General features: G+C 36.5%; 4 protein-coding genes across 4 annotated transcripts in view; 2 read left to right on the forward strand and 2 right to left on the reverse strand.

The window, feature by feature from the left end:
* The first annotated feature begins 322 nt into the window (after positions 1–322).
* LOC132131977 (calpain-2 catalytic subunit-like) lies at positions 323–10624 on the forward strand. Its single transcript, XM_059544177.1, has 20 exons — positions 323–608; positions 1719–1788; positions 3174–3292; positions 3553–3686; positions 3870–4038; positions 4605–4688; positions 4777–4862; positions 4941–5015; positions 5093–5253; positions 5850–6031; positions 6785–6996; positions 7151–7187; positions 7297–7362; positions 7450–7507; positions 7726–7790; positions 9567–9635; positions 9804–9882; positions 9997–10113; positions 10244–10302; positions 10388–10624. The coding sequence occupies exons 1-20, from the start codon at positions 372–374 to the stop codon at positions 10409–10411; spliced, it is 2103 nt and encodes a 700-aa protein (XP_059400160.1). The 5' UTR covers positions 323–371; the 3' UTR covers positions 10412–10624.
* Positions 10625–14027: 3403 nt separating this feature from the next.
* On the forward strand, positions 14028–24752 carry LOC132131976 (calpain-2 catalytic subunit-like). The gene is made up of 21 exons (XM_059544176.1): positions 14028–14317; positions 15684–15753; positions 16795–16913; positions 17772–17905; positions 18004–18172; positions 18290–18373; positions 18760–18845; positions 19358–19432; positions 19546–19706; positions 20802–20971; positions 21133–21144; positions 21308–21519; positions 21606–21642; positions 21726–21791; positions 21887–21944; positions 22308–22372; positions 22495–22563; positions 22677–22755; positions 22833–22949; positions 23034–23092; positions 24445–24752. Exons 1-21 carry the CDS (start codon positions 14081–14083, stop codon positions 24466–24468), a joined length of 2103 nt encoding a protein of 700 aa, XP_059400159.1. The 5' UTR covers positions 14028–14080; the 3' UTR covers positions 24469–24752.
* A 6567-nt stretch (positions 24753–31319) lies between these two features.
* On the reverse strand, positions 31320–32598 carry LOC132131174 (beta-1,3-galactosyltransferase 1-like). Its single transcript, XM_059543162.1, has one exon. It carries the CDS (start codon positions 32549–32551, stop codon positions 31517–31519), a length of 1035 nt encoding a protein of 344 aa, XP_059399145.1. The 5' UTR covers positions 32552–32598; the 3' UTR covers positions 31320–31516.
* Positions 32599–50140: 17542 nt separating this feature from the next.
* Positions 50141–51487, reverse strand: part of LOC132131403 (beta-1,3-galactosyltransferase 2-like) — a 1512-nt gene continuing 165 nt past the window's right edge. Inside the window, exon 2 of the mRNA XM_059543417.1 lies at positions 50141–51104. Within this exon, the coding sequence (XP_059399400.1) occupies positions 50141–51104 (964 nt within the window). The remainder of the gene's footprint in view (positions 51105–51487) is intronic.

The following is a 51487-nucleotide window of genomic DNA, read 5'->3' on the forward strand; positions in this document are numbered from 1 at the left end:
GTTAAGAAAAACAACTCCACTGCGATCACTTCTCTTCTTCAATGTTTAGAGGAGGTTAAATTATGGCTAGCCCAAAATTTCCTCTGTAAATGCGCTATAGTAATAAAATTGAAATTGAAATTGAATATATACATACATGCATATAGGCCTACAATATTTTTAGAGGATTGTGTATTCATTTTGCATCACAGAGTTATGTGATGTTAAACCAGTGTAAAAGCAACACCTGCCCCTGTGGACTGACAGGTGGGTGTGACTCCACCCCTCACTGCTTTACCATACAGCAGCTCTCCCTTTAAAACCTGCATCAGTCTTACAAAAACACACACTACACAAGCTTCAGAGAAACCTGAGCACGACTACAGGGCAGCATGTCTAACATTGCAAAAGTTCTTTCTAGGAGGCAGGACAGAGGAGAAGGAGTGGGAACAAATGAGAAGGCAATTCCCTACAACAAGCAGGACTACCAGAGCCTGAAGCAGGAGTGTCTGGCGAAAGGAACCCTGTTCCATGACCCGACCTTCTCTGCTGAATCCGATTCTCTGGGATACAATGAACTCGGACGGTACTCGTTCAAGACCAGAGGAGTGCAGTGGAAGAGACCTAAGGTACTGTGTTTGCTTTCTTTCACACAGGTGGAATTTAGGTAAATATAAATTGTTGCTTTTGTGATCCTTGTATGTTTTATAGAATTTATTTCTACCTGAGACTAACTTTAAAATTACCAATTGCTTAAATACAAAAGCGTAAATTTAAAAAAAGGAAAAGTAGTGAGGTTAACTGAAATATAGTGATTAGAAGAGAATATTAAATTAGAAGAGAATATAAAATATTAGATAGACATTAAATAGAAATATAAAAATAGTATTTTTAATATTGTTTTTATCATGCTTGTGTTCATTGTATAATCTATTTATACCTAACAGAGCCAATCCTAACGCATTAAGGTTAATTTTAATATTAAATGACAATATTCTAAAAATCACAAATAAAAGCAGTTAAAATAGATGTTACCACATGAAACATATTTATAATCTATTTGTTGTAGTGTATTAATTCAAAGTCTTTAAGGTGATATTTGACAGTTGCATTTACAAGGAACAATGAAACCACTAAATTAATTTTAGAAATTGTAAAATAGAAAATCTATGTTTATTTGCTGCTTTAAATATTAATGAACCCAAATTGGTCCAAAGAGTCCAATAACAAGCAATGAATTTGTCTGAAGAAACTAAGAAACACACACACACACACACACACACACACACACACACACATATATATATATATATACTTAATGAAAGAAAAAAAACATGCAACAAAGCAACATTTTTAAAGTTGTTGTTTTTTTTAAGACACAAAACATGTATAGTTATGTGCGTGTGTGCATATGTTTCCATGCGGGAGTACAATATGCTCACTATGGTAACCGACACCAGCTCAGGTTTCTCTTTGGGTGTAAAGATGACCTTATGTGTGTTGATACAACATGCAGACTCTTTGCTCAACAGTTTGCATTGTTTTATAAATAAGATGCTTTATATCTGTTTTTTTTTTTTTGGATGAATACATGAGCCACAGCACAGTAGTTCAGCTGAATCTTTTTACATGTGCTGTTTGCTGAGAGCAAATAAAAGAGATTGTTATTTTGGTGTACCATTACATGACGTAACACTATCACCTCTAATTGTACTCCCATTGTCCCTTTTTTTTTAAAGGAACTCTATTCAAATCCTGAGTTCATTGTGGATGGAGCTAAGCGGACAGACATCTGCCAAGGAGAATTAGGTGAGAAAAGCTCCTTTTGATCAGAACGTTTTTTAAGTGTGTCCTGTTGCGTAATTTGCAGATTATTTATTAATTACATAGGTGAAGTCAGTGTCACAAAAACTCACATGATGTGTGGCCAAGTATATGGTAACCCATACTTGGAATTTGTGCTCTGCATTTAACCCAAATTCTCTCTCTCTCACACACACACACACACACACACGCACAGCAGTAAGAAGTGAACACACACACACACCGTGAATACACACCTGGAGCAGTGGGTAGACATTTTTGTGGCGGCACCCAGGGAGCAACTTGAGAACATTCAACCCCCCCCCCCCTCCCCTTACATTTCAGGTTACAAGTCCAACTCTCTATACATTTGGCCACAGCTGCCTAAAAAAACGTGATGAATATGGAATTTCAAGCTATTTTATTATTCATTAGGATGTGTTTAATTACCACTGTCTGCCAGTTTGTCTGCTTTATGTTGACTTTAGTGAACTGTCCTCCACCTCAAACACACACACACACACACACACACACATATTGAGCAGCACTAATGACCATGACAATATATTCGCTATAACAGAATTTTTCACATATTTTCATCTGTTTTGATAAAGCGTTAAGTAAAAGTCATAAGAGGTATTATTTACTCTTACAAATAAAAGGTCTTAATATTGATAGTTCCATGAAGAACCTTTAAAATTCGTGGAAGCTTTTCATTCCACAAAAGGTTATTTATAGTGGAAAAGGTTCCTCAAAATATTGAAATGTTCTTCACAATAAGTGAAAAAATATGTAGCGCTCCAAAAAGAAAAAAAGTTCTTGTACTGCAGGTGCGTAGAGCCAATGGCATTGGAATGAACAAGAGGAGTGGCTAGCCATCTCCGGAGCACTGAAGATAGCAATGCGCTGAAACGTTTGCTGGTGTCCATTCTGTTTTTAACTCGCATGCACTTTGCACCTTTTTGCACGATGCAATTTGAAAAATAAAATATTTTTTTGTGGACTTCCAGTCTTGAGTGGATCAGTGTGCGGCTAGCCACTCCTCTGGTTTCTTCACAATAAGAAGAAATGGTTATTCGGAGGAAGGTCTAAGTTCTTTGAAGAACCAAAAATGGTTTTTCTATGGCATCACTGTGAAAACACCCTTTTGGAATCTTTATTTAGGGGTATTCATGCTCATGGGGCACAATACATGCTCAAGTTTCAGTGGTTAGTGGTTCGATCTATACACCACCACCATTGAGCAGACAACGCCCACGATACACTTTGAGCAAAACACGGAAGCCCAGGATTATCTTGGAGGGCTATTGTCTGTAATAACTGACATGGAAGTCAGTTTGCATAAAACAATGAGCACAAAGCATATCTAATGACATTTGATACATTTGCAGGTGACTGTTGGTTGCTGGCGGCTATTGCATCTTTGACCCTGGATAATGAGATTCTGGAACGTGTAGTTCCACCTGGACAGAGTTTTACAGAGGACTATGCCGGCATCTTTCACTTTCAGGTCAGAACATACAGTGGGATCAAAACGTCTGAGACCAAACTAAAGACCTGGGATTAAAAATCTAATTTAAACCTAAAAGAAAAGTTTAAAAAAAAGTCATATTACTTTAGAAAAAATGCTAAATGAATTATTTTCAATGGTGGTCTCAGATTTTTTAGACCTTATTTGAGTATTAATTACAACATATGACCCTGTTATAAATCCAAAGATAAATTAAAGTGACCCTGTCAGTCTGATTGGTGTTGTTCTCGTCTCTTCAGTTCTGGCAGTACGGTCAATGGGTGGATGTTGTCATTGATGACCGACTGCCTACTAGAGATGGGAAGCTGCTGTTTGTTCATTCAGCCGAGGGCTCTGAGTTCTGGAGCGCCCTGTTGGAAAAAGCCTATGCAAAGTAAGTGTGTGTTTATTCACAAATTACCTGCTACTACTTACCTGAACTGTAATGCTGAACAATAAGATACAGAGTCATCTGAAACCTTTAATAAAAAGACTGTACCATAACCACAGACTACAAAACATACAGTTTATGCAACATATCCATAACATACCAAGCAATTTCTCCCGCATTTTGAAGGTTAAATGGCTCATATGAAGCTCTTACGGGAGGCTCAACCACTGAGGGTTTCGAGGACTTCACAGGAGGCATCGCTGAGAGCTATGAGCTGAACAAAGCTCCTCCACACCTGTTTAAGCTCATGCAGAAAGCATTGACGCTGGGATCATTACTGGGCTGCTCCATTGATGTGAGTCCCATTCCACTTCTGATGGTTTTCAATTCACATTTTGAGCTTTTAATCGGATAAAAGTCCTCCGATAAATCTTTTAGTGGATCTGTGTGGTCTAGTTAACAAACATGCTTTAGATATTGTAAACATTACAATTAAAAATATTTTCTATTTGAATATATTTTAAAATTATTTCTGTGATATTTTTTAGCAGTCATTACTCGAGTCTTCAGTGTATAAAATAATGCTTCACATAATGTATATACTAAACAAAATTATATTGTGGCCAGCCTAAGGCACACCTGTGCAATAATAATGCTGTCTAATCAGCATCTTGATATGCCACACCTGTGAGATGGATGGATTATCTTGGCAAAGGAGAAGTGCTCACTAACACAGATTTAGACAGATTTGTGAACAATATTTGAGAGAAATAGGCCTTTGTTGACATAGAAAAAGTCTTAGATCTTTGAGTTAATCACAAAAAATGGGGGCAAAAACAATAGTATTGCGTTTAGAATTTTGTTCAGTGTAATACCACATGTTATTATACTAATCATATGTATATAATAATCATTGAGCAGATTACCAGTTCATATGAGACGGAGGCAGTGACGAGTCTGAAGCTGGTAAAGGGTCATGCCTACTCCGTCACGGGTGCAGAGGAGGTCAGAAACCAGCACTGACAGTGTAATATGTATTTGAAAGGAAAATACATTAGGAGCTCTAATGACAGTCACCTTGTCGTACCTACAGGTTCATTCCTCTGGCCGTCAGGTTCAGCTGGTACGTATCAGGAACCCGTGGGGTCAGGTGGAGTGGACGGGCCCTTGGAGTGACAAGTGAGTTTCCCTAAACAGATCTTACTCCTTCAACATCAGTCCTGAGAGGCCTGTCAAATATTTCTAATGCTTTTTCAGTTCCAAAGAGTGGAACAGCGTCCAACCAGAGGAGAAAGCTAAACTGGATTATTCAGCTGAAGATGGAGAGTTCTGGTAAGAGAACTTGAGCTTGTAACCCTGACAATGTAACAAATATGATGACGAATACTGACAAATCTTCCTCGTGTCAGGATGGCGTATTCTGACTTCATACAGCAATTCTCAAGGTTGGAGGTCTGTAATCTAACTCCAGACACTCTTTCAAGCGAAGATGTGAGCCGCTGGATCTACAACCAGTTTGAAGGCAACTGGAGGGTGGGATCCACTGCAGGGGGTTGCAGGAACAACCAAGGTAAATCAAACCAACCACAATGCTCTTGAACAGGGGTTGTCTGCGTCTGTCTCTCTCTACAAACAATGCAGCTGATTTTACCCCACTCCTTGCTGAGAAATATAAGTAGTGATAAATAGTGATTCGTGATTGATTAATAAAAGTCTTGTGGCAGATCTCTGTGCCAGTGGTGTGTGTGTTTAATCAATTAAAGCAGCGCATTAATATAGAACGGTGATTAAACTGAATGGTTTTAATCCATTGACCTTGTCACACACATACACACACAGTGATATTCAGTATGGTCACACTGTTAACTATATCTATATCTGTTATTCCAGAAAGTTAAAAAAAATAATTTGTGAAAAAATCTTCAGAAATTATTTGCATGAAAATCAAATAGGCTTACTGTTTTTAATTTTTTGGGTGTTTTTTTTTTTTTTATCGTATCACGAAGCATTAATGCATTCTGGGGGGTTGGCACAGTGGTTAACCAGAAAAATTTACAATTGTTACATCATGCCAAAAAGGATTCCGATCCCTGCTCTTGAAGCTAAGTTTGGTTAAAATCTTTTTTTTTGGATCCACCATCTGACCGTTTGGTTCGTCCCCTCCAGCTACATTCTGCTCCAACCCTCAGTTTGTGATCAAGCTGGAGGAAGAAGATGATGATCCTCTTGATGGAGAGGTCGGCTGCACGATCCTAGTTGGTGTGATGCAGAAAGATGGTCGTAAAGACAAGCGGTTTGGAAGAGACCTGAACTCCATTGGCTTCGCTATCTATGAGGTAACTGGTTATGTACAGTCAGTCATACTGTTAGTACTAGAGATGGGATTAAAAAAATTTAATCAGTAAAGAGTCATGAGCTAAACTAAACATAACCAAGATGAATCGCAATTTCAAACTTAAATTTGAAGAATTCTCTTCATGAGTAGTGTAATTCCTCATCTACAGTTTGGCTAAATATTTTTATTTCCTTAAATGATGTTGAAATATTGATGAATAGCCTCTAAGCTCATGGCAGATCTGTCTTGAAATGTTAATAATAATGTGATTTTACGTCCAGAATGCAACTTTTGCACTTTATTTGACACTTTTTCTTTGACATAACCATCAACATTACCACTAATTAATAGAAAATGTTTGTGGTGAAATGTATGAATTTGAACATTGAATAATACAATATTCTTTGGTGTTTTTCAGGTTCCAGATGAGGTGTGTATGAGCTCTATATGTTTTGAACACCACAAATGTAACCAGTCGTTTTTTCATTTTTATAATCCTATGGCGACCCTTAAGGGACAAAAAAATGTTTATGATACTATGGAGAATGTAAAGGGACAAAAAAAAAATGCTTTTGTTTTCCCCTAAGAGTGGAAGATGTTTTGTGAGAGAACACAATAAGGGTAAAGCAATACTTTTGGAATAGAACACAAGTTTTTCAGGGTAACACAGATCTTTTGATAGAGAATGCTAAAATTGAGTATGCAAAAGCATTAAAATATAATTTTACTCCCTTTTCCTTTCCATCCATCTGTGTTTGTGTTGCAGTTCAGGGGTCGCAATAATATTCATCTCGGTCCTGATGTATTGCTGCGTCAGGAGGCCATTACAGGGAGCAACACCTTCATCAACCTGCGAGAGGTGAGCGATCGCTTCAAACTGCCTCCGGGTGAATATGTCATCATCCCCTCCACTTTCGAGCCACATCGCAAGGGAAGCTTCGTACTACGTGTATTCACAGAGAAAGAGGCTGCTGCCAGGTTTGTCCCAAGTGTTTTTTGTATATTTCGACCTGGGGTGCTTCAGGAATGTGGAACCACTGCACTAAAATGTATAAATCATAACTGTACCCTAAACATTCTTTTGATTTGCACCCAAATGCATGATGGATGTTTCTGACTCTTGTTCATGCAGCCCGATGGATAGGGAGATCAGTGCAGATGTGAAAAAGGTAAATTTAGCATTTACAAACATATTGTGTATTATGAGAAAAATGTTTAGATAAAATCAGATATAAAATCAAAAGTTAGTTTAATTTAATATTTTTTTTTCTTTCTCAGCAATACATATCCGAGAGTGATGTGGACCCACAATTTAAACAGCTTTTCAATCAGGTTGCTGGAAATGTAAGTCACATGGCAGGTCATTTTCAGTTTTGAGTCATTAGCATTTAGATTTTTCCCCAGTATGTATAATCTTTTTTTCATCTGCAGGACAAAGAGGTGTCTGTGTTTGAACTACAGCAGATCCTGGACAGTGCTACATCGAAACGTAGGAAAACAAACATTCTTAGTTTTATTCCCATTTATATAAATGTGTGTGTGTGTATGTATATGTGTATATATATACATATATGTATATATATATATATATATATATATATGAATTTGATTTGAAAATTGCCATACAATTGTTTAAAATTTTGTTTATTGTTCTCACAAGGGATTTCTTTATATATATATATATTTTTTTTTTTTTTTTGCACACAGGAACTGATGTGAAGATGGATGGATTTAGTATGGAAACCTGTCGCCACATTATCAGTCTGCTAGATGTATCCTTACCTCACTGGATCATATGAATGGAATCTACATGGACTAATCCTGATATTTTACAAATTTATTTACTTGTCCCTCTGTCCCCAATGACTGAGAGTTTAAGAAGATTTTTCAATAATTGACAACACATTCACATGTTCACAATTCCCTGATGTTGATTTCTTCACTTTAGAAAATTAAAATATTTTTAAAACATTATAAAAATATTTGATTTAAAATACTTACTGTTATTTAGTTTTTATTTTAAAATGTGTTTTAATTTTACATTTCTGTGATTTAATTAATTATTTGCTTTTCACAATCCCCTTGCAGTTTTCTCAAATCTCTGGGGGTTCGGTAACCCCAGCTTGTTAAAGGGATAGTACACACAAAAATTATGTCATCAATGACTCGCCCTCATGTCGTTCCAAACCCGTAAGACCTCCGTTCATCTTCAGAACACAGTTTAAGATATTTTAGATTTAGTCTGAGAGCTTTCTGTCCCTCCATTGGGACTATGACTTTATTCATCATTGTCTTCTCTTCCGTGTCTGTTGTGAGAGAGTTCAAAACACAGCAGTTTGTGATATCCGGTTCGAGAATGAATCACTCGATGTAACCGGATCTTCTTGAACCAGTTCACCAAATTGAACTGAATCGTTTGAAACGGTTTGTGTCTCCAATAAGCATTAATCCACAAATGACTTAAGCTGTTAATCTTTTTTTAATGTGGCTGACACTCCCTCTGAGTTAAAACAAACCAATATCCCGGAGTAATTCATTTACTCAAACAGTACACTGACTGAACTGCTGTGAAGAGAGAACTGAAGATGAACGCCGAGCCGAGCCAGATAATGAACGAAACATTGACTCGTTCTAAACTCAGAGGGAGTGTCAGCCACATTAAAAAAGTTAACAGCTTAAAGGCCCGTTCACACCAAGCACGATAACTATAAAGATAACAAAGATATAGTTCTAATAAACATTCTCCATATTAAAGAATAGCAGAGTCCACACTATAACTATAACGATAAAGGCATAGAGAAATGGTATCGTTGGAATCATTTTCAGAACTTTTTTATTCCAGCTGATGAACGATACAAACATTGACATCCAATCAGAATCCATCCTGCTATAACGAGCTCGAGGATTTAAAGCGGCAGATGCACGTTCGCTCAGAATAAACAGACGATATTGTTCACTGGTGTGGACTCTAATATCGTTATCTTTATAGTTATCGTTCTTGGTGTGAACGGGGCTTTAGTCATTTGTGGATGAATGCTTATTGGAGACGAACCGTTTCAAATGATTTGGTTCGATTTGGTGAACTGGTTCAAGAAGATTCGGTTACATCAAGTGATTAGTTCGCGAACCGGACATCACTAAACTGCAGTGTTATTGCTATTTTTTTGGACCAAAATGTATTTTCGATGCTTCAAAAAATTCTAACTGACCCTCTGATGTCACATGGACTACTTTGATGATGTTTTTCTTACCTTTCTGGACATGGACAGTATACCGTACACACAGTTTCAATGGAGGGACTGAGAGCTCTCGGACTAAATCTAAAATATCTTAAACTGTGTTCCAAAGATAAACGGGTCTCACGGGTTTGGAACAACATGAGGGTGAGTCATTAATGACATCATTTTCATTTTTCGATGAACTAACCCTTTAATATTCTCAACAGTGTATTTTCATTGTACAAACACAGCAACCAAATTTCATAAAATCAATCATAAAAAATATCATAAAATGAATCAAAACCCTTATAACCCTTGACCTAAATCCAGAGAGATGGCAACGGCAAACTTGGCCCTGTGGAGTTTCACATACTGTGGATAAAGATCCATAAATATTTGGTATAATATATATTTAGGTGTAAATTAAAGATTAAAAATCTAATGTTTATCTATTGTGCATCCCTACAACAGAGAAACGTCTTTGTGGGCTTTGAAGTTCAGATAAATTCTTCATTGTATGTAATGTTGTTAAATGCATAATATGGATTTTCTGTAATATCTCACCAGGAGGTTTTTAAGAAGTATGATTCAGACAACTCAGGCACTATGAGTTCCCATGAGATGAGAGATGCTGTGAAAGAAGCAGGTAATGAGTCTCTGGTTAAATGTCTAAACACGGAGGACAGTATAGTCATTAATTTCTTCTAAAAGTGGTCCTAATAAAGAGTGCGTTAATGGATGTATTGTCTTTTCTTAACAGGATTCCAGCTGAACAATGATGTACTTCAGGTGATAATCTCACGTTATGCCAATCAGCAGTACGGCATTGACTTTGACTGCTTCGTTGGCTGCCTGATTCGCCTGGAAATGCTCTTCAGTAAGTTTTGCAGAAGATTAGCCAGTTAAATTAGTTCAACAACTGGAGATAAATTGGTATGAACAGAAATTACAGAAAAAAATAGTTTATGTGTGGTCTACTGTAACATTTTTATCTGTGCTCTACACAGAAATATTTAAAACATTTGATAAGAAGAACAGCGGGAAAATCGAGCTGGATATCCTTCAGGTGATGCATAACTGTGAATGTAAATTAAGATTTCTGCATCCTCTCAATGTTTTCATTTACAGATGTGTTGTTTTGTGTTTTGCAGTGGCTTTGCTTGGCCCTCAGTTGAAAATCCACTTACCTTGCACCAGATTGCTCCAGAATTGCACTAGAAGTCCATTCATTCAACTGAAGAGGATGCAGCAGACCTGGAACAACCAAGAGTAAAATCAGAATAAAATCAACCAAAGATGGGTATTGGCCTGTCTAAACTTTGAATTCCTTACGAAATGCAATTTGATTATTAACTGGTGAAAATAAAATCATTTGCTATAATAAAGATGACTATCACATTTTTCATGTAAGCAAAGACTATAATTTTAGAAATAGTTACCACAGATTCCACCAAAATAGCATAGTACATTGCTTCTATAGTAGAAATTAATTAATGTGATATTGAAATATTGTATATTTATATACCATGGTATTTACATATTAGCTTATGCATGGAAGTACAGTAGTTCTTTCTTTTTAGCGTCTTTATTTACTTAAACTCACAGATTCCTCATTTGTGGAAAATTTTGCAACACATAAAATGTTTCATTTGAATATGAGAGACTTCTGATTCATTAGCCACTCATTAACTAAAAGAATAATAAAGCACTTCAAACCAATGTGTTTATAGTTCGATTTGAATGGTAATTGTTTCTAATGAGGATGTAAGCTATTTTCAACATTTACATGGGTTAGTCTTTGACTTTTGTATTGCTGGACAAATGCAGAGCGTCTGTGTTTTTACATGAAATTCCTTTGCAGAAATACCTACTGTTATTTGACAAACACCAAGGCAATATGGTAATTTAATTGCTGTCCGAATACCCAATTTAAAATTCAATGTGTAAATCCTTTTTCAACACTGCCGAACACCGTATGGTCACTGTTGCACTTTGCTGTAATTTGCATGCTGATTTATTATTGAAAAAAAAACACAGAAGGCCTTACAAAAGGTGTGGAGTCAACTGCTATAAGTCAGCTCTGAGTGCCATTTGGTCAGAAATGTCTCCTTTATCATGAAGATTAACTCCTCACTGGACTCTGAAGAAGAAGAAACTGCAAGAAGCTCGAAACTTGCTACACACTGTAGAAGAGCTCCGGCAGCAGAAGATCAGCTCTGTTCAGCACTTCCACTGTGGTCATCTGTCAATTCCTAAATAGCCTTTCCTAGAGCAAATTTCCAGTGGTGTTGTTTCACATGTCACGTCTCGACTGTGCTGGCCAATCAGTCGGCAAAAGTGACCTTGTTAAGCTCCTGAGGGGTCTCGGAGACTGAATTTGCCTCATCATCATACTGTGTTTACTTGGAACTTATCAATAGTCCTCAGGGCTCTGCGAGGTCCTACCATTGAGCCACTCCAGTCATCTGATTTGTGGCCCCTGTTGCCTAAGTCTGCACTTCTAGCTTAAGCTTCGGTCAAGCAAGAGAGTGATTTACAAGCACCGTCGATCAGTGCTTTATGCCTTGAGTTTGGGCCAACAGCTGTAGTGCCGTCCTCAAACCAAGACACAGCTATGTGCCTAAAGTGCTCTCAACCCGGTTCAGAGCACAAGTCTTTCCCATTCTGGCTCTTCTTAACTCAGAGGATGAGCAGGGTCTGAATTTACTCTGGTTTGGGCTCTTTGAGTGTATCTAGCCACTTCCAGCATTCCAAACAGCTCTTTTGTGTGCTTCGGGAAGCAGCTCTAAAGGGCTGCCAATAACAAAACAGAGACTATCTCTGGATGGTGGATGCTATATCCATGGCTTATGCCTTAGTGGCCTTACAGTGTCCTATCGGAGTGAGGGCCCACTCCATAAGAGGAATGGTCTCCTCCTGGGCTTGGTCAATTGGATTCTCTATTGGTGATATCTGTGCAGCCGCTGACTGGTCTTCGCCATCTAACTTCACCACATTTTATAACTTGGACGTCCCTGCCCTCCAGGCACAGATTTTGTCCGCCTAATTTACCTTATAGCCTCTGTAAGTGAAAGGCTTGTTATGTGGACCCCAGCCTGGTGACTTGGGTTTAATAATTGGCTCAAGTTTTTTGGAACCCTCATTACAGGCACTCCAGGGCTGGGCTTGCAGAGCGGTTTCCTTCTTCACTTGCTTATAGCATAGCACTATTGGATGCTTTCCCCATAAACATGTCAATGCAACAGGAGAGACCGTTTGAAATGGAATGTTGCAGTTACGGATGTAGCCTCGGTTCCCTGAGATAAGAGAGCGAGCGTTGAGTAAGCTGCCATGCTATAACGGTACATTCACAAGGGCATTAATGCTTCTCATTTACTTTGAATGGGTGATGTCATGTGTTGCTGAACTGAATTGTGGGTGCGTCGGCATCGCATCATGGCATTGTTCGTGGCAGAAGCTGAAAATTTCTCAACTCTTCAAGTGCCAACAGAGGCATAAGCCAATCGTATGCAGTTATATTACGGGCTCTTTGTAGGCTATTAAATGCATATTTAAAAGTAATAATTTATTATACTTTAATTATTTAATAAACATGTTTTATGTAACAAAAGGTGTAAACTGAGTTTATTTAACTCTGGTGCTAGCCAATAGCGGTCCAATGTAATTAGCTGTTGTCTCTATGATAATCGCCTTAGCGCCAAGCTTCAGACACGCCCTCTGTCAAGCATTGACACCAACGCCCCGTGTGAATCTAGCGTAGCTGTTGATGACTGCTGCTATCAGTCAAAAGATTCTGACGAATGTGCAGGGGACAAATTTACATTTTATTAAAAGTGCAGGGGACACATTCTACACCTGTGGGCAGAGTTGCCAACTTCAGAAAAGGAAAATATTCGAGATTCAGTTTAAATCATCAGTCCACTACTCATTCGGAACAGTTTCTCATTGTAACAGGATAATTTATAAAACACTGTGCATATTATATAGGCTATATGAAAATATCATGTTATCATAATGCCACCACATATCATTTTGATGTCTTTGAAGATTTTGGTGCTATGTCTTATTAATTAGTCTTTTATATTCTAAAACTGACTAAATGTGAGAGATAGATGCAGTTTTGTTTTTTTTAATTTCTATGAGAAAAAGAGGTCAACTTAAATTTGTCACATTATTAACAACATTAACTGCCAGAAGAAAAAAAAATACAAACATTTCAGTGCTTTTAAAAAAGTTGTTTTTAGTGCTTCTTTTTTTCTTTCAATTTATTAATTTGCAAAGAGGCCACTTGGTTATATAGTATTTTATGTTTTCTTGACATTTCTGGGAAAAATAAATAAAGCAAATAACTTTTTTTTATCATACCCCCCAATGGTAATATAGAATTCTAAACCTTCCAAAGATATTTTTTTCGAATAAATACAAAAAATGCAAAATAGTTTATTATTTTTTTTCAGTACGAATATTTCCCATATACTGTAGGCTATTCCAAAACATGCTTAACTGGATCCTGTGTTGTATTTTGTAGGATACTTCAATAATTTTTTCACTGATAGAACATTTGTTTTGCATTTTTCTTGATTCTACCCAGTTCCTCTGAGTAAAACGTTTTTGTAAATGTTTATTTTGCGTTCATCAGATAAAAGAAGGTTAGCTTGCAAATCATGTTTGGGTTATAGTTAAACAGATAATAAATAAATATATTTAGTGAAATATATATAGCTCGAAAGTAAATATACTATAACCTACACTAATACTGACGTAAGTAACGCACCTGACCACGCCCCTTCACTTAAGGTGTTGTCATCAGAAGTGTGCTTGTTTGTTGTCACGGACGAGCAGAGATGTCAGGAATCGCGGCGAAGCTCCAGCAGAACCGGGCGCGAGCAGCGGGCGCCGGTACTAACGCTCAGGCGGTCAAGTTCCTCAACCAGGACTACGAAGCGCTCAAGCGCGAGTGTCTGGAGAGCGGACGCCTGTTTCAGGATGACACGTTTGAAGCCAATGCATCTGCGCTCGGGTTCAAGGAACTGGGACCAAACTCACCTAAAGTGCGCGGGCTTGAGTGGCTGAGACCAAAGGTGGGTATATATATATATATACAAAAATATGTAAAATAATACATGCATTTGCAGAATATTAAATGCATATTTAAAAGTTATAATTTATTATGTTTTAATTATTTACTAAAATTGTTTTATGTAAAAAAAGTTCTAAACTTTGCATGGTTGACGTGTTCATCCGTCATTACAATGGCGGAACACATTCTTCTCAAACCAGGTTCAAATCTCGATTTCTTTTCTTACTCGTTTGCTCTAGGCCATCACACCTTGCTCATCTAGTCTAGTTGTTCTGTGTTTGATAATTACAACCAACTATTAGTCTGAAGCTTCCTGTAGTTTGGTGTGTTTATTATCATTGATTTTCAAGGCACTGTGATTAGGAAACTGCACTTGTCCATAGTTTTAGGTCAGTCATATCATCGTGCAACAGATAAACATAAACACATCAGTGTTTTAATGCATGTATTTTCAAACACCATACTAGGCAGCCAGGAAAGACCAAAAAAAGTCCACTGTATTATAATGACCATGCAAAGCAATTGCATGTTAGTCTGAACTTGACAAACCGCTTCAGAACCAGTCAGACCAGGAGGTTATGGGAACATATACTCCCCTAAAAACATTAGCACATTAAATGTTGTATGTTTTGTGATTCACATAATGCATTACTGCTTACCAGAAGACCTTTTTGAGTCAATTAAAGTGAATATGATCCTCACAGCTGGTATAATGTTGTATTCAAGAATTTTGTTTGTTTGGCTCACAGCCTCTTCTATTTTTAACAATAAAAAAAATTAATAATGATTGAATAAGAATATGTAGCATTGTCCCACATCTTTCAACCCTATTGCTACATGATATTCCCCCCTTATAGAAAATGTAACATTCCTCAAAATTGTAACACCCATGAAGAAACATTAATTCATATAGGCTATATATATATATATATATATATATATATATATATATAAAAACAGTACAGACCAAAAGTTTGGACACACCTTCTCATTCAAAGAGCTTTCTTTATTTTCATGATTATGAAAATTGTAGATTCACACTGAAGGCATCATATATATATATATAATTTTTGTCACGTTTTACACATTTTTCGGTGTTAACTGCTCAACCCTGTTACTTGGGTAACTGTAATAAATAATGATCAAGCAAATATATTTATTTAATTTATGATCAATTGAATTTAGTAATAAAACACACCAACAAAATAAACACACAATCTTAGTTAAAATTTTATTTAAGCTAAATTGCCACCCTGTTACTTAGACTCAACTTTTTGTATCCTATAAAGAGCAATTTGTTTAATCAGTTTCATTTAGCAATGAACTCAGTGAGTCATGTTTGTGGAATGCCTGTTTTTGTCATCCAGCAACTGACGTCCAACCCAACGTTCATCAGCGGAGGAGCATCCAGAACTGACATCTGCCAGGGCGCTTTGGGTGAGTCCGTTTAGCTCAAATATATTTGCCCACTGGGGACCTAGTGTAAAATGAAACTTTACAAATGATGATAACAAAGATCATATAGAACTGTCCCGTATAGAATAGTAAAATAAAAGTCAGCCACTGAAACGCTGAACCACAAAAGCAGTTTTTCTGGTTGAGGAAGTTTCTTTGGATGGCGGTTGTAGGACATTGAAAATCATTAGTATTGTTCAGAGTGGCACCCTGTTTAAACGAACTCATTCATTCTGATGCATATTCCGTGAATGATTCAACTACCAATTTTTGGAAATTTTATTAATTGCATATAATCTTAAAGAAACAGAACGTATATGTTTTTCTTCAAAATGCAAAGAAAGGAAATTCTTTTTGTGCAATATGGGAAAAGCTAAACCTTTTTGTCTGCATAGCAACTTTAAGTCCCAAACACATACACACACCCTGTTAAACCAGTTTTACTCCATACAGCACAAACACTGGTGTTCTTTTATCCTGTCTTGGATCAAATGCCACTGTTTTCTCACATGCAAACATTTCCCATGAGTCAGGAGACTGCAGTTTTCCACTGTAGCTGAACATGTTTGATATGAGTCCTGATCAGATAATGCCACTGACTGACTATACTGTCTGTGAAGGAAATTTATGAGATGCAAATGAGTTTGCAAACTGTGTGCGAGCAGGAATAATAGGACAGGTGCTGTTCAGAAACATGCCAGAACAACTTTGTGTTCATGTGGCTCAGTGGTAGAGCATTGCGTTAGCTGCGCAAAAGGTTGTGGGTTCAATACCCAAGGAACAAATGTATAGCCTGAATGCACTGTTAGTCAAGTGTCTGCCAAATGCATAAATGTTAATGTTGATAGGAATTTACGTTTTACCAACGATATCGCAGCATGTCATTGTTTTGAGTGTTTGTAGAATGAACAGTAAAATCTATTAAAATATTAAATAAAAATGCAGTTACTGGCCACTTGCCAATAGTGAGTCACAGATTTAGTGAACGTAATATGATATCACATGATCCCGCTGCTTTTCCAGGTGACTGTTGGCTTCTAGCTGCCATCGCGTCTCTTACCCTCAACCAGGACGTGTTCGCCCGTGTGGTCCCGTCTGGACAGAGCTTTGACGGTGACTACGCTGGAATATTTCATTTCCAGGTTAATTACATTTTGTTCACTTAAAGGCCAACCCTAAAAGTTGTTGTTGTTTTATCTGCTTTTTTTACTAAATATTAATAAAATAACATACGTATTACATGCTATTATTATTATTTATTGATTTATTTCCACAATTACTATTCTTTATTTTATATATATATATATATATATATATATATATGCTGTATTCTGCTGACCAATATCCTGAACCCATTTTTTACATTTTAGTTGTTTTGCTTGTGTAAAACTTATATATTTGCTTATATATATATATATATATATATATATATATATATATATATATATATATATATATATATATATATATATATATATATAAGAAATTGTTTATATCTATGTATTTATTTATTACTAAGACACTAATTTATAATAATTGTTTTGTTTGTTTTGTGACATTAATAAAACAATCTACATAATAATAATTATTATTTATTTGCAGTATTGCTATTATTGTTTAAGCTAAGTTGTCTTTAGATCAAGTCAGTTTAATTTTCGTATGTATATTTGTCGGCTTCATTATAAAGCTATACATTTCTCTCTTAAAATGAAATTTGTCATTATATAGTAGGTATTATTATTATTATTATTATTCATTACAGTTGCTGTATTACTATTGTTGTGATTTATGCAAAGTTGTTTTCTTATGTAAAAGTCCCATGTGTTTTCATCATTGTTTTAGGATGTGTCTCATTATTAAGCTACACATTTCTCTCTTAAAAATGACATTTGTTACTATACAATCAGAAAAAGCAGCACTGTTATATCTACTTGACATTAGTCCATAAAGACGTCCATAAACGTTCCTTCAGTGTCTTCATACGTCTATTGTCTCTTCAGTTCTGGCAGTTTGGTGAATGGGTGGATGTGGTCATTGACGACCGTCTTCCCACCAGGAATAAAGAGCTGCTGTTCGTCCACTCCGCCGAGGGCTCTGAGTTCTGGAGCGCCCTGCTGGAGAAGGCCTATTCAAAGTGAGCAGTCATTGGATTCAAACTCATTCAGCATGTCTGAGTGGACTCGACTTCAACAGAAATGAAAACAAAATGCTACTACTTCTTCTTCTTCTCAGGCTGAACGGCTGTTATGAAGCTCTGTCTGGTGGCAGCACCACCGAGGGCTTCGAGGATTTCACTGGAGGCATCGCCGAGGTCCATGAACTAGCGAAAGCAGGTCCAAACCTTTTCAAGATCATCCAGAAGGCTTTGAGCTGGGGCTCGCTGCTGGGCTGCTCGATAGATGTAAGAAACGTTACATTTACATGCGTGTTAAAGTGTGCAACCTTGTAATCACTAGGAGTGTGTTACTGTTAGCTGTGTGTTTGTTAATGATGTTTGTGTTGTTGCGCTTTGGTTTAGATCACAGACTCCGGTGATTCAGAGGCCATTACTAGTCAGAAGCTGGTGAAAGGACACGCCTACTCGGTTACAGGAGCCGATGAGGTTAGTGGTGACTAGGAACGACTAGAATTTATATTTATAGGATAGCTCATGTCAAAGTTAAACTTATGTCATCATTTACTTCCCCTAATGTTGATTTAAACCTGTATGAATTGCTCTCTTCTGTTGAACACAAAAGAAGAACTGTAAACAATGTTGGTGACCAAACATTGACGGTAGCCATTGACTTCAATAGTGTTTTTTATTCCCATACTATAGAAGTCAATGGCTACTGTTAAATGTTTGGTTTAATAACGTTCTTCAGAATATCTTCTTTTGTGTTCAACAGAAGAAAGAAATCCATACAGGTTTATAACAACACATGGGTGAGCAAATGATGATTTTAATTGGTGTGCATATGGAATATGATTTATGAGTGAACATTACAGGTTGAGTACAAGGGCAACTTAACCAAACTGATCCGCATCAGGAACCCCTGGGGGCAGGTGGAGTGGACCGGGGCCTGGAGCGATGGGTGGGTAACCTTCAAAACACACAGAATTAATATTAATAAGCATGTAAAACTCTGTTTCTTAAATCCAGCTGTGGTTTCGTAGAGAGTGACCACACTCACCTTTGGCTCTGTTCAGACATGCTGGTATGAGATGCTGTAGGAACTGTGTTTAAGCCCTTATGCCCTCAGGTGTAGAAAGGAGAGGTTGAGTACTGCCCATCCTCCTCATCACGCCGTTTACACCTGACTTTCTTGTTCCACAACAAAATCAACAGATGTTGAACATACTTAACCCATTAATGTTTAACTCATTCAATCTTTTAAAATGATATACATATAATTTCAGTATATCAGAAAAATATAGATAACAGAATAATATAGATAAAAATGCAGCCTTGGTGAGTCTTCTTTCAAAAGCATAAAAAAAAATCTTACCAGCCAACCACAAACTTTTGAGTAGTAGTGTATCTATGCAATAGAAGTATTTTATTCATGTCAGAAATAACACTGAATATCACGTGATTGGTCTGTAGGTCATCAGAATGGCGTCAGATCAGTGACAGCGACCGTGAGAAACTGTACTGCAAAGCAGAAGATGGAGAGTTCTGGTAATCTGCAAATGGTTTTTTTTTTGTTGTTGTTGCTGTTTGTTTGTTTGTTTTTTTGATAATTTAGTTAAGGTGATCTTAAGATTATTGACAAGATATTTCTTGAATCCCAGGATGTCGTTCTCTGATTTTCTGCGTCATTACTCACGGGTGGAGATCTGTAATCTGACCCCTGATGCTCTGTCAGATGACAGCATTAATAAGTGGGCACTGTCCAAGTTTGATGGCAACTGGAGGAAAGGGTCAACTGCTGGAGGCTGCAGGAATTTCCCAAGTAAGGAACTGAATCAACTACCTGATAATTACTTTATTCTATTCTATATTTGTTTAAGAATACAGAACAAAACAAAGAATACTTGTCACAGTGCAGGCAAGGAAAGGAAGAGGAGATTTGACTTTGTTTAGAAAATTTACAATAATGCTCTAATACAAAAACACACAGAGAGAAAATAAAAACGACATCTTTACGCATCTAACAAAGACAATACTAGACAAGGAACTGAGGAAATTGATTTGATTAAGTACACAGACAATAACATTGAACTGAACTAGAAATAGGTGAAAGTAATCGGCAAACATGTAAATAAAATCAGTGCATGAAATCCAAGGGGACAAAACAAAAACATACAAAGAGTCCAAGGAAACAAAACGTAAACAGAATATGACAATAATAAACAAAAATGACAGCAAAAAACAAAACAAAAAATAATACTAAAAAAATACAACAGCAAAAATACTAAACAAAAACAGCAAAAACTAAATAATACTAAACAAAAATAACAGCAAAAATACTAAACAAAAACAGCAAAAAACTAAATAATACTAAACAAAAATAACAGCAAAAATACTAAACAAAAACAGCAAAAAACTAAATAATACTAAACAAAAATAACAGCAAAAATACTAAACAAAAACATCGAAAAACTAAATAACACTAAACAAAAACAGCACAAAACAAAATAATACTAAACAAACAACAGCAAAAATAAAAAATAAAGAAAAATACTAAACAAAAACAGCAAAAATTAAAATAATACTAAACAAAAGCAACAGCAAAAAAGAATACTAAAAACAATAAAAAAGAAACAAAACAAAAAATACTGCACAAAAACAACTACAAAAACAAAATCATTTTGAACAAAAACAATAGCTAAAACAACTGCAAAAAATGCTAAAAAGCAACAGCAACTAAAGACTACTAAAAACAATAGAAAGCTCAACAAACAGCAAAAAAACAAAAACAATAATGTACTATACAAACAACAACAAAAAAGAATACTAAACAATAACAACAAAAGGCAGACTACAAAAAAAGTACTGTTTATTACAGCAAGACATAAGTGTTTGACCTTCGTTACGTTCCCGGCAGACTCGTTCTGGATGAACCCTCAGTTTCTGATCAAGCTGGAGGAGCAGGACGACGACCCGACGGATAATGAAGTGGGATGCAGCTTCGTCGTGGGTCTGATCCAGAAGAACCGCCGCAAATTGAGGAAAGTTGGAGAGGACATGCAAACCATTGGCTTCGCCATCTACGAGGTGAGCAGCCTAACACCGTGTCTGTAAGTAGACCAGAAAATCTGATCCACCTTTCTGCTTGTTCTGGCCAAGAATTATCAGAAGTGATAAGAGCTGATTATTGCACAAACATATTATTTAAATACATTAAATCAATATATCTCTCTTATTATCGTCCACAGGTTCCTGACGAGGTATGGACTGCAGATACTGAAGCACAAAATCACCTGATTTTTGCTACACACCCTCTAATAAATCCTCTAATGTTTTCATCAGTTCATCATAGCTCTTACAAGGATAATTAACTCAAAAATGAGAATTTGCCATTTGATTTCTTGTTGAAATATTGTGTTGTAGTTTGTGGGGCAGAGGAACATCCACCTGGACCGTAACTTCTTCCAGCGACATGCTTCAGCGGCCCGTTCCGAGACCTTCATCAACCTGCGCGAGGTTTGCTCTCGTTTCTGTCTGCCCCCCGGCGAGTATCTCATCGTCCCGTCCACCTTCGAGCCCAACAAGGACGGAGACTTTTGTGTTCGCGTCTTCTCTGAGAAACAGGCAGAGTTCCAGTGAGTTCTGGCACACAATAATTAGATTGGTATTTGGTTCTAATGAAAGTTGATTTCTTCTGACTAAAAATATGTTTGGATTTTAGAGAGCTCGATGACCCTGTTGAGTGCAACGTTCCCGAGGTACATTTCTACATGTGTCCAGTATGAATATAATGCTGTATTATGTCATAAACATGCATTATTTCATTCGTATTATTTCATAGATCAATGTGAAAGAGGGTGATATTGATAGCCGGTTCAAGAGTCTGTTTGGACAGCTTGCTGGGGCAGTGAGTATAACAGGATAATTATTTAATAATACTATTTTTGTTCATTTTAATATTTATAAACCATATCCAATCTTTTTTTTTTTCTTCTCCACAAGGATGCTGAAATCTCTGTATTTGAGCTGCAAAATATCCTGAACAAAGTGATAACTAAACGTAAGCTCTATGATGCATTTTTGTTATATATTTGTAAAATATATAGTAAATAATTTAATTGATATTGTATAGGTATTATCAGTCAATAAAATAAAATATAATAAATACTTAAACAAAAAAAAAAAACATTTTAGCGCTGCTAAATATATAGTAAATAACTAAATAATATTAATAAATAAATCAACAAATAAAACAATATTTAACAACAATTATAAATTAAAATATTTTTGCTTGAATATGTAAAATACATAGTAAATAATATAATATTTTATAAATATCAATGAATCAATAAAATATATATATATATATATCTGTTTCTTATTAATTGAATATTTTAATTATTGACCTTTTTTTTTTTTTAAGGCAAAGACATTCAAACCGACGGATTTAGTTTGGACACTTGCCGCAGCATGGTGAACTTACTGGATGTATCCTTTTAAATAACTGCACAAGGCGTTTTTGAAATGCATCAGTTTCATAAAAAATAGCCCATTTATATGATTGTTTTCTGCACTACCCTAGTCTATTATTTCCTTTATTGGTTTCTCAGAAAGACGGCAGTGGAAAACTGGGCTTGGTTGAATTTAAGATTCTCTGGACTAAAATTGAGATGTACCTGGTATGTTTTCATCCTGGTGTCATTTTCATTATTTGTACATTTCATCTGCGAAGGCAGCCGATTGTTGAACATTTTTGTAACACTGTGGTCCGCCTGTGTATGTGTTTTGTCAGGACGTCTTCTGTAAAAATGACAAGGACAGGTCTGGCACAATGAGCTCTATGGAGATGAGAGAAACCATCGGGAAAGCAGGTCAGATCTTAAAGGAACAGTTCACACGAAAATCTGTAATCTGTTCTCATTTAATCGCCCTCATGTTGTTTGTACAGGCTTCTCTCTGAACAACCCTCTACACCAGATCATTGTCTCTCGCTACAGCGACTCCACTCTCAGCATCGACTTTGACAATTTTGTGAGCTGTATTGTGCGCCTCGAATGCATGTTCAGTGAGTGTCCGATAAACAACCGCATTTGAATAAACACCGATACGTGATATCCTGCATTTACATACCCACATTTCTCATTTGCAGAAACTTTTAAAATGCTGGACAAGAACAAGACTGGCACAATAGAGCTGAATTTCTTTGAGGTTTGTGTCTCTGTTTCGTCATGCAGTGAGCGGTCTAAAACAATCTGGAGTCTAGCAATGGCATGTTTATGAAGAATTTTATCAGTTAACATCTTGAAGATTTCCATTTTTGAATCCTTTTTTGGGTACAAAAAAATCTACCAAATTGTAAGGCAAATAATTATTATTTCACGATTGTGGTTCACCATACTAGAAATGAAAGGTCATGCTGAGTGGATTGCATTGTGGGATACAGTATTCCATACGGCTACTTGTGAAAGTGCATGTGCACCACAGAAAAAAAAGGGCAGCGGCTATTTACACTGTGCAAATAGCAATGGATTCTATTAACACTAAGTTAAAATAGCAGTGTTTTTTAGCGATATGCTGTTTACACTAAGTACACTATTTATAATATTTGAAAACTGGAGTATTTTCTTTGCAATAATAGTAATTGAATTATATGTATGCATTTAGCAGACGCTTTTATCCAAAACGACTTACAGTGCATTCAGGCTAAACATTTTTTTAGCTAACATGTTCCCTGGGAATCGAACCCACAACCTTGCGCTGCTAACGCGATGCTCTACCACTGAGCCACAGGAACATCTAGATGTAATAAGGAATAATTAGATGCTATTTATTCTTCTTAGTGCAGATAGTGCCAGATATCGGCACCAATTATTAAATGGATGCCAATTTGGGACAAGAAAAGCCACCCTACGCGTAACCCTAATCTTACACGATAAACACCCGTGAGGCATATTATTTTAAATGTTTCGATTATTTCCTTCATTTTTATTAAAATAAATGCCTTACTGATGTGAAGTGTGATGTGTGAAGAGAGAAGAACGAGTTGGGAAAAAGGCAGATTTGAACTCTGGTCAATTGCGTCAAAAGGCAGATGTTACACGATTTACCTGCGCTACTGGAGTTTTATTTTATGAGTGACTTTGGCAGTGTTTTCTAACCCTACCACACTTCAGTGGGCGGAGTTAGTGTAAATCGCCTCTGCCGTGAAAATAGCGAAAAGTGAAAATAGCATTTTTTTTTGTGAAAAATTGCAGATATTTGCACCTCACTATTGTTGTATGTTAAAAAACAGTATGCAATAATAGCATACTGAGTTGCCAATTTTTAAACTTATTAAAATATGTCTCCCTACATCCACCCCTAAACATACCCAATAAACACTTTGTTATTAAATACCGTGAGGCACTTTGTTTTCACTTTTTGAAACACTTCCTTCATTTTTATTGAGAATAAATGCCTCTCTGTTCTGATACATTATGGGAAAAAGGATAAGACTGGCGTCCAGAGTCAACAACAGTCTGCTTCCCAGTCTACTGACACTGTTTTATGTCTCCCTCTAGTGGCTGAATTTTTCCATGCTTTGAGGAAAAGGACAGCTGGGTGGAGATCTGAATAGTCTCTTATACACTGCACAGACATCAACATCCCTGGAATTACCAGAGACAGGAGGAAAATCTGATATCGCCTACATGTGCAGCACAAAGCAAAACAATTTTTTATTATTGCTTATTTTGTACAGTTCATAGAAAGGCTAATGAATCACTTCTATGAGAGATGACAAAAATATGTTGGGTGTAAACATAACTGTTTTATGTCTATTTTTGAAATAAATGTAATCATAAGCAAAAGCAAATAAATCCTGTTACATGTCCTTAGCATATGATTTTAATTTCTGTCTGGAACAAAAGTAGCTCTATATATTGTGTTGTGTGTGTGTGTGTGTGTAGGCCTGAAAAAAAACGTGCTCTTGGTCTCAGTGACTGTGACTTTTACTGCATGTGATTTTATACACTAAATACAACTAATATAACTTAACATGCTTATCATGACAATTATTTTGTGGGGGGAAAAACACTATTTAAGCAAAACTTTGCTTTTTTCAGAATTTTATTTGCCAACAAGGTAAACAAATCTGTGCTTGCAATAATGCATGTACTAACAACAGAGACTGTTCTTACAGAGGGGTTAAAAGCAGAAGACTGACGTTTTTACATAAATTATTTAATTAAACAATAATAATAATTCCATTTGATCTGTAATACAGGGTAAATTGTTGTGTCTTGTGTAAATTCTTCCCTCTACAGGCCAGATACACATCTTCAGGAAAATTGTTGGACTTTTGATTGGAGCAATGGAAAAATTTGATTTCATTTTTTGATTTTTTTTTTTTTTTTTATATATGTACCTTTGTCTCAGTAATGATCATTAACTGATTATTAACTGAATTATGGTAATTAAAATATATATTAGTATACTAAATATCCTGCATCTTCTGCATATCTGTACCCTTTCCAACAATGACTGTATGATTTGAGATCCATCTTTTCACACTGAGGACAACTGATGGACTCATATGTGACTATTACAAAAAGTTTAAATTCTCACCGATGCTACAGAAGGAAACCCAATGCATTAAGAGCCTGGGGGTGAAAACTTTTGAACAGAATGAAGATGTGTACATTTTTCTTATTTTGCCTAAATATCCTTTATTCACCCCGAGAAGCTACAGGAGATACTTGCATGTTTCCCAGCATACAAAATAAGTTTAGTTTACCCTGATCTTCACATTCAAAAAGTGTTCATTATCATCATGACCATTTTTGTAGGCTAATCGCCATGTACGAGTCCCTCAGTTGTCCTCAGTGTGAAAAGATAGATCTCAAAATCATGCAGTCATTGGAAAGGGTTGAAAACGCAAAAGATGCTGGAAAAATGGAGAATTTGTGGAACCTGAAGGATTTTTCTGAAGAACAGCAGGCAGTTTTACTGATCAGGATGAACAATGCACTCGTGAACAACTATCACCAAATAAAAAAAACCCACTGTGGATCACCCAGGTAACAACACAGTATTAGGAAGCAAGCCTATGCAAACCTTTGAAAGGGGTAATTATTGATTTCATATTGTATAACACGCTACTCTGAACTATCATGAATGACCTGTGGAGGGCATTAAAGGAGCTGAAACAAACAAATGACTTCAGACTTTATGACTGTTTACAGAAGCCATATGAACTGTAAAAGTTGAATAAACATGAGCAGCGCTCATATGTATGGAGGAATTATTGGGTCAGATTATTATGGAGGATTTATTGGATCAGATTATAAACTAAAAGTCTAAAACTAAAAGCCTTAAACCAAATCTAAAAATCTAAATTTGAAACTTAAAGTCCAAGTCGAAAATTAATTTGGTATTTAGGATTGGGCATTTTCTATTTAGGGTTGGGCATTTGGTCATTTAGCCATTTAGGATTTAGGGTTGGGCATTTGGGGATTTAGGATTGGGAATTTGGTATTTAGGATTGGGCATTTAATCATTTAGCCATTTAGGATTGGGGATTTAGGATTGGGCATTTGAAGATTGGGCATTTGAGGATTGAGGAGTATATGCAAATTAGGAGGCGTGGTCCAAATACTGGAGGCTGGGTTTGAAATGGCTGTTGCGCGGAGGCACCTTATGGACAGCAGAGGGAGCTCCCAGTGCTAAGGAGCACACTGTAATGAATGTAATGTAATTGTAATGTAATTCTGTTTCTGTAATGAAACAGAGCGAGTGAGCGGCTTGAGCGAGGACTGTGTGATAACTTCAACTTAATGACACCTTTGTAACATTTGTGGCCTCAAACACAAAGCCACCAGTGAAAGGAGTGCTATCGGTCTGACGACGAGAAAGCAGCAGACAGTGCAGCAGGGAAGATGCTAAGTCGTGGGGAAGTCGTGGCCTAATGGTTAGAGAGTTGGTAGGAATGGTCCCGGGCCGGCAGGAATTGTAGGTGGGGGGAGTGCATGTACAGTTCTCTCTCCACCTTCAATACCACGACTTAGGTGCCCTTGAGCAAGGCATCGAACCCCCAACTGCTCCCCGGGCGCTGCAGCATAAATGGCTACCCACTGCTCCGGGTGTGTGCTCACAGTGTGTGTGTGTGTGTGTTCACTGCTCTGTGTGTGTGTGCACTTCGGATGGGTTAAATGCAGAGCACAAATTCTGAGTATGGGTCACCATACTTGGCTGAATGTCACTTCACTTTCACTAACATTAGCATTATCAGCTTATATAAGCTGATATTGCTAACATGCTTTAGGAGGGTATCATTATATTGGGACATGCTGTTTTGTTTTTTAAACTGCGGTTAACCCCTCTGATACACTCCTTTCACATTGCCACTAGATGGTCTTGTTTCTGTTTTTTTTGTTTTTTTTTTGCTATATAGCCTATATATGTTTTATAAAGATTGTGAGAGAAAAGAAATTAGGCTTGTTTGACTTGAACCGGCGCTGCACAATGCAAGACAGATCGGTTTATGACATTTTTTATGACAAGTACTGCGAGAGCGATTAGGTTTACCTTAGTTACCATGTTCTGAAAATCACATCCTTTCTTTTCTCCCCAGATGTAATATATATATATATATATAGGTGGTTGAATAAAAATATTTGGACATTATTTATAAAAATTACCTCAAGTTAGCACCAGCAAGCTTAGCTGGACAGTTAGCATCAACTAACAATATTTACTTATTTTCGGTACGGTTATGAATAAACATGCATGTCGGTCTACTCGTCTAGTTAATCCAAACAATATACATTACTGTTGATAAACAATATAAAAACAGACGTCACATAGGACATGGTAGCATTTTAATAAAACTGTTAATATTACGGCAGCGGGGAATGTGATCATGCATGAGTTATTTGCGATCCGATTTAAAAGTTTATTTTGAAAAGACTCAGGTCGTTCATGATGAATCAGACACCGCTTCTGCGTGTCGGAGCACGTGATATATTATAGGGAGTAACGATATGTTGTATGGAATGTAGTGAAGTTTAAAGTACGATCTTATGCTTTGGAATGTAGTGAAGTAAAAGTTACTCAAAATAAAACTACTCCAGTAAAGTACAGATACTTGAAAAATGGTCTTAAGTACAGTAACGAAGTAAAGCTACTCCGTTACTGTCCACCACTGCACACATGACATATGACATCAAAGAGCGTATGCTTATGCTTCTGAATCGCTCTCGCAGTACTTTAATGTCATAAACCGATCGGTCTTGCAGTGTGCAGCGCCGGTTCAAGTCAAACAAGCCTAATTTCTTTTCTCTCACAATCTTTATAAAATATATATAGGCTATATAGAAAAAAAACAACAACAAAAAAAACAAGACCATCTAGCGGCAATGTGAAAGGAGTGTAGCTACTAATGTCAGAGGGGTTAACCGCAGTTTAAAATATATATATATATATATATATATATATATATATATATATATATATATATATATATATTCTATGCACTTTACTGTACATTGCAATAGTGTAATTATGTTCATAGTTCTGCCTATAGTGTACATACATTTACATAATCCATCTGTATAGTATGTTCATAGTACACCTATCTGTATATCATGCTTATAGTATTTAAAATCTGTAAATTATTTCCATAATACTTATCTGTATAGTTATTGTACATATTATAGACCTTGTATATTCTGTACTTACTGCTTAATGCACTTCTGGTTAAATGCATTTCGTTGCCTTGTACCTACATGTGCAGTGACAATAAAGTTAAAACTAATCTAATCTAATCTAAAACAGCATGTCCCAATATAATGATACCCTCCTAAAGCATGTTAGCAATATCAGCTTATATAACTAGTAGCTAATGTTAGCATCTTCCCTGCTGCACTGTCTGCTGCTTTCTCGTCATCAGACCGATATCACTCCTTTCATTGGTGACTTTGTGTTTGAGGCCACAAATGTTACAAAGCTGTCATTAATTCAAGTTATTACACAGTCCTCGCTCACACTCACTCGCTCCGTTTGGATTCATTCCAGTGTGCTCCTTAGCACTGGGAGCTCCCTCTGCTGTCCATAAGGTGCCTCTGCGCACCAGCCATTTCTAACCCAGCCTCCAGTATTTGGGCCACACCTCCTGATTTGCATACAGTCCTCAATCCTCAAATGCCCAATCCTCAATCTTCAAATGCCCAATCCTGAATCCCCAATCCTCAATGGCTAAATGATTAAATGCCCAATCCTAAATTCCAAATTCCCAATCCTAAATCCCCAAATGCCCAACCCTAAATGGCTAAATGACCAAATGCCCAACCCTAAATAGAAAATGCCCAATCCTAAATACCAAATTAATTTTCGACTTGGATTTTAAGTTTCAAATTTAGATTTTTAGTTTTGGTTTAAGACTTTTAGTTTTAGACTTTTAGTTTATAATCTGACCCAATAATTCCTCCATACATATGCAGTTTAATTCAGTGATATCACACGAGCTAGAGCAGCTCTGAATTTCAGAGGCTTTAGTGCAGCCAGTCAGACCTAAGCTCTAGTGAACACCGTACAGGTATGACCAAACACATTATTATTACCTCTGGGTTTGAAATACAATCCTCAAACACGACATGGGTGTGTGGTGTTCGTCTTGTCGACACTAGCTTACAATGGTCATGCATGGTAATGTTGTTAGACATGACTGGTTCTTAGAAGCTGCTCTCACAATTGAGGTAATTCTTTTAATTAGGCTGATACCACAATAGATACCATGATGTTTTCATATTTTAATGTAATTAGGCGAAAAGAACTTGGAGTACGTGAAACAGGGCGGAGTGGGAGTTAAGTTAGAATCAAACATTTAACATTAGCAGAGGCTTTTCAGAAAGTGATTCTATATAGTTAACATTTAAAGGCAATTATTGTTCAAAACAGTGTGTCAGTTTAATCATTTTACCATTAAGATAGCACACGTACGTCTGGAAGATGTCTTTTAAAGATCTCTTGATCTGGAAAGCATCTGCTGTCTACAAACGTCTGACAGACGTCTTTCAGATGTCAGTTTTGCATACATTCCAAATCATAAACATCTTATAGACATCTAATAGACATCTAAAAGGAAACGTCCTATAGACGTATTACAGATGAGCAAACACTCAAAAAAATACGTCTTGCAGATGTAAATGCACACGTCAAATAGACGTCTCCGAGATGTACGTGTGCTTTAGAACTGCCCCATAGACTTATTGTAAAATGCGTACTCTATTTTTTTTTTAAATTACATTTATCTTTGTTGCCGTTTTAATAAATTGAGGAATGAGCCAAGAATTGGTTTACCATCTTCAAATAATGCTAATTGTAAATTTAAAAAATACCATATTTTACTTTAAGTATAACAGCAATGAAATCTAGTTACATCACTTTTAAGAATTATAAGTACTTAAAAAAGAAACTCAAATGTCAAACAGACATAGCAGATTATGACTTCATATTTCTTTGTCAAGCATGGCATGAGTGCAGTGTTGTTCTGTACATGAATTTGCTTTTTTTCACATCAATCTACATGCTTTGCACTGACGAAGCAAAAACAGAATTGTCACAACTTAGTTTATAAAGAATAAAAAAAAACTGAAATACATACATTTCATAAGTTTTCATTCTAACTACATTTTTAGCCTTTTTGTTCTCAAGTCTATTTTGTTTCATGTGACAAGCTTTGTTCATCAGATTTGGCAGTTATCTGCCATTCTTCTCCTTGCCTCTTCATCTGTCAATTTCCTTCAGCTTGGATGGGGGCAGATGCACATTTTCAGGTTTCTCCAGAAACTTTCAACAATTTCAATCTCAGGCTGTGGCTGTGGCTGGGCCACTCAAGGACATTCACAGAGTTGTCTATAAGCCACTCTTGCTGTGTGCTTTTAGGGTCATTGTCCCGTTGGAAGACAATGTCCAGTCTGAGCTTCTGAATGCTCTGGACTAGGTTTTCATTATGGCTCAATTTATCTTAATATTTTGGTGCATTGAGCTTTTCTTCTACTCTGACGAGTTCCTCAGTCCCTGCTGCTGAAAAACAGCCTCATACCAGCACACTGGGTTAGTTTACCCCAAAATGTAGTAATGTAGTAAGGGTAGTAGTAAGGATTAGTTCACCCAAAAATGAAAATTAGCTTGCGTTTTACTCAGCCTCGTCGCATCCTTGAGCCATGCGAGACATTTTTTTAGGAATGTGCGCACTTCATTTGACAACTTGTGGACTGTTCAACTGCAACACTCGCTGACTGCAATGATAGCAATGATATAATTAATATAACTCTGACTGGATTTGTCTGAAAGAACAATGAATTTTCATTTTTGGGTGAACAAACACTTTAAATCGCATAAACATTTCATTACACCAAATACATAAAATAATGTTCTTTTTAGCAACGTCATATGACCCCTTTAAACTGTAAATAATATTAAAAAAAAAGTTTTTACATGTACAGTAATACTTGTGTCTTTGTTCCTGAGTTGGATACTGGTACATACATGATGCATGGTTTCACTTTATTTCAACAAATAACATGCTCTCACACTCATACGCACATGAAAAATCAGACACATAATATTTAGTTTGTTTAGGATGTTTCCACCTCAGCATGGATTGCTGGTTGAATGAACATCTGTCCAAAAGGACGTCATCTGATTTGTGTTGTCCGTAAGTACAGCTATCAATCCAGAATAGTAACAGCGATTGTACCGCGGCTTTGTCACCACAAACTGCTCTATATTTGGCGGTTTGGTTGGGACGATACCCAAATTCTCCAGACACATGCCAAGATATGCATCCTCTAAATAAATGGGTTTGATGTGCTTCGATTCCTGTAAAAACTTGTTTGGCAGGTCCAAAGAAATGATGTAACACATGCCTAGAGGATATGGGGGAAATGTGCTTCTGGGGTAAACATTGTAGGGAAGGAAAAACTTGTTGAACGGATTTCGAATGACAGGGCTTGTGTACCAAACCAGCCCAGTCATATAGTTGGCTGGTACTGGGTTCAGACTCACAAGCATATTCATAAGATTGTTCATGTTAAGGAGCACGTCAGCATCCACTTTCACGGCAAAGGATGCCTGTTGACAATTCCTGCTGATCCATTCCATCATCACCATGGTTTTAATGGTCAGATTCTTATAGGAATCCAGGAAGTTGCTCTGGAGAAGGTCTTTGTACTGCTGGCTCTCATTCCGGAGTTGCTCCTGCAATGTTTCTTCATCGTTTCCACTGCGTGAACCCATAATAAACAGCACCACAACCACTTTGTCCGCAACAACCTTTTCTCTTCCCCACGTCCTCCTGATGCCACTGCGCGCTTCAACGTCGCCAGGAGGCACCGGGACCATAATCACCACGAAGGGTTTTTGCCTTTCACATATCTCTGGCTGGTCAATGATAAATTTGTATTTTCGGGGATAAGCCACATGATACAACCCTGGTTCTTCCTGGATAGTGTCTATTTCTGGTTCTTCTTTTACAGGAGCATAACTTGGTGCTCCTGTGCGTTGTTGTTTTGCAGGAGGGCTCCTTTGTGGTTCTTTCTCTTCTGTCATTGGCGCATAAGAAAGATACAGTAGTGAAGCAATTCCTAGAACCAGGAAAAGAATCAGGAACCACTTCGTACTGGACATCTGTCTGGACAAAGTACAACTGAAAAGGAAAAAAATAAAAAGAAGAAGTGTCACAGACAAGTGTCTAGTAAGCAAGTTCTTAGCAGTATGCTTGTACTGATATTGGTTTCATATGGTTTTGAAACACTTTTAAACCATTTTCAGGAACTGAAATACTTGGGATGTTTCCACTTCAATGTAGATTGCAGGCTGAATTAGCATCTGTTCAATAGCAACAGTTCTGATTTCTGTCAAATTGCATTGAATGACATTGATTTGGTAAACAAACATTTTTAAATATTACTTGCATCACTAGCTGCATTTACATGGACCCTTTTAATCCGATTGTAATAGGACTAGAAGCACAATCAGAATAAAAATGTCACATGTAAACACGTCAATCGGATTGAATTGGCTCGATCAGACTACAATTTCGATCGGATTGTAAGGGTTGGTTTATCCCTTTTGTAGTCCGAGCGAGAGGACATGTAAACACTTGATCGGATTGAAAACCGAAACTGGAAAAGTACTGCACATGCGCAGTGACGTAGAAATAGCGTAATAACGTATGACGCGCGGAGCGAGGTGTTCTTCCTGGTGAATAAAGTGTCATAAATAAGTGTCCTGTCATTATAAATCTCCCCTTTCACTCAGCGTATGTGAAGTGGAACAGGACCACGTCCCACCAGTCCTCGTTTAAGACTCTCATCAACAGACGACTAGTTTTGAGCGCTAAAGTAAAGTTAAGCAGCACAACAGTTTATGTGCTGGTCGTCGCCTAATTAGGACCCGAAGTAGATAAATATAATGTGTGCTTTTTAAAACCGCAGTGGGAAACTCTGTATATTACTGCAGTGTGTGCATGTCAAAAGAGTAAATCCGATCAGAAGCTTGTGACATGTAAACACGCACATCAACTCGATGTCTTTATTTACCGTTCATGTAAACACTACGTTCGGATTCATCGATCAGAATTAATTCATTCCGATGGAAGCAAAAAGTGTCCATGTAAATGCACCTACTGCTATTATTAACAGTCTTAGGGGGGGAAAATGACAAAAATCTCTCATTTTGGGGTACAACGGTTTGTCATTTGTACCCTTAAAGGGACATCTTTGTACCTTATTTACCCTTAGGGTTCGTAATAGCATCTTAAGAGAGCAAATTATTATTTTAAAGGTACTAAAATGCATTTTTGGGGGTTAATAAGTTTAGGTCATCCAAAGTATACTTTGTTTTTGTCAAGTATTCGTACAGTTAAACGCATAGCCTTTCAAAGTATACAACATTATGATAGTGTGCACGGATGCAGGCAGTCGACACATGCAATCTAGAAAGCTTCATATTTGTCCAGCTTCTGCTGTAATTTTCTTCACAAGTTGAAAACCAATAAAAATGTTTTTGTACTTCTCTAAACTAATGACCTTCTCATAACCCCCTCACACAAGCGCTTGTCAATGCAGGTGTTTGTTGTTGCTGTAGCAGTCTCCACATTTTATTGCAATAAGAGTCAAGACAGTCCATACTCTAAAGCTAACTAAGTGAACTAAAATGACCCCAAGCTAAAATACATTTAATTATTATTTGATTCAACTCAAAATTTAACCATTTTGAATTTGTAGAAACATGAGAGAGAACAAATGCAAACTATGCATTTTATTTCATTTCAATGTTTCTTTGTTTTTTACATTTATGTGCTTTACAGGAAGTTGAATCCCTTTCATTTATGGACAATTCCCCAACCTTATACATCATGATGCGCCAGAGCACAACATAAAGTAAGACTTGTTTTAAGCAAATTATATAGTATTCTAAAAGGTTACGGCTCTGAATTAATTTAATTAATCTTCAAATGCTGTTCATTTTGGACATAACTTTTGCAGCGATGAAGCTGGCATTTCCTGTTACATTAGAAACACCAGTTTCTCTAACGTCTACTAAGACACTTTACGTATCCAAAAGTATATGGGTTTTCGTATAAGTATATGGGCTTTACGTATCCAAAAGTATATTCCAGGGCCGGTTCTAGCCATTTGATTTTTTTTTTGTTATATATAAACGAATAATTGTTGTAATCATACTTTTAAAATATACATTTCTTTAGGTCATAGCTGAATTGTCAGCATCAATTTAACACATCTTTAAAAATAAAAATATTTATATAAAAAAAAATACTGACCAATTGTACTGCAACCATTTGAATGGTATTGGTAATGAAGCTTTCTATAAATGTTTTTTTCTTTACTTTTCTTTTTTCACAGTATTACTGCTTTTTTTCTGTATTTTTCAACAAATATATAAGTGTATAAGAGACTTCTTTTAAAAACATAAATGTGTCAAATGTTTACCTGTGCTGTATGTACTGTACATTATCAAACTTTATCTAAGGTAATCTCTTTTTGTTTGTTGAGGATTATATTATAGCCGTGATATCATTATTATTATTTTGCAGTAACTTACTCACAGTTCCAGAGTACCACTTCAGTGAATGAACATCAGTTCTTTTATCTTTTCTTTTTTCCCTAGCTGGCTAGTGGCAGGATTTCCCCCTTCCATTTAACTAATATGAACTATTTATTGACCTATTATTATTAATAAATATGATATGTATTGTATTGCACCTTAAATATACACTATAGCCTACACAAATCAAGCATAAGTGAAACAGACACTTCTTGTTACTGTATGTGCAAATTCAAAGCGTTGCATCTGCAATTACTCCAAAATAAATGTTGATACCTTACATACGCAATAGGAGCTGCAGACTTTGCATGCCTGTTTAGCCTTTCGCTTCTGCACCTGAATTAATGGATGCGTTCGTTACAGCAAATATCTAAATATACTTTGGAAGACGGGACCTGCTTTGAAAAGGCAACATTATTTGGTTCAATCGCAGGTGAGTGACAGTTCAATAATATATAATGAACAATGAGGTTATTTTTTGCTGCCCGTCTTGACTAGTGGACTGGCCCATAGGGGATGTTACGGTTATTAAGTCCGATGCCCTTAAAGCAACTGCCTGCTCTGGCTATGGCTAGCCATCATTTGGTATCAAATCAACCAAATCTCAGAAACTTCCCCGGCTAAAATTTTTGATTTTGATAAAACTTTTTCTGAAGAAAGACAAACATAAATAATGTTGTAAGCCAAAATAATTAAGGTCATGGATGTGTATTTATGGAGTAATCCAATGTTGTGTAGAGACCTGCTGAGATCCAGAGCCAAATAAACTTAAAAAAAATTACCAAAATTGCAGCGTCATTATGTTATTCTTACACAGAGATTGGTAGGTCTTTTAGTCAAATCTGTTGATTTTAGCAGTTTTTGTGCAATTATGTGCCAATGGTGGTTGTTCGAAAATGGGAAAAAAACACTTTTTAAGTTTGTTTTCCAAATTCCTTAAATGATTAATTCGCATAGATATGGGCAACTCAATGTGGCTACATTTTTTAATATTAAACGTTTCTAAATAGGGTTAACCATAATTTCGGTCACTTTGCATTAGGGCTGGGCGATATATATTGTATATTAGCAATGATATCGGAATCATTTTGACGACGATGGAAAATTTTAAAATATTGTGAATATCGAATATTTCAAATTCAACCATACTTTCCCAAAAGAATGCAACAAAAAAAGGGAACATGTTATTGCTGACTGCTCTATGCTCCTCTACTATGCGTGCTCTCATGAGTGTGGTTGCCAGACATCAAGAGTTCAAATACCCCAATCAGAGCTTCGCTGTTACAAATTAGATACATTTTCTTCCTGGGGTTTTGCTTATTTTAAGCAATCTGGCAACAATGTGCACGCAAACGCTCGCTCCTCATTGCGCAAAGCACCGCCACATTTATTATTTAAATGCAAGTGCAAACAGAGAGATACTATACATATCAAATATAGTAAAAAAAATAATAATAATTGACAATATCGAGATATATATATTTTTTTATATATCCCCCAGCCCTACTTTGCATTGGCCTATAGTTCATACAAAAAAAACAAACAGACCTATCTGGGTGCTAAAAACTGTCAAGTTGAGGCACGTGGTTGCTGCTGCACTGCGGATCATTTCAGAAAGCTAACAGCTATAAGACCAGCATTAAACACTTTTTTAAATAAGTTGCTCAAAACTCACTCTTAGTCAGCAGCGAGTGTTTGAAATAACGCGATCCGATCTGATGTGGTTTATAATCACTATACAAGGCAGAAATATTTTAAGCGATGTAAAAGACTATGCACCCTAAACATTAACGTTACCATATAAACATGGTAAATATGACCGATTGAAGAAATCAGATGTCAGCTTCTTATATAGTGTATTTACACAATCGTGTATTTATTTAGTATCTTATATTATCTGTCATAAATCTCTTTTGAGTTATAGCTCCACGTTTCCTATCATAAAAATATAATGATGTTTTTGTTCGGGAGCTTTTATAAAAATAATGATGTTATCATTCATTCTTAATGTGAATGAGCCTACAGTATATAGGCTACTGTGGCTACAAATAAACAGAAAGACTCGACTGAATAAGCAGGCTATTTTCATAAGCAATAAAAATAAATAAAATATAAATAAAAGTATTTCTGTGTGATTAATTTTGAGTCCTGATAAATTAATTCATTATGATCAATGTATCACTTATTCTATAGTAAAACATCGATGCTTTTGAATATAAATATTTAACAAAGCATGCAAACAAATGGCAGCTTTTATCATGTTCGTGTGTGATCGCGCATGTTCCAGTGCCTTATTTCTTATTAGTTTTCTGATAACTTCTCTTTGTTGATGAAATGATGGGGTTGTGTGACGTTGTTCCTGAGAGGCGTGTAAAGGGCGTGTTCTAGTGAAGTGTAGCGTTGCTTCAGGCTCGACAGTGAAAACCCCGCAGTACTAGCCAGTACTAGCCCCGCCCGGCCCGTTTTAATCCCTGGCTCGCACCGGCCTGACAGTGGAAATGCAGCTTTAGTATTCACATGCCTCAACTTGATTGTTAGAACAAAAGAGTGAAGGACACTGTGATCTGAGGTGTGTTTTTTTGTGGTGTCTCATGGGTTTCACAATAATGGAAATGGAATGTCGAAATATTTGTAAAGCGATTGAAAGAACGGAAATGAGGACTAAGAATCTCCAACGACATTTGCTACAAGTGCCTGCAGTGCAGTGTTCTTACATTTATCTCTGTTCATCATACTTGCGAAATAAGTTGACACAATGTTTTTCTGGTACTAAAAACCCAGTTCCGGTGGTGCAAAAATGCCCAAAAGTGGGTTATTGCACAATTAGTTCTGGTACAATGAAAAAGTTCCTGTGGTGCGAAAGTGGTTTTTTCAATTAATCATTTAAGGTCTTTCACACTTGAAATATTTAACCCTGGGTAATTCTAAACCCAGGGTACATGGATTCATGTGTACTCTTATTTTTAATTCATATTGTTAAAACATTTGTTAAACATTAATCCTGGTTATTTGTGTCAAACTATACATTCCTAAACCCTGGATAATTTTATTTGTAAGGAAAGCAGCCGGACCTGATGGGATTTCTGGCCGTGTTCTACGGTCCTGCGCTGATCAGCTCGCTGGTTTGTTTACATCCATTTTTAATGAGTCTCTTGCTACATCGGTGGTTCCCACCTCATTCAAAAAATCGGTTATCATCCCTGTGCCTAAAAACAATAAACCCTCTTGTCTGAATGACTATCGTCCAGTTGCCCTCACATCAATAGTCATGAAGGTCTTCGAGGGACTGGTTAAAAACGTCATCTGCTCCTCCATACCGGATACTTTGGACCCTCTTCAGTTTGCCTATCGCCCTAACAGATCCACTGATGATGCCATCTCTCACATCCTGCACTCTTCTCTCACTCACATTGACAGCAATAACAGGAACTACGTAAGGCTGCTATTTATTGACTATAGCTCAGCTTTTAATACTATAGTCCCCTTAAAGCTTGCTTCTAAACTAATGCACCTCGGCCTGAATTCTTCACTCTGCAACTGGATTCTTGATTTCCTCACCGGCAGACCTCAAGTGGTGAAACTAGGCCAGTACACCTCCAGCTCCATCACCCTGAACATAGGAGCCCTGCAGGGCTGTGTCCTGAGTCCCCTGCTCTACTCTCTCTAAACAGCAGCAGCCCTATACTCCTCTTATGATCAGCGGGACCCCTGTGGAGAGGGTGAGCAGCTTCAAGTACCTTGGTGTAAACATCTCCGAGGACCTGACTTGGACTACTCACATTCAAACACAGGTTAAAAAAGCCAGGCAAAGACTGTACCATCTGCGACAGCTGAGGAAATTCAGGGTCTCACCAGCAATCCTGAAAACGTTCTATTCTGGGGCTAAAGAAAGTGTATTGACTCAGTGCATCTCAGTGTGGTATGGGAACAGCTCCAGTCAAGACTGCAAAGCACTGCAGTGAGTTGTGCGCTTAGCTGAGCGCATCTCAGGGTCTGCTCTCCCCTCTCTACAGGACATCTACCTCAAACGCTGCAGAAGTAGAGCTACTAAAATCATCAAGGACTCCATCCACCCTAGTAACCATATTTTCACTTTGCTGCCATCTGGTAAGCGCTACCGTTGCCTGATGGCAAAAACCGAGAGACTCAGGTGGAGTTTCTTCCCCCAGGCCATCAGGCTCCTAAACTCTTAACCAGCCCCTTAACATCCTCATGCCTCCACTTAATGTTCACTTTATCTTTTTCATTTTATTCACTACCTCACATAGACACACTGACAGTGTCACCATGTTTGCACATTTGCTTCTTGTACATTCCTGTGTATCTTATATTTAAGACCACAGTAAAATGCATATATGCACATTGTACATCCCTGTACATCTTAATATTTAAGACTTCAGTTTACATTTATGCATATTATTTTGCGTTCTATATTTAATTCTACAATATACATCTTTTTTATATTTTATTCTTATATTTTTATTGTTTACTTTTATTTCATTCTTACATAGCTATATTTATGTATATTTTCATCTGTGTTGTTTTCTTTAATAATTGCACTGTCCATGGAGCGGACCTGACTCACATTTCACTGCTGGTTATGTATTCTATATATAATTTGGTATGTGACAAATAAAACTCTTGAATCTTATTTATTCTTAATATTTTGCATATTTGACAATCTTGACTGGACAAGCACAACCCCATATGGGAACCCCACATCTCTGGGATTGAAGCATAGGGCTATATTTAATAAGCAGAAATTTAACTCACTAAATATATATGCACATGTATCTCTGAGTATTGGATATTAGACAGAATATTGGCATACCAGAGATTAGTTTAATATCATAGATCGGTGTTTCAAACAATAATGCACACTTTGTTTAAAAATGGATGTAAAGCTCCAGAATGATGAAAAACTACTTGAAATCTGATCTGACCATTTAGATGTGGACACAATCAAACAAAACCAGTTGAACGTAACTAAATAGGGCCTAAGTGTTGCAGAATGACACATGGGTGTCAGCAGTGTTGGGCAGTAACTAGTTACATGTAACGGCGTTACGTAATTTAATTACAAAATTATTGTAACTGTAATTAGTTACAGTTACTACGAAAAAATGAGTAATTAAATTACAGTTACTTATGAAATTTTTTACGATTACAAAGGGGATTACATTTGAATATTTACACACATCCACATACAGATTTAACTGATTTCTTTCCCAAATTGCACTGACTATTCTGAGACATACCGCCCTAATAATTTCCGGGATGCGGAAATACAGTCTGGTTCGTAGAATCCAGTCATAAAAACGAAATGCCTAACGCGGACGGAATATGCCACATTTTGGATGACTAAATCAAAAGTAGGTTAGTACACTTGAATCAAAACATGACATGGACTAGTGTCTGTGAATATAAAGCCCCAAAAATGCAATATATGACTTGCACATTCCGCGTGTCTGTGGAAATCAGGCGCGGACTGGACACTGGGAGAAACGGGGCAATTCCCGGTGTCCTGGCAGCCGATTTTGCCCGCTATTTAATATCATTATTGTATAATTGCCTGCCGAATGTACTAAAGCAATCATTTGCGAATCCGCCATTTGATAATTAAATCTCTAATAAATCATGAATTGTTAGTCATGACTCGCGCGCTCTCCGCGCCTCCGCCAAACGGTTTGGATCAGACTCAGAGTAATCAATGCGAGAGAGAGAGAGAGAATAGAGTGAATTGCTGGAGCAGAGAAGCAGAACTACTGTTCAGGGTTTCAGGTCAGTTTCATCTGTAAAGATGCTTTTTTGTCTTTGTTTTTTTATTTATTTAATCAAGCAGCAGCACGTTGCTCATCAGTCATCACTCAAAATACTATATAAAGCACATCATTATTATCTGTTGTAATGTTACAGTAGTAATTTAGCTGAAAAAAAATTCCGATTTTTTTTTTTATAGGTTTAGGGGGAGCTACGACAGACAACAACACAACCCTTACCAAAATTAACATTTTAATATTTAACTATAAATCCAGAGAAAATGGTTACTATTGTTTAACTGTGGTAACCAAAAATGTAAAATTATTTTACAAATGTATTTATTTAAAAATAAATACAAATCCATTTGCAAAAAAAAACAAGTTTATTTTACTTTTATGTAGGCTAATAAAATCATGGTAATTTTTTGTAAGGGAAAAACATGACTCGTGTACAGTATTAGGATTTTTCTATAAAGATATTGTAGTATTGTAGAGTATTGTATTGTAAAGTATAGTTTTGTTCAATCTTGAGTATTAAAGTCATGAGAGAGATGGATAACAGGGCAAAATAAAGAGACTGAAGAGAAAAATGGAAGTGAAGGTGCAGTACAGGAGAGAACTTTTAATTATTTTGCATGTCCCCAAATTAAAGATTTACACCTTTTTTATGTCAGGTCCATACAAAAAATAGTTTTGTCCATGAATTTGTTTGTATGAGTTTCAATTTTCCAGTCTGAATTTTTTTCCCAGTCCGCCCCTCCTGTAAATTAATGGCAAAGACATGGTTTCATTTACTACACATAGGCCTACTGAAGCTCGCAGTGTTTTCAACCTCTGCTGCCTCAATATAGGAGTACACGAGCACATAAACATAATTTCTAGAACTGCTCTGTGTCACTTCATGTGCATTTTACTTATTTTGAGAAAACTATCATCATATACAAAGAGACAGCAGTTTAAAAAAACACCAATGTTTCAGGAGTTTATTACACAGAATACGTCACATGCTTATTAGATAACTGTATTTAAGTTGATGTATATGCTTTTATTTATTATTCTTTAATTTTCACAAATTTAGAAAAGTAATTAAAAAGTACTCAAAAGTAATTAGTTACATTACTTTAATAAAGTAATTGAAAAAGTTACACTACTATTACATTTTAAACAGGGTAACTTGTAATCTGTAACTTATTACATTTCCAAAGTAACCTTCCCAACACTGGGTGTCAGTTACATCTGGTTTGGCTGAATATACTGGCTAAAATACTGATGCTTCGTATGAGACTCACACCCTTGTCAGGTTGCTGCAAATTAGTCAATTGAACTGGACAAGTCGACATGAGACTGCCATGCATAGCTATAGCCGTAAACTTACACTTTAAGATGAGGCAGAAATTCAATGCTTCTCGGGTTCTCGCTCAAAACTCAAGGTTTCGAGAGGGCCTATAGGGTCAAATACAGGTCTTTGTCTTTGGTTTTGTGTTGAATATGTGTTCCAAAACACTCAACAAACTTAAACAGCTAAGATTTCCACAAGGTAGCCAACAGATAATATTTTTAAAACACATGTTTCAAGACAATTTCCCAAACACCGTAGGCAAATTAATGCACCTTTATCATTGATAAATAAAACGCATGATAAAAAATAGATTTTGAAATATATTAATACAATATTGTCTCTTGATAATAATTCATTCAAAATCTGAGGTGACGTCGCCCTTTTCCTGCTCAACTTCTCACATGTTTCGCGATATTTGTTCGATACGCTGTAACTTTGATAACCAGGTACGCTGCTTAAAACCCTCACCTGGCGAAGTGATGTCTGCGTTTCCACAACCAAAAGTGCAGCACTTGAACACAAATGTCCTGTAAAGTACCGCAATCGATGTTTTTATTAGCAAAAGAAGAGCCTCCATGTGTTAAAGGTGTCGCCCGCCCTTCTGGCCACACCCACGCTCTTATGTTCTTCCTCCTCATGTAGCATCGCGTTTTCATGACTTTAAATATATTATTTAAGTGTAGATGTGAATCGGTATGTGTTTTAATATGGAATATACTTCAGTCGTTTTATGAGATTTAAAAAAAAAAACAAATCTTAACATTTGATTCATTTTTACATTTACAGCTTGTTTATATAAACGGTAGAATGGTGGGTTTCATTCATCCAATTAAAAAAAAATTAGGGTAATGATTCACGTCTATATTTTTTAACTTAAAAAATAAAAATAAATAACTTGTCCTAGAAAATAACTTGCCTAAAATATAAATTATCATTACCCATTTTTTGTTTTTAATTGTATGAATGAAACCCTTTCTTTCAGTGTAGTATGGTATTTGTTACTATATACCTTCATTTGTGTCAGTAAATATTTAGTTTCCACGCTTATTGTCAAGAAACACCCAAGATAATAAGAGATTTACTGCCCTCAGGTGGCTCTCATACATTCGCTGATCTAGCTGTTCCGATTTTGAGGTAGTATAGGCCTATTGTCCATTCAGGCTATGGATATCTCTATATGTAAATGTAATTGCTCATTTATCTGTTCTGCTTGTGGTAGCAAAACTGCCTTTTCCACTTGCTTTATTCAGTACTCAAGTACTGACAAATCTATTTATTTTGTCAGTCACAGAATTTATCTTTTTTACATACAGTATGTGGGATGGTTATGCATAATGTGTCGATGGACCTTTTTGTTACATAAAAAGTGACGTGACATTCAGCCAAGTATGGTGACCCATACTCAGAATTCGTGCTCTGCATTTAACCCATCCAAAGTGCACACACACAGAGCAGTGAACACACACACACAGTGAACACACACCCGGAGCAGTGGGTAGCCATTTATGCTGTGACGCCCGGGGAGCAGTTGGGGGTTCAATGCCTTGCTCAAGAGCACCTCAGTCGTGGTATTGCCTGCTCGAGATTTGAACCCACCACTTGGGCCACATTAATGCACGGGCTTAAGCCCAGGGCCCCAGGCTGGGGGAGGGCCTGATGATGCCAGAAAAATATTGTAATCAGATTTTTATAATTCGTTGGCTGTCCCTTTAAAATTACGCTTTATCGCTTTGCTTTGAATGCACGTGCAGGTGTTGCAAGTCCTGCTCGAGAAGTGTCAGTCAAACCATTGTCTGAAAGCATTCAGTTATTGGCCTGTATCGAACTCAGGTGACATACTTACGTTGAATTCTTTATAAGAAAATTGCCGCCTATTTTAATGATGACAATAACTAATCTAATGGCTAATCTAATGTGACAGCAATGTCTCGTAAATATGAAAGTGGTTCGCAAAAAAGAAAAACAGGACAAGATAGTTTATTTTCTTTACTTTATATACTAAAACTCTTCTTTAGGAGGCCTACTTCCTACGATAATCTTGAACTAAAATGTGCTTTAAATATACTGTCTCTATATTTAAAAAAAAAAGCACATTTTAGTTCCTATTCATGGTGTCTTGAAGTACATTATGGAAGTGTACATTTTCACGGGTATATTTGTGTATTTTATATGACAGACCTATAGATTTGGATGTTTTTAATACCATTTATTCACATAAAATAAAAGGCTTTGTGATTAAGAAGAGTGAGTTAAATTGAGAGTGATTCCATGACAAATGCATTTTTAACAGTCACTTGTTGCCACCTGGTAGGGTAACGTGTAATAAACACAAACGGCCCAACAGTAAAAGGGGTGGAACCATAACTTTTAACGATTAATTATGCAGTTCCAATGGATGAAGGCAGGGCTCAACCCCGGTCGGGCCTGTGATTTAAATTTTTACTTGCCCCACCAAAATTTTCACTGGCCCCACAACAAAAAATGAATAAGAGTAAAAGACAAGAAAATGGGCCTATAAAATAAGCATAGATATTGTTTTCATTGTCTTTGTTACATTTAACCTCAATAATAGGTTAATGACAGCAAAAGCTACTAGATTAACTTATATTTTAAATATTGTTAGACAAATAAACAGTAAGTAATAAAATAGTTACAAATAATCAAATTACGAGTAATAGCACAAATAAATACAACAGAACAAACATATAAATGAAATAAATGGTGCTTTTCAAGATTTTCATGTAGGTTTAAACAAGAGATTTTCAGGTACAGAAGTTGTAATCTAATGTATAACTATAGAATAGATTAAAATTTATTTAAAAATGTTCAGTCAAGAGCAGTTACAGATGCATAAAAAAATGTTTTTAATGTTGAAAACATAAAACGTTAAATACTGTGGAATTATTAAAAAAAATTAAGACACTTTAAACCTGAAATTAAACCCGCCAGTAGGTGGCAGGGAATCACTGTTAATCATTGACAGTAAAAGAAATGGACACAGCGACCCCATTGGATTCAACGGCGAAAAATGAACTGTCGACTGTCGAGCCTGAAAATTACCTGTCCGTACGGTAATTTCTCCACTGTGCGACAGAGAGTCGCTGGTTATGACGCAATCGTTAGCCTATTTTTTTACAAAAACTGCTTCTACGGGACCATAACGTAAGATACAAGGTATTGAATCCGTGTATCATTCGTTCTTTCGTTTTTCTAATTGAAACCAAAAATGGAAAAATAAAAAAACGACTTGTTTTTTTTTATCTGTTTCCAAAACCAAAATGAAAAAAACAGATAAAGCTTCGTTTTCCGATTTTCAAATTTATGCTAATATCAAGAATTAAAAAAACGGATATCAAGCGTGTGTGTTTCACGTTGGTGTTTTCGTCTGATGCTAGTTAGTGACGGTCATTCTTGAACGATTCGATCATTTTAAACGAATCTTTAATGTGACTCGGGAAGAACGAGTCGTCTCTGGGAGTGATTCGTTCAGTCGCGCATGCGCAAAATTCTATAGTTTCTGTACAGGAATAGTCTAGTTCACCTTTTTCAGTCAATGCAGTGGGTGCCGGTGTTAGAGAATTGATTAGTTCATCTCTTGAGTCTTTCGGGTTTTCGAGTCGCTCCTCACGTGACAGACCCATAAGCTTTGACCATAGACTGGAGTTACCCTGGCAACAAATCTCTGTGTATATTATTATTATTATTTGTCTTTATGATTTTAAGTGTATTGCCTTAATGTTTTAATGTTTGTATTGTTTAATAATTATAATAATAATAATAATAATAAAGACTTTTTATTATTGGAAGATTAAATAGTTTGGATATACTGTTGAACCTCTTTTTAAAAAAAAACAAAAAAAAAACCCAATATATAATGGATTTTGATGAGTGAATTTACTGCGGTGAATATAACATCTTGCAAGAAGTCATAATTGGTTAATAATGAAATATACATTAATTTTGTCCTTTTGAATATTAAAGAAGCCAAACAGTACATCCTTAAAAAGCAGAGAGAAACCCTGTAGCACACTGAGATAGATAACATTAGAGAATTCCTTCCAAAATAGCTGTGTGAGGACAATCCCAAACGATATGTATATCAGTTTCATTAGGGTCACCACAAAAACAACAGCTTGTATCTATGTCTGATTTAAACCTTTTCAAAAACACTTTAGCTGGGTAAAATCGATCTAATCTTATAGTTACGTGATGAAGGATACTGGACAAAGTCGTGGCCTAGTTTTTAGAGAGTTTGACTCCTAACCCTAGGGTTGTGGGTTCGAGTCTTGGTCTGGCTATACCACGACTGAGGTGCCCTTGAGCAAGGCACTGAACCCCAACTGCTCGCCGGGTGCCGCAGCATAAATGATGAACACGGCTCCGGGTGTGTGTTCACAGTGTGTGTGTGTTCACTGCTGTGTGTGTGCACTTTGGATGGGTTAAATGCAGAGCACAAATTCTGAGTATTGGTCACCATACTTGGCTGAATGTCACATCACTTTTTCACTTTCATGTAACAAAAAGCATAGTTTTCCTACTGGGATTTCAAATGGGTGTAAAGATAAAGATAAAGTGCTGGATGATCTAATGAGTCCCTTGAAAGCGTAACAACTCCTTTAGGAATAGTGTCCATGATGATGGAGAATTCTTTGGGAGTTACTGGAAAATTACATTTACATAAGAATTTTTTTGTGAATTAAAATAAGACCTTCCAAGTTAAAGAACTAGGAAACAACCAAAACAAATTTCCAAATGAAGTACGGCTGAGAGGTGCTTAAAAATGAATGACCATGCAAGTAATGCCTGTTTATGAAATTTGGTTAAATTGTAAGGGATTCTAGCAATATTATAAATACAGATCAATAGGAAAGGGAGACCACCTAATTTGGAATAGTAGTCATTGGGGATAAAAATCCATATTGAGTTTGGATTACACAAACACTGTCTAATCCAATTAATTTTGAAAGTGTTGTTCAAAGAAGAGAAATCAAGGAAATTAAACCCACCATAATCATATGTGTTCATTAATAAGTACTCTTTATTACCTCAGTGTATAGAAAATAACCATTATGACAGAAATGTGTACATTTATAAACTGTAAGAAGTAAAAAGCTCAGAAATGCAGTAACTGTAAGAGTAAATAATAATTATAATAATGATGATGATAATAATAATGATTAGGCACCTGTTTGTAAGGAAGCATGTAAATTCATCTATCCAATGCTGTCACGTCACGTGACAAAAGAACGAATGATAGGATAAAGCCTTTTATACAGTCTTTATTATTATTATTATTATAATTATTAAACAATACAAACATTAAAACATTAAGGCAATACACTTAAAATCATAAAGACAAATAATAATAATAATATACACAGAGATTTGTTGCCAGGGTAACTCCAGTCTATGGTCAAAGCTTATGGGTCTGTCACGTGAGGAGCGACTCGAAAACCCGAAAGACTCAAGAGATGAACTAATCAATTCTCTAACACCGGCACCCACTGCATTGACTGAAAAAGGTGAACTAGACTATTCCTGTACAGAAACTATAGAATTTTGCGCATGCGCGACTGAACGAATCACTCCCAGAGACGACTCGTTCTTCCCGAGTCACATTAAAGATTCGTTTAAAATGATCGAATCGTTCAAGAATGACCGTCACTAACTAGCATCAGACGAAAACACCAACGTGAAACACACACGATTGATATCCGTTTTTTTAATTCTTGATATTAGCATAAATTTGAAAATCGGAAAACGAAGCTTTATCTGTTTTTTTTCATTTTGGTTTTGGAAACAGATAAAAAAAAACAAGTCGTTTTTTTATTTTTCCATTTTTGGTTTCAATTAGAAAAACGAAAGAACGAATGATACACGGATTAAGAACGACCGTCACTAACTAGCATCAGACGAAAACACCAAAGTGAAACACACACGCTTGTTATCCGTTTTTTTATTTTTAATATTAGCACAAATTTGAAAATCGGAAAACGAATCTTTATCCGTTTTTTTCATTTTCGTTTTGGAAACAGATTTTTAAAAAACAAGTCGTTTTTTTATTTTTCCATTTTTGGTTTCAATTAGAAAAACGAAAGAACGAATGATACACGGATTGTATTGGAGCCTTTTATACATTTTCGTGTTTCTTTAGAAATAATTAATGGACAAATGGAGTCTTTAAACTCTTCAGATGTAAAGTTATTCGCGGTCAAAGTGACGCCAAAATGAATGGGAGTCAATGAAATGCTAACAGCAGGTGGGGGTCCGCTAACCAATGGCGGCGCCCAGGGGTGCTTCAAAAAAATATGAAACCCTGCCCCCCTGCTGTTAATGAGCCAATCATTGAGATTCAATCGATTCATTCAAGCGGCTGATTCACTCAGGAAGTGTTGCTCAGAGACAAAACAATTCTGTGGACTTTGGAACCATTTTCGTTGGCGAAATACAGCGAAACAGATGATTTGGTGTCTAAAATGTAAGTCACTTGATATTAAGTTAATTAAGTAAACTGTACGCTGAATAAAATCATCACATTTGTAATCATGCTAATATATATCATGCTAATATATACACTCTTTGTGTAATATTGGTTAACATTGATATTAAATTATATAAATATGAAATATGTACAGGGGCATATTTGAATTCTGAGGCATTAAGACTAACTCACGTGCACAAGTCTAACCTACTAGACTACGTCACGTAGTGCATGCTGCACAGAATGGGTGTGTTTTTTTAGTTTTTTTGTAAAGTGAGAGCATACTCGATAATATCAGATCGTTAAATCAACAATTACGATATCATAGACTACATATAACGCACACCCTACAGCACTGGCCCGATCGGGCAAGTGACCGTTCCGTCTACTGTCCCGAGCGTCATTCACACTAGCCTCAGGCAATCTGTCAGTCCTTATTGTAGAGACATTGAAGGGCCCCTCAAGAGGTAAAGCCCAGGGGCCCCTTATAGTCTTAATGCGGCCCTGCCCACAACCCTAGGGTTAGGAGTCAAACTCTTTAACCACTAGGCCACGACTTCCCCCATCAAGATGTTATGTCGATGGGGTAGTGTAAATCTATATGTTTATATCACTAGGTTATTTAAAATGATGACAAATGGATTTTTAAAGGAATAAGTCACCCAAAAATGACAATTTGCTGAAAATGTACTCACCGTCAGATCATCCAGGATGGAAATTAGTTTGTTTGTTCAGATTTGTCTTGCATCACTTGCTCACCAATTAATCCACTGCAGTAAATGGGTGCCATCAGAATGAGGGTCCAAACAGCTGATAAAAACGTCACTGTTACCCACAAATAAACTATTGCCTGATCTGTCCATATTTCGCTCCTGATTTGGACGAGTTGACTTTTTCACTGGAGAAAGCAATATTATGGAGAGAGGACTCGTATCTTAGTCAGAAGCAGCGGTTTGGTGTTTAAAAGGTCTTAATAAAGGATGCATGCAGCTTTTCGCTTCACAAGACATTAATTGATGGACTGGACTATGTTTCACTTGTAGATTATTGTGATGTTTTTATCAACTTTTTGGACTCTCACTCTGACGGCACCCATTCTCTGAAGAGGATCCATCGGTGATGAAATGCTACAGTTCTCCAAAAATGTTCCCATGAAGAAACAAACTCATCTACATCTTGGATGGCCTGGGTGAGTAAACTATCACTTTTCCATGTTAATATGAGGTCATAAAATCTGTGTGCATAGAGCATGATGCCAGATGCATTCAGCCGGTTTTCAGTTATATATATATATATATATATATATATATATATATATATATATATATATATATATATATATATTTCCATTTATTATTTATTTAGTTTATTCCATAAAATATGTTTATATATATATATTTAGCCTACATTTCAAACAAATTAAAAAAAAAAAAAATTTTGTCCTAATTGAGTAAATGTTCATTTACGTAAAAGGTATAAAAATCCTGTGTTGTTTTACATTTCAAATTCATAGAACAAGCATATCTTTCAGTATGCAAATGTATCAAACAATATTCTACAAGTGCTTTTCAGCAGGGCCTTTTGGCTGAGTGAAAATCCATCCAGTAGGAAATGAGCTGAGTCTGGCTGTATGTAAGTATTGCTATTCGTCCAGAGTAGTAACAGCGATTGAAGCGTTGTGGTGGTCTGACCACAAACTGCCCACTATTTGGTGGTTTCTTTGGTGCGATTCCCAAACGCTTCAAGCACATGCCCAGATATGCATCCTCAATAAAAATAGGTTTGATATGCCACGAGATGTGCAGGATCTTCTCTGGTAAGTCCATAGAAAAGATATAACACATGCCCAGAGGATACGGAGGATATCTGAATTTAGGATACACATTGTGAGGAACATAAAACTTGCTGGATGAATCTCTCAAGACAGTGTTTCCATACATTATTAAGCCGGTGATGTAGTTACGTTGAAGTGATTTCAGACTCACAAGCATATGTAATAGGTTTTTCATATTGAGGAGCACATCGGCGTCCACTTTGGCTCCGTAGAACGCCTGTGGACAATTCCTGCTGAGCCATTCCATCATCACCAAGGTTTTAATGGTCAGATTCCTGTAGGAATCCAGGAAGTTGCTCTGGAGAAGGTCTTCGTACTCCTGGCTCTCACTCTGGAGTTGTTCCTGCAGTGTTTCATTAGCACTTTGTGAGCCCAAAAGAAAGAGAACCAGCACCAGTTTGTCCCGGACGAGCTCCTCGCTGCCCCACGTTGTCCTGATGGCGTTACGTGCTTCGATGTTCTGCGGGGCAACAGGGACGATAACCACCACAAAGGGCTTTTGCTCTTCACACTTCTTTGGCTGGTCGAGGATAAATCTGTAATTTTGAGGGTGAGCAACATGGGGGTCCCCGGTTTTTTTCACCATTTTCTGCCACTTTCTTCTTTCGAGGGTAGTGACAGTGAAATACAGCAATAAAACATTAAAAAGGACGAGGAGACCACCCAGTAGCCAACTCTTACACAACATCTGAACGAGGCTGAAAAGAAAAGAAAGTTATTTATAGCTTGAACTCCTATTCAAATTTACATTTGTTTTCCACAGATGAAGGAAGGTCATATATGTTTTGAGATACCTGAGGTTGAGTACATGATGACAAAATGTGAATTTTGTTTAGGAAACTATCCCTATTCGATTCAGAAGAGCCTTTTTTCTAAGTGGGTCTTTGTTACAGTTGATCAAATGCAAAAACACAGTGGTTCTCTTGGGAAACAAAATGATTTTAACCCTCCACTGTGTATACAAAATACTGATATTAACAAGATATATGTACTAACATACTAATATTATTAAAAAAAGATTATTTATAACACCATTAAGGTCCAATATAGCACTCTTTTAAAGAATGGTTCTTTATGGAAG

Source organism: Carassius carassius, chromosome 48 (assembly GCF_963082965.1).
Source record: "Carassius carassius chromosome 48, fCarCar2.1, whole genome shotgun sequence".
NCBI classification, from domain to species: Eukaryota; Metazoa; Chordata; class Actinopteri; order Cypriniformes; family Cyprinidae; genus Carassius; species Carassius carassius.

Excerpts from the sequence above, each read along its gene's own strand:
- LOC132131977 (XM_059544177.1), top strand. The coding sequence starts at position 372 with ATGTCTAACATTGCAAAAGTTCTTTCTAGGAGGCAGGACAGAGGAGAA. Across the intron at positions 5,016-5,092 it reads GCTGAAGATGGAGAGTTCTG|GATGGCGTATTCTGACTTCA; the intron begins GTAAGAGAACTT and ends TCCTCGTGTCAG. Across the intron at positions 7,508-7,725 it reads GGACAGTGCTACATCGAAAC|GAACTGATGTGAAGATGGAT; the intron begins GTAGGAAAACAA and ends TTTTGCACACAG.
- LOC132131976 (XM_059544176.1), top strand. The coding sequence starts at position 14,081 with ATGTCAGGAATCGCGGCGAAGCTCCAGCAGAACCGGGCGCGAGCAGCG. Across the intron at positions 15,754-16,794 it reads CATCTGCCAGGGCGCTTTGG|GTGACTGTTGGCTTCTAGCT; the intron begins GTGAGTCCGTTT and ends CTGCTTTTCCAG. Across the intron at positions 17,906-18,003 it reads CTGGAGAAGGCCTATTCAAA|GCTGAACGGCTGTTATGAAG; the intron begins GTGAGCAGTCAT and ends TCTTCTTCTCAG.
- LOC132131174 (XM_059543162.1), bottom strand. The coding sequence starts at position 32,551 with ATGTCCAGTACGAAGTGGTTCCTGATTCTTTTCCTGGTTCTAGGAATT.